This window comes from Lactuca serriola, chromosome 2 (assembly GCF_051521515.1).
Source record: "Lactuca serriola cultivar US96UC23 chromosome 2, Lser_US96UC23_V15, whole genome shotgun sequence".
NCBI classification, from domain to species: domain Eukaryota; kingdom Viridiplantae; phylum Streptophyta; class Magnoliopsida; order Asterales; family Asteraceae; genus Lactuca; species Lactuca serriola.
This window is the reverse complement of record NC_136409.1, coordinates 26,127,286-26,199,374: the sequence shown is the minus strand read 5'-3', so window position 1 is coordinate 26,199,374 and position 72,089 is coordinate 26,127,286. Positions and strand designations below refer to the sequence as shown.

The window sequence follows — 72,089 nt, the reverse complement described above, 5'->3', positions numbered from 1 at the left end:
TAGGAGGCCCAATAACATTTATTATTATTCCTTAGGCTCAAAATCATGTTAATGGGTCACAGAGGCCCAACAAGCATGATTGGATTTTCAAGCCCAAAGTTTGGATTGTTTACTTGTTTTTAGGAATTGTATAATTGTTGGAAGGTTTGATTGGACGATTGTTATTTTGGATTGGCACGAGACCGCTCGGTTGTTGTTAACGATTTTTTGAATTATACATATATTCATCTTCAAGATTTGTAGTTTTGTATTTTTGACTCAAACATCTTGATAGTAAAAGAATTGATTCAAAATATTGGTTTGACCCATTTCAGCCCTTCTTTAATAAAGATGACAATTTTAGTCCCTTTTATAAAAAAAAAGACATTTTAAGCCCTTAAATCATTTTCTTGACACATTTGACCTATAGACATACTCAATTAATATTTTTAGCCCCAAATTTATTCTTTGGTAGTTTCAACCCTTCCAGAAAAGTGATTTTTGGTTAAAGCCTAAACTTTTGCAACTTTTACAATTTTGGCCCAAAATCCAAAAACTTTACATTTTTTATCCTTTTTGGTAAAGAAAAGCATTTTAACCCCTGAAATAATTTTGTTTACCTTTTTATCCCCTGTTTTGAGGAATTTATCATTTTAGCCCTTTGAAAATCATGTTTTTCGCAACTTTGGGCTTAATGGGCCGAAAAGCCCAAAAATTGGCCCATTAAGCTAATATTTACATTTCAAGTCCTTTGAAGAGCATAGTTTTCATAAAAACATTTATTTTAACTGTTTTGACTCTTTTGACCCTGACGAAAACCATGAATGGCAACTTTCACCCAACTTTTGTTTGTTTGACAATTTAAGCCCCACAAATTTGTTTTATGTTACAATATGTTTATTTTAATCTTAGAGGGTATTTTTCTTGACTTGTTTAGTGTAGTATACCTTAGATCATGTTTGTTTTCCTTCTTATGTCATAGATCTCGAGATTTCTTCTCTTTTTGTTGCATATTTACCACATAAACACTTACAATCACACATACATGCATAAAATCATACATAGCACACACATACACATAGATCTACACATTTTACTTGTATTCTCCCCCATAAAAGCTGTAAAAACCGAAAAGAGAGGGGTATGAATTCACCTTGAGTTTGTGGGTTTGGTTTTGAAGAAGAATGGAAGAAGTTTGATGCTATTCTCGGCCTAGCAAGCTTCTTGGAGGATCTTTGGCTTAGATGTGATCTAAGATGCAAGATCACGAGTTTGAATAGATTAGGAGGAGATTTTTGATGAAATGAAGTAGTTAGATCATGGGTTTAAGCACCAACTCATCTTGAATGATTACTTTTGTGGAAGAAACTCCTTGAAAAGCTCTAAATCTAGAAAATTTGATGAGGAGGACTGAAGGTATTCTTGAGAGAGTTTGTTTTAAAAGTTGGATGTAATGTGTGTGTGGGTGTGTGTCTTCGGCCGAGGATAGAAAGGAGAGGGATAAAGAGATATAAGTAAAGTGATGGTGTGCATGGAAGTATGTGATGGTGCATGGAAGACCAAAGTATAATAAGGAGGTGGCTAACCCTCCTTACTTCATCAATTTCCATTTTTTTTTGTTTTCTTATTGGGCCGAGAAAGAGAAAAGAGAGAAGAAGAATTGGGCCTTGTATGCTTAAGCCCATATTATGATCCAATTAGATGATTTTTGGCCCAATTGGTCTTTGGAGAGGGTTCACGACCCAAAATAAATCAAGTATAAGTTTTTATGGCCCATTAGGGCTAATTAGGTTAGTTATGGCCCAATAAGGTCCATTAAGGTATTTTATTTCATTCTAGGCCCAATATGGCCCAAAATATTAAAATAAATGGAAGTGGGTCCAATTAAAGCCCATTTAAGAGTTCTAAGCCCAAGATAGTCAAATTGGAAGCTTATTGGCCCATTAGGCCCTATAAGGAAGTCCTAGTCCAAAATGGACTTAAACCGGGATTTCTATGGTTTCCAATTCTTTGTTGACTATTTGCAGTGCTTGTATAAAGTGTTTGATGGAAGTTTTGTTGTTATTGAATAAGCATCATACATGCTTTCACATTTTTGGTTCACATTTGTTATCATTGTTGTTGTTACAAAGCATCAAAATTCCTAGTTATGACAATTACCGATGCTGTTAAAGCTGTCATTGAAGGCGGCGCCACCATTTTTCAGCTCAGGTTTACTGTTATCTATTGTTATCATTTATCTGTTATCTGTTATCTGATATTTGTTATTTGTTTAGGGAAAAAGAAGGGGAAACGGGAGAGTTTTTGGAATCAACAATACAACCTAACCAAGACCTAACAGGCCTATGATCTACAAAGATAGGGAATTAGACCAAAGTTTTACATAACTAGGTTATATCCAAAAGAGAGAAGTTGATGAAAATCTATCGGCAACGAGAACTACCAGAGTGAGTTCTTGATCCCGACAGAAGACGTTCCATGTCCCTCATGCGCCTATCAGCTCTTGCTTGCTAATCTCTGACTTCAGCTCGGGTTTCATTGAGTTCCCTCTGAAGAGTTGCATTATGAACCAGGGCCCTTTCATGAGCAGACTCTAGTTGGCAAATGCGGACAGTGTTGACACCAGAGTTGGCATCAATTTCCATGATTCGATCGATGGCTGTTCGACCCTGCTCAACATTACGAGCTATTCTGCGAATCATGACGGGCAGAGCTCGATCAGCAGAGCCACCTTCGTTGAGGTTGTAAAAGCTTCGGTCCCCAAAGTAATGTAAGGGTTGTCCCTGTTCGTCGCTCCAACGGTTCAGGTTGGTTGCCCATAAGGGTGTAGGTCTTGGAAATGTTGGGCGAGGGTTGTTGTTAGGGGCTTGACCTACTGGTGGTAGGTTGTTGACTTCTGGCTCTGAGTCAGAACCATCAAAAAAGCCTTCAGCTTCATGATCACCCAAAGGAATTGGGTGATCATCTTCTGGTTCATTTTCTAGCCATCCTGCATTGCCGTGGTTGGGATAGTACGGGTCTCCAGGAATGTGGAATCCATCCGTTAAATCTACGCGAGAAGGGAGGTATAAGAATCTATCACATAAGTAATTTATAGTAATGCAAAATACTCCTATAGTATTTTAAGTTTAGGTTCTATTGTTCTTATTGTGGTATTGTAGGTAAGTTTTTAGACTTTTGCAACCTCACAACCACACTTAGGCACATGCTAGTCAACCCTCAGATAATATAGTTGATCAGGCTATATCTTCCCAGTTTTGACTATATGTCTCTAAGTCTACTTGTGTTGCCCAACAATCGTAATACTTTTGTACTGTCTTAGTGACATTGATTTTAGTATGAATGCAGACACGTATACTTAATTAAATATTTTAATATTTAAAGTATAAACTCTTGGTCAGAGTATTTTAATCCCGATGTATTTATAGTTAGTATATCTTTTATGGGTTGATATACTCAATTCACTATAAACAATGCTCTGATACCAATCTGTCACACCCCAAAACCATGAATGGCGGAAACATTCTGGGGCGGAGGACGTCATGTACAGTATCACAAACAATGAATAGTATTAAACAAGCAACAACATTATCCATTGCATTAATAATATAATTTCATACATGTGTGTTATGTCAAGTTATGTAGACACCAAAATATACATATCAAAATAAAAGATGAGTCTTGAACGAACTCCATCTTCTCAAAAGCCTGGCACATGTACCTGTCTAGTGGTGACCTGAGAATACAAGTTATTTTGAAAGCGAGTATCAGCTTAATGCTGGTGAGATCATAAGTATATTAATGTCTGTCTTTGTATGAAAGCATTTGTAAGATGTTTTGTACAATGTTTTGTAAAATGTTTGAACTCTCCTAGAAAACCCTACGTTTCCTACTAACTGTAGCCTTCTACCAAGGCGTCTAGTGTCTGTGCGTATGTCTCTTGCTAGAGTGTGTGTTTTCCCAATTCTGACTATCATTAACCAAAATATAGTTACTACATTACTGTGTATCGTGTGAATATTCATGAAGTGAATGAAATGGGAAAATATCAAAGTACCGTAGTATTTGTAATAAGTGACTACCGTTATACTAACTACCTTAAAACAAAAGGTGTTCAATGTAACATGTGATCGACCTGTATCCTGCTACCGACTTTAGTCAAACGACGATGTAAGACGCCGTAAGAAATGACATTTGGCACACGTAGACTTGCAAGTCCCACTGTAGCAAGCAACAAGGTGTAGGATAGTCAATCCAGTATAGATCTATAGCAAACTCATATGCTCCCCAATTAAGGAGATTCGGGATACAAAAACGGTCATGGCAGGAAGTGCCATGCTCCGCTTAATGGTTCACATAACTGCATAAATGTACATGTAATGAATGTGCTAACTGAAAGGTGTACTCTTTCTCTGTCTAGCCTGTATGTACTGAAATGTTCTGTGTGTGCTAGCTGTAATGTATGTTCTCTCTATCTAGCATGTATAGTAATGTACTGAAATGTTCTTGTGTGTGCTAGCTGTAATGTATGTTCTCTCTATCTAGCATGTATAGTAATGTACTGTGCATACTAGTTGTAATGTATTGTATGTATTACTCGTACTGACTCATGAATGAACTGACTCATTGTATGTTTCATTGTTCTAGTAATAGTAATAGTATCCTCATGTGCTACCCCTATGGTAACTTACTAGTGATGTAATTGGTACGTATGAACATGGAAGTATACCCTTGCTACCCAAGGGTATTGAATGAACTGGAAGAACCTTTATGACTATATATGTACACATGATATATAACTAATATTTAAACGACCTTCGGACGGATACCCGATACCCCACCAGACCACATCTCAACGACGAAAAGGAAATAAGGCGGGCAGGCCTTCCTAAGCTTTTTAAACATTGCTTATATAACTATACATACATATACATGAACTTGATAATAAGTATAACAGAGCTTAGGTAAATGTATTTGATAAGTATAAGAATTTGTAAAACAGTTTGAAGCAAAACAGTTTGATTAACAGTTTGAACAGTAAGAAAATCACTGGTTTTGTAGTTAATCACATGTGATTGATGTAATAACTATAAGTATTTGACTTGTATTCCCCCGCCCCCATAAAAGCATTTAAAAACATTTAAACCATTGATTAAGGGGTATGAACTCACCTGTAGTGAGTGGTACGGATGTACTGAAGATGTAGGATTGCTAGGTGTCAAGTGAAGTCTTGAACACACTCTATGATCCTAGTTAACATATAATCACACATATATGTACCCAATTAGCTTTAAACAACTAATTGAAAATGTTTAGACCTCCTAGAACATGTTAAACACCTATAATAAGTGTTATTAGCCCTAAGGATTGCATCTAAGTTGTTGTAGGACACGACTAGCGAGTTTAGGGTTCCAAAGGACCCCATTCTTGAGTTTACTCTCCAAGAATCATCACACAAGGAGTTTACGGTCGTAAACCATTGATTTTACGGCCGTAAGCTCCTAAGCCTTAGGTTATTTGGTGTTTTGAAGATCTAAATGTTCCCTAGAAGCATTCCTACTTGGTGGTTTAGTCCGTGGAAGAGATTAGGGCACCTTTCAACTCCTTTGAGGAGTTCACGGCCCTGGGACCAATTCCCTTAGAGATTACGGACGTAATCTCTCATGGGGATGGGTTTTTGGTGATTCCAAGACCCTAAATTTGATGGGTTTTAGCCAAAAGACATCCTATGTGCTCATGCAAACCCTAATGCTTGGATCTAGGTTTCTCTATTGTACATGCTTTTAATCCAAGACTTAAAACCCTAGATCTAATCAATATAACATATGAATTAGGGTTTAGATCATACCTTGATTGTTATGTATCAATAACAATCTCAAATCCTTCTTGTATAGACTTTAGAAAGCTTAGAGTCACAAATGTCACTCCTCTAATGGCTCACAAACACCAAGAGCAAGAGGATGAAGAGGAGAAGAGAAGGAGGCTGCCCAAAACGTGTGGAAACCCTAGAGAACAAGTTCACCACGTTTTTGGGGCTTAAGGGTTCCTTAAATAATGAGGCTATTAGGGTTATCTAACAAGGAAACCCTAATTTGGATGCTTAGGCCCTAAGCAACCCATAAACCCCTTTCTTAAAGGCCTTTGGACGATTTCTAATGGGTTTTCCCATAGAATTCGTCCATCCCTTTAATAAGGAGTCCATTAGCTCAATATTCAACTATCACACAATTGACAGTTCTAGTCCCTTAAGTTTAATTAATGTCTTTTAGTCACAAACTTAATTCTTATTAATTCTTGACTAACATTAATTAAACAATATGATTTCTCCTTTAATATATTATTCTCATAATATATTAATAAATCATAATTAATCCTTTCTCTCCATAATTCATCCTATCAAGTTGCTTTGGTGAAGGCAACCCAAAAGGACCATGCACCATCGGGTCAAGTACATACCAAAATAGTTGTGGACTTAGACACTAATCCAACATTCTCCCACTTGGATAAGTCTAATAACTATTCTGCATATGACTTCAGATCCTGATCTGCAATCGTAGCTTTCCAAAGCCGCTGTCAACTCTGATCTTATCAGATACGTGTGTCCTTTAGATAAGGGATCATATATTCTTCCATTCTAGATATCGTATAGACTGAGACATGGATCTAAATCATTCTCTCTGTCTATGTGTTGTTTCCCGAATTCAAATTTATGACGACTAACAACAGACTACAATTGAACACATCAATTTAGTCCCGACTTGGCCAAGCGCTTAGGTGCCATCACTAAATCATCGAGGGGCCCAAAAATATTGCTTTTATCCTACTTTGGATAAAAGGAACGGATAAACTTTGACTCAATGCTCGCTTGCACTCACTCACCAAATCACACATAACAATATGTTTTATAACACCAAGTTACTGGTGCGTTTACATATTATCAATGTGCAACCGACTCGCAAGATACAACTCACACATCTCGGTTTCAAGAATATAAGATGTTATCGTCTCACCAATCACTCGTGATAAAATCCATGAAGTGATCCAAGTGAGCGTGGGTTTGATCCAATGCTCAAATCATATTCATAAGCACTCATGAACGTTACAACAAACATTTGCTTATATCTAATACTCTTTAGACAATCCACACACCAATTCACGACAGTCTTCTTTCATATCTACTTCCAACATATGAACGACTGTGGCCGGTTCGAATAATTTGACTGTTCTCAACCAATTAAATTATTTAGGAAGTCAAAACATGCAAAGTGAAACACAAGAACAATACTAATCCCATATGGCCTCAAACCTTTGAGTATAAATAAAACACCTTTTATTTATCACCATATCGATTACTCATTATTTGTTGTTTCGGGTAATCAACTTCTTACTTGAATTATTACCACACTTGTCCTATGCTCTTAGCATGCACACAATGTTTACTTATGGTTCTTACTTTGTGAAATATATCAAATGAACACATTTCCAATCATACTCATTTCACAACTCCCAATCCTTATCATAAGTATAAGAATATCAAATTCTTGCCACTTATAGAATATGTTAGATTCTAACATTTTATGCAATGATTCTTTTGTAATGTCACTGCACTAATGTCACAATGACTATTGACAATGAATTACAAAGCTCTCTATTAGAAATTGTTACAGGACAATTCCATAGATGTGATGTCTCTCACTCAAAGTACATTCCTTTGAACATCCTTCTTGCATAAAAGTTTCTAACCTAGACATTGATTCTCAATATCCAACTCCCAATATGGAACCATCCCATACTTATTATATGACAACTCATTCTTAATAGAATCTTATCTATCCATAATTATGTCGATGTGCTCCATCCAATACTATACTTTCAACTACTCACAAGCGACCAATACTCGGCGAACTTTAGATTGTCCTTTGATAGCTGTTTAATTATCTTAGTTAAAACCAATTCTTGTCCTTTTCCCTCTAAATGCGCAAGACATTTGGAAAATTTTAGAATGGTCAAATTGTACAACATTTGCAATCGATCCTATACCCGAAGCGTATGGGACACGATGCATAATGTCTTACATAAAGATTTGATACTTTATCAATCTTCTGCCATAATATTTTATGTGTCACGTTCTTATGATTCGAATTATGAAGAGGAATGCCGTAATCATAACCAAAATTTAAGAACTCACTATGTATCCTTGACTAAGTTTATTAACATTCCATAACCTAAGCCTTTAGTTTTGAAATGAAGCATAATATTCTCTCCCTTAATTATAGCAAAACAACTATTCATCCTTACTACTTTGCAAAGTATGACTCTTGTTTTCTATAATTAATATTGCTAACTTGCAATACTTGACTCAATAATCATACAATCATAACATTTATGCTCCCACTATCATGATGATTATTATAAACATAACGCTTATGCTCCCACTAGCTTTTACATGTATTCAGAAACAGCTTAACTTCCAGAAAAACAATACTTATTGAATTTCTTTAGTTCATGTTTCTAATACCTAATGCTTTGATAATCCTTTATCAAGGCTTCTTGAACTTATACACCTTTGCCTTAGATAGCTCATATGTGTGTCTTAAACAATTCAGACTAATTGCCAAATCTCACAATTCGAATTATGGAAAGGGATACCGTAACCATAATCAAATTTGAGAATACAATTTTACAATCTCTATCTCTTTAAAATCTCTCTTAGTGAAAGCATTTTCTCACAGTCATCTTCATGAAGGAGAAAATCTTATGACACTTAGATTTTAATGGTGTATGTGTTCCTATCCATGTGAATTTGTTAAAAACAAGTTTTACGACAAATTCAAACTCATATGGACCGAACTTTCTTAATCTTGATTTCTTGCCTTATGGTAACACGACTGCCCACCATGTCTTCCAAGTAGTTAAGCAGCTCACCCTTTCCTATCAATGTACTTTTCATTGATCAAGATCCTTGCCTTTTATGCATTCAAATGAGAACTCATAGGGCTCACATGCATAATTAACTCAATTGGAACGGTACAGAAAACAAGATAATGTCAACACGATAGGTTGTAAACCTCAACTCGTGTGCTAGTGATGATCGATAAGATTTATATTTGATTTGTTCTTGAAACCTTTCAAGACCATTAACACTCCCACTGACTCCTTGACATATAAGATTCTTTTGTCAATGAACATTTCTTGACAAACAAATATTCAAGAGTTAGTGTAGCTTTTATCAAGACAAAAACATTTCATAAAATTGGTCCTAGTTGGTCTTTGTCTTATCCAAGACATCACAACTTTCCAATTTAAAATGTACAAAAATAAGAAAATCCTTTTTCCAAATTCTACACTTGATGAATGTTATAAACCTACTTAAGACTTGTCACTCAATGTCACAATCTTAACTCTAAGACTTGTTTTGGAACGAAGTATGATTGACTTCTTGATTTAACCATTTCTTCAATTCCCGATTCCTCTTTCTTAGACATACAATTGCACAAAGATTCATTTAGAGGATCAATTGAGATATGGTTCTTAATCATTAAGACTTATCATAAAGCATAAAAGGTACTCTCCCTTCTTCTTAGAATAGAGAAACTTTTATCTTTCTGCCTACTTGATTCTTCTTATTCGTTCTGCTATTGATTTAAACTCTTTCAACCAATTCATAATTACACTTAATCTTATAAGTATAATCATATTTACTAAACTTTGGTAAATCATGACGAATATCTTTGTTACTCTTGTGGTGGACTTGATCAACACACATCTTTGTGTGCTCGATCTCCTAGTCCTTCACTTGACACTTTGTCAACGAATTAGTCTAATTTCCAAATATGAAATTTCTCATTCATCATGCAACCAAGTTGCGTGATTCCAAATTTCTGTCCAATTGAAACTTGGGCGATGAGAAGCTCTCCCTATTTGGCAAATTCTCGACATTTCACAATTATCATAATAAGAATCACATCCATTCATTGTAGAAATATGCAAACATCAATTTTTCATAATGATTTTATTGCAAGGAAATAAATAAATAAATAAATGAGTCAAATCAAAATTTATTTTATTCATAAAGCAGCGGAAAACATTTTGTCCTTACAATGCAAAATCAATTGAAAAACTATGTAATAAATATTCCTAACAATTCTATCATAACTTTCTAAGCTCAAAATCTAATCTTCAAGTCCATGCGATCGAGATCCATTTCTTTGTGATTAGACTCATCTTGCTTTTCTATCAAGCTTCCTTTCTTTTCACTGATCCTGCAAAACATTCAAATGTAATCTTATCACATCATGTAATAAGAATCAATGAATAGGAACTTAATGGAGTTAGATAGTGGATTTTACCTGAAGCACAGTCATACTCTTTGACTTTCCCATCTTCTGGACTCTTCAGGTTCTTAGGGCAGACTTGTATCCAACGCCCTTTCTCTTGGCAGCAAACGCAGGTCGGTTCTCCTAGAACGTCCTCGGAAGCATGGTTGGTTGACCTTCCCAACAAATATGCTCCATTGCTTTGCCAAATCATTTCTGATTCAGCAGCAATGAGCATGTAAGTTAGGTCAATGAGGTTTTCATCATGATCCATCATATAATACTTTCTTTTGAACTCATTATATGATTCGGGAAGTGACTGCAGAACCCAGTTCACAGCCAACTTATCCGGGAATGATGCACCTAACATTATCAACCTATCGATGTGTGATTTCATTCCTAGAACGTGGGCACACACGGGTTTACCATCTTCATGTTTTGTTTCCAATAGGGCTTTAGTGACATTGAACCTTTCAATTCTTCGATCTTGTGGGTTAGGGAGAATAACGGGAGGGGGTGGAGGAAGTGAAGCATGATTTCTTGTTCCTCGATCGAATCGTGGAATATCATCTTCATGTGGAATGCTTGTTCCACGGGATTTAGGAAGACCACAGTTGTCGAACTTTGATATCTACAAAACGGGAGAAAACAAATTCAAGTTAGTTGATTGATTGAGTCCTTAATAAATCACCCAAATGAGATATTAAGGCTAGGACCCAACACAATATGCTACAACCTAGAAAAGGGATGTCGTAATCTAGTTGCAAAATATTTGAAGGTAAGTGAATGACGATTCACTAATTTCCACCATAAAAAAAACGAAAAAGAAATTTAAGTTTTAAATCTATGAAAACTCCTAGATCCTTTGAGATTCATTGAACATTTCAATGGCATGTTTAAATCTCGATATGCTCCTCTAATTTGTGACTAGGATGCCGAGGATCACAAAGCGGGTGTGAATAACCATGAAAATCTACATGGTGCCCTCACATGTTACAGTCACTTGTTCGATGTGCCGGTTAACCACACACGCTCCATCGAATTATGACAAACATTAAGCCACCCTTTGCTACCTTTGCTTAGACCCATTTAGTGTGCCGGTTAACCACACGCGCTCTACTAATGTCTTCGCAAGGGCACAAAGTGTAATTTCATGGAATTACATCAATTCACTTTTGCCTAAAGTAACTAAGATTGGGAATTTTATGAAAAAATTTAGTTACTTCTATACTTCATTATACTTATAATGGAAGGTTTTGTCTTATCCTACCCGTTCGGCTAACGACCCTCCACTAGTCAAGAGTGCGGTGGGTAAGAGTGGATACCTATTCAATCGCCATTTTATAGGCAATTTCCTTAAACACCCCTTATAGACCAGCTTCGTGAATGAGGCCTACTAACGGTAAAACTGACTTTTACTCATACATATATATAATGTTAGACTTTCAATGTTATATATAGTATAGGGTGTATTTTACACTTTTAAAATACTAGGTGGTCAAATTTAACAATTATACTTTTAATTCAATTAATTTATAAACCAAAACTTTTATGGATTTATTAAACCTCTTTTAATTATACACCTTAATTAACTAATAAAACCATAAGGGTGTGATATGAACTTTTCAAAATAATACTAGGGTTTTAGAATTTAACATTCCTAAATTAAATCTTTTAATCAACTTTTAAATTCCAAAACTTGAGGGCAAGTTTTGAAACACTTCAAAACATTAGGGTTTAGAATTTAAATATTTCAAAATCAAACTTTTTAATCAAAAATTTAAATTCCAAAACTTGAGGGCAAGTTTTGAAACTTTTCAAAACATTAGGGTTTTAACTATTTAAATTTCAAAACAAAACTATTAAGTTCAAATTTAAACTATAAAACCTAAAGGGGAAAAATTAAAATTTTTCACAAGATAATTCAAATCTTAATTACAAATAATCAAATTTTATCTAATAAAACAAGTGATCATCTAAATTTTGACAATTATCTTCTATTTAGGTAAGGATAATCACCAAATATTGATAAAATTCAAATTTTATGACAAAAACATATTTAAGGTAATTATCCAAAGCCAAAACAGGAAGAAAATCGCGAATATTAGCTGTCAGACGTTTTGACTCGTCGAGTCTGGACCTGGACTCGTCGAATACAGCTACCTCGGCGAGTGCACCAAGTGACTCGGCGAGTCAAACACTCAAAATCCAAAAAATTCGATTTTCAGTGCTGATTTCGATCAAATATGCATCAATACAATAGAAACCAATCAAGGCTCTGATACCACTGATGAGTTTTAGCCAAAAGACATCATATGTGCTCAAGCAAACCCTAATGCTTGGATCTAGGTTTCTCTATTGTACATGCTTTTAATCCAAGACTTAAAACCCTATATCTAATCAATATAACATATGAATTAGAGTTTAGATCATACCTTGATTGTTATGTAGCAATAACAATCTCAAATCCTTCTTGTATAGACTTTAGAAAGCTTAGAGTCACAAATGTCACTCCTCTAATGGCTCACAAACACCAAGAGCAAGAGGATGAAGAGGAGAAGAGAAGGAGGCTGCCCAAAACGTGTGGAAACCCTAAAGAACAAGTTCACCACGTTTTTGGGGCTTAAGGGTTCCTTAAATAGTGAGACTATTAGGGTTATCTAACAAGGAAACCCTAATTTGGATGCTTAGGCCCTAAGCAACCCATGAACCCCTTTCTTAAAGGCCTTTGGACGATTTCTAATGGGTTTTCCCATAGAATTCGTCCACCCCTTTAATAAGGAGTCCATTAGCTCAATATTCAACTATCACACAATTGACAGTTCTAGTCCCTTAAGTTTAATTAATGTCTTTTAGTCACAAACTTAATTCTTATTAATTCTTGACTAACATTAATTAAACAATATGATTTCTCCTTTAATATATTATTCTCATAATATATTAATAAATCATAATTAATCCTTTCTCTCCATAATTCATCCTATCAAGTTGCTTTGGTGAAGGCAACCCAAAAGGACCATGCACCATCGGGTCAAGTACATACCAAAATAGTTGTGGACTTAGACACTAATCCAACAAAATTAACTAAGAGTGAATCTAGGCTAGTGTCCAAGGCTTTTGGAGGGTTTAAAGCACCTTTTGGCCCTTGAGTTTGGAGTTCACGGTCCAAGAACTTCTTGGGACATGAACACCTTACTCTTGGTGTTCTTGGTTGTTTTCTAGTCCTACACACACTAAGATACAAGCCTAGCATAGTTTCATTGCACAAGGAAAGGACTAGGCACTCATTTGCCCCTTAAAGAAGGGTTTACGGTCCAAGAACTTCTTGGGCCGTAAACTCTTAAATCTTGATGTTTTGATATGATTTCTAGGTTATTAAGAACATAATAAGCTATATAATACAACTAGATAGAAGTACTCACATTTTGGGACGAAAGTCCGAAGATCTGTGAGAGAGAATTTGGCTTTTCTCTAGTTGGAAATGTAACAAATGAATAATTATGGCTCAAAATCATATAAATACTCCTGGGGTTTTTGGCAGAAAATATTTTATTCAGACATTGAACTCTAATATCATGAAGCTATGGAATAATAGAGTTTGCACGAATCCCTAGTGCATCCTCTCTCCTAATATCTCTTTAAGTGTAAATCCTGAAATACTCAAACTTATTCTAAAAAGTCTTAAAATTTACTGCAACTGTTCTGACTTCTATTGACTTGATAATGTTTGTACAAAATAGAAATTTCAGGTTTTCACACAGTCAGACATGCCGGTCACCATGGTGCGGGCCCTTGTGGGCCCGATAAAATAATTGGGGTCTCATGTTTTACTGGGAACAAATTCCGTAACATTTTTATTAAAAGGGGTACTTTGATTTTTATAAAGCATAAACAAAATCGGTATTTTGTGGCCGTGAAAATGGGGATGTCGCATCAAATACCAAAAAACTTAAATCAAATAATTCCTAGACACCAAAGAATTATAAGCATTCAAGAGTCTTGTATCATAAAGTTTAGGACTAGGATGCCTAGAATCATTGTTAGGATCCATCACACCCACGGTACGTTCTGTATGAGCTACATTTATTCTAAAAGCTTTATGAGTTAGGATCATTTCTTAAGCTGCATGGGCTATGTTTGTCACAATACTAAAACCGTACATCTTAGTGGAAAGTGTATCGACCAAAATTTCCAAATAAAATTTTCATTTTTAATTAATCAAAACATTCCCATAAAATATGAAATCTCAATGAAAATTGTTTTAAAAATCCATTACATCAACATTTTATTTCAAATATCAGAGTGTCCCCATATAAAATGCCAGAGAGTGCATGTCGTGTCATCAAACCTTGACCTTGCCCTTAGGCTCTGAAGTACCTGAAACAATCAACAAACTGTAAGTTAATGCTTAGTGAGTTCCCCAGAGCATGCCCCACACAATCCACATAATCATATAATCCATATTAGCTATATTAGCTACACAAACCACATAAGCCATGAATACAAACATATAAGGATGCCATGGAATCCCTACAAGGTCGTACACTAGGTGCCACTAGAACCCCCACGTGGTCTTAACCCACTGCCATGGGAACCCCCACATGGTCTTAACTACTTGCCACCCCCCACATGGTCTCAAATACCTGCCATGGGAACCCCCACATGGTCTTCGCTAACCAAAGAATTATCATACGAACCAACCATATGGTCATGCTAGGATGCCATGGAAACCCTCCAAGGTTTTACACTAATTGTCATGGGAACCCCCACATGGTCTTAATCTACTGCCACGGGAACCCCTCAGGGTCTTCCATACAAATGTCAGACCAACATAACACATAATCATCTAACAATCCACATATCCTATAATGGGCCGACCCTGGTGCCTTAGACCCATTGGTATGGTGAGGAGACTCACCTCTGTCTGCTGAATCCGAAAGCTGCTCTCCTAACAGTCCGAAACCACCCATGCTGAACAACAATATCATTATCCCAAAATTAGGGTTGAATATAATCTAATTAAAGAATCCAAGTACCCAAGCCCAAGTCCTTTCATAATGGCCCAAGAGTCTTCCATTTCTAATGAGCCCAAAGTCCATGTCCAAAACTATTAATGGGCCTCATGGACCAATAAGGCCCAACCATAACAACCATGACCCAAAACGGATAAATTGGACCACTAACTCAAATCATGACCAAGCCCGATAATTGCTTAAGGCCCAAAGGGCTTACAAGCCCAAACCCATCTGAGTGTGTACGCCTTGCGTACCACTCCTGTATGCTCAGTGTACGGAGTCCTTGAGCTGTACGTGCTGCGTACGCTATATTACGCCCAACGTACAAGAATATTAGGCATATACTTACATTAAGTGCTTAATACTTGATGTTATCACGTCCAAAATCATGTATGAGTTCATTAAGATGTTCTAGGGCATAAAGTTGGCAACTTTATGCCCTTGCATGCGATATGGGACTTCAAAACTTCATTATTCACATTAGGACTTCATTTAAAGCTTCAAACTCATGCATGTAGTCTAGATAACCCTCAAGCTAGCACCTTTATGCATCTAACATGCTCACAAAGCTCAACTTTAACCATTTCAGTCTCTGGAGTTGCTCAGCTCTCAAGAGAAGGTCCAAGAACCAACAAAAGGGACAATATGGAAAACCCTAACTAGATCTAATGAATAAAGATGGCAAGATCAGGACTTTGTACCTCCAGAAGCTCTTCAAGGTAAACTAGATGCAGATTCTTGAATCACAATGCCACTTCAAGCTTGCTCACTAACTTCTTCTTCTTAAATAAGCTCCAAAATGGCCACCAACACACTTATATGCTCCAAAATCACACTCTCAAAGGAAAACTAAGGTAAACGGATGAAATGAGGCTCTAGAGGCGGATTAGGGTTTAGTCCCAATGACTTAAGGATGCTTAAATAGGTGTTAAGTCCGAAAATTAGGGTTTTGGTCCTCTGTCGCGTACGCAATACACCTTCGCGATCCTTCCTCCATAGTACGCTAAGCGTACCCTTAGGTAAGCCCAACGTACAAAAAGGGACCATTTTTGCAAACTAAATCATTAAAAAGGGTTAGAATGGTTTACCTGATTTGGAGTGTTACAGAAAGTCCTCTGTGTCATAACCATTAATCAGTATGGAATGAGGAACGCTAGGTATAAGTTCAGTATTGGAGACTTATATGGGTTGACATCCCGTCATCGGTTACCAGCTACAACCATTGGTTGACGAGTCGAAACGAACATTGGCGTTTCCTAAATGATAAAGTCCACGACAGTAAATAATCATGGGTGTGGACTTTCAGCACTAAAACTTACAAGTGCTGGTACAGAGGCGTTCGTTACATTTTGATTATGACCTCATTATAGATCCCAGGTTAATACCAAAAATTAAGCCATATAATAGTTAATACCAGAAATTAAGTCATAGAATAGTTAATTAATATCAAGACACGACTGAACGATGTTTATTAACTTACATAAAATAAGTTATTTATATAAACTATTTTGTTTTTGTGCGAAAGCACAATATTTATGTGGGGAAGAGTTTGCCCTACTGGTTAAGTGTCAGTTTCTAAATTAAGTAAGATGATACTTAATTAATACTACGACGAATTTACAAAGTTTATAAACTCGAAACTTATGAGTTTTATATATGAATTATACGAATGCTTGTACAAGGTTTCAAGGGTAAACATGGCTATTTTATGTTTTCACAAATAGTGACATGACTTTCTTTTATATAAATTGGTATTCAAATCCTTATATAAAATATTTTGGTCATGAGAACCGTAAAAATTTGTTATAAGTTTGATTTACTTATATATTTAGTAAATGGTGTATTCATGGATTTGAGCAAACGATATTTTTAAATGAGTACAAATACACTTTCAAAACTCATTTATTTTTATACTTTTGATAGAAAGATACAAATTTATAAAAGCCGGTTAACCAGATAAATTTTACAAAACAATTTGATTATAAAAATACTTTATGTCAAAACCTGTAGAACTTACCAACAATTTTGTTGACGTATTTTAAATGCATGTATTCTCAGGTTATTTAGTAGGTCGTAAGTGTTCGCTCAGAAGACTCTCTGTTATCTTTATTATACATTTGTAAACGCCGGATTGTTAAGCGTGTGTCTCGATTTAACAATGGTCTTGTCAATGTAATTTCTATTTCATTAATAATAGAAGATTATATTTGTACCGTTCAATGTATGTTCGATAACCGTGATCACTGATTTACGTTGCACACCTTGACGTTTACGTCGTCGGCCGGAGGTGTGACATGCGCCAACAAACCTGGACGGTTGGGTTGAGGCCACATGCCAACAAAACCTAAGCGGTTGGGTTGAAGTGATACTACTCTGTGCTGTAAACCAACAAAACCAATATGGCTGGTTTGAGGTTAAAGACCAACAAACCCTGTATGCATGCTTGTATTGTATTTATATTTGTTTATGATGTGATGTATTTTGAGAAACTCACTAAACTTGGCTTATAATTTTGGATTTCACTGTTTCAAGTACTTCTGATGAGCGGAGAAAAATAAAAGCGTGATTATACACCTCATCCCGTTGTTATGTTGATGGATAATTTGATTTGATATTTGACTTATTATGATTTGGAAACAATGTTTTGGTACTTTGTATTTATGAAATTATGTCTTTAAAATGAAAATGTTTATTCTCATTTTTTGGATGTTACATTGGCTTCATAATCCAATTTTAAATTTTGTGATGTAATTTTTTTCATTTTTGCTCTAGCTCTCTATTAGAGCTTAGTGTGATGCAATTTAACCGTTCTAAAAAAAGTTGAATAAGCCGGTGTCTATGATTCAATGAGTATTTAATGAAATGTGTATGATAACAATGAAATAGAAGAGCCGAATGATTATTTAATTATATAAAAAAATGATGATTATGATTAAATATATGTTTTTTGTTAACAAGTATTTAGTGAATGATGTGAAAATAATATTTGTTGAACTGTTAACTGGATTATAAGTGCTTTAATTTTTAATATGATAACATGAGTGGCCATCAAATAAAATAATATAATTACAAAAATATAGCTATGTAAATTATAATCAATAACTTTACATAAAATACGAAAAAGAACAATAAAAGTGTAGCAATCATTACATCTTATTGTCACAAATGACAACGAATCAATTCGGAACAAAATGGCAAATCTCAAAAGAAAGTAGTATAAAATGTAAACAAATAAAAGAACAGGGGCCTGCTATGCCTTTTCCCAATTCTTTTATCACTCCCGCTTCTCTCTCTTCTGAAAACACCGAAATTCCCTCTCGTCTAACAAACCCTAAATTCAGACAACAGAGAGACGTGTGAGGTTTCAGTTAGCGTCTCAGATAGCTCAAACCTAAATTTCCAAATAAATTCAGCTCTGCTGGCGATTAATTATCAGCTTCACTCTGTAAGTGTTCATGACTCCTTTTTTTATTCTTTAAAATTGTTTTAAGTGCTCTTCAATTTCCAGTTTGGTGTGTGTGTAATGGCGACGTGAAGAGATTGAGCTCAGTTATTTCTAGATTTAGTCGAGGATTTTGTACCCTTAAAGATGAAATTCTTCAAATTTTAACGCAATATTGCTGTAATTTCAAGCTCGATTTCTTTGATTTGTTCGCGTTTTTGGTTATTTTGTACTTATTAATGATGTTCGATTTCAAATAATCCGAATGTTGTAGGCTAGTTGTTTTTTATTAGTCAGCAAAATCGTACGTGTTGACTTTTGGATTATTTGTTGTTTGAGTCGTGGGTTGGTGTAATTACGAACTAATATATTCTATCAGGTATAATCTATTTAAATGGAGAGTCAAGAGATGGCTTTTCATAGCACTGATGGAGTTAATGATATGAATGGGCATACTTCATTTGCTAATGGATTCGAACCCAAACAAGCTGGGATTGGTGTTGAACACAGTGACAGTTTCAATGTTGAGTTTTTGGAAGATCTGGATTCAATGATGGAAGACATTGATAATCGACTAAGAGTTGCACGAGTGGTGAGTGATTCTGTGATAAAGGGAATGGTTAGTGCTGTTGAACAAGAGGCAGAAGAAAAGCTAAAGGCAAAAGACTTAGAGCTTGCAATCTTAAAGAGGTCTCTGCAATTTCATAATATGAATGGAGAAGAAGATCAAAACGAGTCTTGGTTGTTACAAGGAACCAATGAACAAGAAACTATTCAGGTTAGTTCTGAAGATGCTTATGTGAAGGATGATGAATTAAAAGAATCATTGGTTTTCTTAAGAAATTCTGCTAAAGATGAGTTTAAGAAGCTTAGGAAGCAGATTGAGGGTGTGAAGGGTTGTAAACTTAAGAGAAATGGATCTTGTCATGAAATAGTGGGGCTGGGTGGGATTTTGAAAGAGGAGAAGTATGAAAATGGTGTGGGTTTGGAAAAAACAATGGATAATCTTGAAATGGTGATGAACAATGCATGTGGATTGGTGGATAAATTTTCTAAAACTTTACTTAGTAAATGTCAACAAGAGCATGAATTGAAAAGAAAACTTGAAGATATGGTAATGCAGACTTCTATAAGATCAATTTGGGATCAAAATATGGATTTGGCTGAGAAATTTAGTAACATTTCACTTTTAAGAAATGAGTTAGATGCATTGACAAAGTTGCTCCCACATCATGAATCAGGGAATTTGCTCTCTCATGGTTCTTTTGATTTTGATAATACTCATGGAAACTCTTTAAGGAGTCAACTTTCTTCAAGATGGGAGGAAAGTGGAAAGTCAACTGAAGGTTTAGATGTTCCTGATAGTTTTGATGCAGCTCAATTAAGCCACATGAACAAGGAGCAATTAGTGAAGTTTTTCAACAACACAATTTCAAAGATGAAAAGGGAACATGAATCCGAAATTCAGAAGAAGACTGAAGCCTATATTAGTTTAAAGGGGAAATACCTGAGTGAAAGGCGCTCTTTTGTCCTCCCTAAAGAGTTTGAAACATTAAAAAGGAAGATTCCGGAAGTTGTTTCCAAATTGGATGGAATTCTTTCTGAAAGTGATGAGTTTCCTGGAAAGGGTGATGGTGTTGTTAGTATTGACATTCTAAATAAAACACTTAACACCCTTTTAAGAGAAAACAATCATCTTAAAGATGCACTTATTGTTAAAAATGATGAAGTAAAGCATCTCGAATCCCAACTTTCTTCATCTGATACACATTTCCAAAAAATGGTGAAGACCCATGAATCTTTAATAACAGATGCATGTATAGAAGCTTCCATTGTTGAAGATGTATACAAATGTGTTGTTGGAGGGCTAAATTGTCAATTCCAAGACATGAAAGAAGAATCAGAGGTGGAAATTATCGCAATGCATGATATATATGAGGCTCTATTAGGATCTGGTGCTGAAGATTCTAGTGTTTCTGCAGTTGAAGACACATTTATGGAATCTTTATTTATGGAAGAACTGTTGCAGACTGTATTCAAAGAATCTTTAACTGATGCTGAGAAAAAGATTGAGACTTTACATGAAGAATATATAAGCATCAACAAAAAGAAGGAAAAGGAAAGGGAGGTTGAAATGATATTGGAAGGTGAAGAGAGAGCAAAATTAGTGGAAGAAAAGGAAAGGGTAGAAAGGGAATTGACAAAAGAAAAAGAGCAATCTGAACTAGCTTTAAACGAGTGTAATAATTTAAGAAAACAAGCAAATTGGCATGAAACATTGATGTTGAAGAAAAACAAAGAGGTGGATGAAATCAATGACAAGTTTTCAAAAGCACAAGAGAAAGTTTTATCTCAGAGAATGGAAATAAACTCCCTTAAAGAAAAAGTTGATTTATCAATGAAAGAGATAAAAGCATTGAATGATTACAAAATCATGGTTCTTGATGTTTCAAATGAGAAACAGAGTTTAATGTCATTGATTGAAATGAAAGAGAAAGAACATAGGAAGCAAATGGAAGCCATAGTTGTTCTTGTTGATGAATTATCATCAAAGATTGGTGATTTTGAAAGAAGGGTAACATGGGATATTTCAGATAATAATAAAAGGTATTTAACTTTATCTTTATTGTTCTTTCATATATACAATCTTTGATATAATCAATTTCCTTTTTTTTTAAATGTTTAGGTTGGAAAAATCAAGATCTGAATTGAGTTCTTTCATCAAGGAAGTTAGTGTACTTAAAAAAACGGGGATTTTATACAAACAGAAGTTTGAAACAAAATGTAATGATCTTCAAATGGCTGAAGATGAGGTAAGTTTTTTTTTTCTTTCTTTTTTTTTTTAAATGTTCTTGAAGCAAATAGCAGTTTCTTTTTTCTTGCTATTAAATATTACCTTCACAAGATATCTAAGATTTTATTACCTTTATTCATTAGTTTGATATTATAGGGTTATTTTTGGTAAGAATAGTGGTATTGGCAAATAAATTTATTTTATATGGAAATAAACTGATTATTTTCCTATTAAGATTGATGGAATAAACTCACAAAGGAATGGAATGGAATGAGTGATTGCATTCCATTATCAAATTGATAAATAAAGACAAAAAATATTATTTTATAAAAAGTAAACTTCAAATCAAATTACAATACAGTTACACCATTAAACAAGTTACATATAAACATATCTCATGTTTGTTTGAAATGTATTTTATATATATTTAATATATAGCCAAACAAATTTTCTTTATCACTTCATTTTTTTTTTGCTAAAAAGACTTGCATTAAATAAAACTTTATTAAATTTCAAAATGTAATAAGTTTAATTTTCTTTTGGATTCAGGTTGATCTTTTGGGAGATGAAGTTGAAACACTTTTAGGGCTTCTTGAGAAGATATATATAGCTCTTGATCATTACTCTCCAGTCTTGCAACATTACTCAGGGGTAAAACTGTAATTTTTATTTAAGGATAATATCATTATCATCCGTATAAAAATGTGTTACTGATAAATAGAAGTTTAAAAGGTTAAATACATATTTATGCATCAAAATTTTACATTCTCCCCAATTTATACAATAAAGTGGCTTTTAAAAAAAAATAGAAATATGCAATGTTTCATCATTTTACCAATTTATGCAATATTGTGTTTGCTTCTTTTACTAATTTACCCCAAAATGTTTCACATTTTTACCAATATATGCAACTGACAACAATTAAATTGCATTTTTTTTGTCTTAATATGAAACTTGTGTTGATATTTTGTATAAAAACAACTTTGCTGCATAAATGCGCATTTAACCCAAATTCAAAGCAATACAACAAAAAAAAGAACAAAATTACAATATTACCCCTCCATTCTAATTCAGGTTATTGAAATCTTGGAGCTGGTTAGAAGAGAATTAAGTGGAGAATCTTTGAAAGCACATTGAGTAAGGTAGATTCTCTTATACATTGCTACCCTATTTTTATTATTTATTAATTTTTTTTAAATATGCAAAAAAAAATGTTATTTCTTGCATTTAGCCCTTAAATAAAAATTGAAAATATTCATATTTGATGATACAGGTGCACTTGTTGGGATCATCAGTTTTGAAAAGGACACATGGTCTATTACTATTAGTACTGTGAAAAGTAGTTAAAAGTATGTGAATTTACCTTTTTGCCCATGTTTTTCGTGTCTACACATACAAACACACACGAATACAACACAAACAAACCACCTTTCCGTTTGGGTTTCTTTTTTGGCCTTTATATATATTTAGTTCTTTACCCAAAATGGTATGTGAATTTACCTTTTTGCCCATGTTTTTTTTACTTTATTCTTTTGGGTTTATGTCTTCTTGTATATATATAGTACAGTAGCTTTTTAATGCTCGAATTTGGCATTGTTCAAATCCGTTTAAGTTTTAATCATTTCATATAATTAATTCCAATATTTGGTATTTTATTATGAGATTTAGAGTATGTTTGGTTATTAACATGAAGTTTGTATATTATATGTAAATATATTCTGTAGTTTTAACTTTGCATATTTGAGTATTATGTTGTGATTTTTCTTTTAACTTCATTAAATAAGCAATTAAACTTGATAAAAGCTCATAATAATCCAAATAAAGTTATAATAAAAAGTATATTTTTAGTTATTCTAAAGGTGTAATTTAATTAAATTTGTAAGATTTGATAGAAGATAAAATGGGCTATGAAGGTTGCCTTTGCCTTTTGGTAAGAGACAACGTTGAATTTTAATGGATAAACCTTTTTATCTATTTTTTTAAGACAAAAGTGCAAAAATGGTCCCTGTGGTATGCATTTTTTTGGGGTTTTAGTCCAAATCCCGACTTTTTTGGCTTCGTGGTCCTTTTGGCCATATTTGTATGTAAATTTGGTCCCTCGTAAAATTGAAATGACTATAATGCCCTTTTAATTTATTTTTTTTATATTTTTTTATTTACTTTAAATGAAAAAGAAAATAAAGAATTAATTTGGGTCCACATCTCTCTCTCTCTCTCTCTCTCTCTCTCTCTCTCTCTCTCTCTCCTGTTTTCTTCTTCGTTTAGCACCATACAAACACCCCTGATACTTGCTATTTTTGTCCCCATTTCTTCTTCATTAGACTACCAAGACTCACACACCGGAGGTGGGTGGTCCTCCGATTGCTGGAAAACACGAAGATGAGAGAGAGGAGCTTATTGCCTCCATCCCAACCTCCAACAGATCCATTCCCGTCGAAGCTCAACCCCCAAACACCTTATGTCCTTGCTCTCATTTTCTTCTCCTTCAATCTGATGAAGACGAGGTCCTATGCCTCCACTCGACTTCTGATTTTATCCAGTTCTTTCTCAAACAGGTGAGGGCCGAAGTCTTCCCTTCCCCTTTCTCCTTAGTCGGAAACGAACAGACAAGAGAAGGGCTGTCGGAAATCCAACAACCCCTCTTCTTCTTCATCGATTTCAGTCACCGCCGAACCACCACTTTTGACCACTCTGTATGATTTCCATTCCAATCAGATGAAGACGATGACTAGGTCAAAGATGATGGCTCGTCTGGTATCAACTATTCCCTCTTCGCAATCTGTTAAACCCCACCCGACCACCTCATTTGCTGATTTCGTTCGTACTTCTCCCTCCCGATCAGACGAAGATTGAATCTACGAGGGTCGTCGGAGGTCGACGCCTGCCCTTTTTCGTGATCTCTCAGCCTCACCGGAGATTCCAAATTTTCCATCTGTTCGTTTGTTTCTTCATCGAAAACAGATCCTTACTAAGAAGCTCCATTAAATTGAGGACCCTAAATTGGAATCGGAGTATGCTCTGGTGAGGATGGAGAAGAAGATCCACTAATTTAATTTCAGTAAGAACACGACCATTGCGATAGAGAGAAAAAAAGAGTTAAGGGTAAACGAGTAAAGAAGAATAGGTTGGAGAAGACGAACTGGGAGGGTGATTCGTACAGGAGAGAGAGAGAGAGAGAGAGGGCCCCTTCTTAATTTATTAATTATTAAAATAAATATATTAGTATTAGATTTAAAAAGAAATAAAAAATAAATGAAAAAGAAATAACCCAAGGGTATTACAGTCATTTCACTATTCATAGGGACTAAAAACGCAATGAAACTAGCTCAAAAGGACCACGAAGCCAAAAAAGTCGGGGTTTGGACTAAAACCCCAAAAAAATGCATACCACAGGGACCATTTTTGCAATTTTGTCTTTTTTTAATTCGTTTCTTTTTGAGAAATTAAATATCCTTTTATTTTTTATTCCTATATATCTCCATATCCAATAAAATGTTGATATATATAACATTTAATGTTCATTTAATGAGATTTAATCATATTTTATGATACTAATAGGACACATGTTATCATTTAAATGGATAGGAGGATTGGTAGGATCAAAAGGTGAAGTATATTTAATTTCTTTTTCTTTTTACACAAAAAAAGAAAAAAAAAAAGTAAAAGCGTTGGGCTTATTGGGTCTAATCCAATATTCGGATGGGTATCCAAAGTGAATAGTTCACACTACATATCAAATACGTAAAAGCCTTGGGCTTATTAGGTTTAATAAATAAATATTACTAACTATTGGTTGGCATAATATTATTTATGTTTTATTCAACCATACGTCAACATATCTTCGTATCTTTCTACTACTGGCTTCCCTTTGACTTGACAATCATGATACATGATTCCACTTTGATGTAAGATGTATAAATGAGTTGTTTGGAAGTACCATGCATTTTGGCTTATATTTTGGTGAATGAAAACGATTTTCATCCAAAAATGCATCTACACCCTTCATATATTTATGAAAATGACATTTTTAACGAGATTTTATGTGTAAATATTGAACTTAAATTGAGATTTCGATGGATCTTTTTTTTCTTGATCTACCTTACCCACCACATTTCCAAGTATGACATGATTCTTTATACAAAAATTATTAACATTTTATCAAAATAACAAACTTTTTTTTTTATTGAAATAACACTTAATGGGAAAAAAGAAAAACATTTGGTCTCTCACCTCCCAACTGCTAAATGGATAAAAACAAAAAAAGCAACAAAAACAGACCCCAAAAATTCCATTATAATGGGATATGAGGAGGTATAAGTCCATAGTCGGGTCTTTCAGGACGGAAGATCGATTGTGTCACTAAGATGACCTTCGACATGTGCACAACAAAAACGTGTAGAAAGGGAAATCAAAGGAAAACTAAGTCGTAATGTACGATAAAACATAAACATGAGTATTTTTTTAAAAAGATATTGATCTGAGAACCTGCAAAAAGGGAAACTCCAACAATAAAGAGCAATGCAACAATACATGAACAATCAGATAAGTAACATAAGTGTAGGAAACCAGATAAGTACCATAAGTGTAGGAAATCATCATCAATAAATAAAGATAAAAAACAAAGACATGTAAGGTGGAGAGACTATCAATTAACACTAATGTTTTACCTCCAAACTACTTTATCTGAGGTCATCTCCTTAGTAAGAGCAAACTCATCCATGTCAAGCCTTAGTTTATCCTCCTATTTCCTTCTAGGACGTCATCTCTTTCTCTTACACTCAATTCTATTTAACTTTGCTCTATTTGACTCGGACCTGTTCTAGAATGATCTTGAAAACATAAATATATAATCAATAATTATTTTGTATTACAATATGAAACTATAATTATCTGTAGACACCCAATGCAAGGTATTAAATGTAAATCATGACAATATATTTTAAGTTATTTAAAGTACATATTTTTACATGTAAAACCACAATACTAGTATCAATATTTTTATATTTGCTAACATACATGCATTAAAAAGTTGATTTGATCATTAATCATTAATACAATATAAAAGCTAAAACTAGTTAAAATATAATTATTATATAAAAAAAAATCACACATATACATAATTTTTTTTTATAAGTTTACCTTTTGTAGCATAGATCTTGTTGTCTGTCGTTGGATATAGTTTACGATTTGACAACGATAGTTTCTAACGGTTGCGTCAAAACCCTAATTAGGGTTTATCTACGTCAAAGTCTAACGAAGAGTAGAGTGTCATCGATTTGAATAACTCGGAATCGTGGTCTGTACCAATAAATTTGGAATTTTTTTCATTTAATAGAGATGTCAGCAGTTGAACAAGAAGACAACTCAAATCAAAACCGAAGAATAACTTGGGAAGGTTGCAGCGTTTTGCTTGATATCAACGATGGTGATCGCCTCGTTTTTTCTCGTCTCACTGCTGGCTCGTAAGTCATTAATCCATTGGTTCCAAACAACCCTACATTTTGATTTTTGATTTCGAACCTGTTATCTTAGTTTAGGAATTCGATATGGATCTTGCTGCCAAATTAACATCAACATTTACATATCTAATACTTGTAGTATATAAATTGGATTACTAAATTTTCTTTACAAGTTAGGAAATTTTCGTAAATTCGCTCTTCTTTCTGAATGATGACATCGTTTCAGTTTTGTATAATATGCGTTTTGATGATGATTGCTTTGGTTGAAGATTAGCATTTTATACGTGCGATTTTGCTTAAGATAGTGAAGATTGGGGATCAGATTTGACCAATCTTTGTGAATGGAGAGATTGCTTCAGCTTTTTCTATGTGCTTTTTGATGATAGAATTGATGATTCTTGTAGGATTGTGAAAATTGGGAATAAGAATTACCCTCTTCGGCCATTGATTGGGTGTCCATTTGGTTCTTTATTTCAAGTAGAGAATGGAGCAAATGGTCCTTCATTGGCTCGTATTATTTCAACTGCAGAAGGTTTGTTTACTTTCTTTTGTTTATATTTATTCATTGTTTACTTTTTTCCATCACATAGATCCATAAGCATGAAACTTGATATATTCTACCAATTACATTGATTTTTCCCTTTTTTTCTTTTCTTTTCTATCAGATAATAATGCTGAAGACAAGAAAGAATGTGACATAAAAGAAGAGTCAAGAGACAATCGTGCATTGATTGATAATAATACAGCTCAAACACTTACTGGTGAAGATATAGAAGGAATGCGAAGGTTAGAACCTGTTCTCTCACTTTCAAGTTCTTATAAAATGACTCTTTTGCCCTCTTGGACCATATCCATAAAAAGTGATAAACTAAAGGGATGACTTTTGTAAATTGCTTTCTTTTATTGATAAATATGACTTATATATAGCTTTAATCCAGACAGGGTGCAAGTGGGAATGCTATAGTTGAAGCTCTTATTGCCAACAGTGCAACATTTGAGAATAAAACGTCTTTTTCACAAGTGAGTATTGTTCTTCACAATTTACAACTATGCTTACATGTGTAGAGTGCATACTGAACTTTTACGATTTTACCCTCTGCAGGAAAAATACAGGCTTAAGAAACAAAAAAAGTATGCTCCTAAAGTACTCTTGAGACGCCCCTTTGCACGAAGGTAATTGAAAATAAAACTATAATACACAAAGTCAAAAATATATGAAAGTACTTTGCATATAACCCTAATTCCCTAAATCATATTATTTTCTTGAAAATTGTTTGAGGTTCTGATTTCTTTATCTTCCCATGTTGACTTTTTTCTTATCTTATTTCTTTCAGTATATGTGACACTTACTTCAAAAAGTATCCAGCTAGAATCGGGTAAATAATTATAATATCATCTTTCTTTCGTCAGTGACTTAATTAAATAATCATCAATCTCTTGTTAATATTATTTGGAATCGATTAATCAATTATTATGCATATCTGAATGAATCTCAGGTTCTTGAGAGTTGACACATTATCTCTTCTTCTCTCATTTGCTAATGTTTCTGCACACTCTGATGTTCTTGTTGTGGATATGATTGGTGGTTTAATTACTGGTGCTGTTGCAGAGCGTTTAGGAGGTATGATTTTATGTTATTTTATAAATTATAACTATTATTTTTCTTTTAAAGGGAGAAAATTGTTGTAGAATTTTTGATTTAATGGACTTAATGGGAAACATGACTTAATCTGGTAAGCTATAAGCTATATAAAGTATACAAGTGTTTTCTTTTTGATTTAATGCAGAAAGAAAATGACCCATTTACCCTTATTCCTATTTTTTATGCTACTAAACTTTTTTGAAGATAAATAATATTTGTTTTTGGTTGTTTAAACTTTAAATAATGTTGTGGATTTAATAGGTACTGGTTATGTGTGCAATACTTATCGTGGAGATTCTCCATATTCCATTGAGATTGTCAGAATATTCAACTTCAATGATGAAATTAACAAAAGGTACATCACATCACCTTCCAATTCCAATTCCAATTCCAGTTCCATCAAATTAAATAATCTGTGAAGTATTCCATCCAATTCCAATTCCAGTTCCATCAAACATAGGCTTTGAAGTATTACAATGGAATTCAATTCTGTCCATTCGGCTACATAACAAACAATGGAATGGAATTCCGAATTCCAATTCTGACAATCCAACCTCACAAACGACAAACCAAACACACCCTTTTTGATTTTCGATGGAGAGGTTTATTATATTGAAAAGTATATAAAAAGTAATCAATCAATCTTTTCTTTTTTTGGTTATAGGATTGTGAGGTTGTCTCTTGATGAACTTTGTAATAATGGAGATATGAAAGAAGATGAAGTGATGCTTCAATCTGCAAATGATAGTAATGATGATAATCCATCATCCAATGTATTGGAATCTTTAAGTTTGGAGGGGGGTAGCATGGAAGCCTCAAAAGTATATAAAGCTGCAAAACCTGGAGAAAAAGCTCCTCAAGATGCTATCAGATCATGGAAGGAAAATGGATTTTCAAGGTTCACATCAATTTGCTTATGTCATGTTTGTTACTTAAGATAGACCTCTCATCTCTCATCTCACTTGCCACCTGTCATTTGTCACTTCACTCTTCACTTGTCACTTGTCATTTGTCATTTGTCATTTGTCATTTGTCATTTGTCGTTTGTCATCTGTCACCTGTTATCTGTCATCTGTTATTTGTCATTTGTCGTCTGTTACCTGTCATTTGTCGTCTGTCACCTGTCATTTGTCATTTGCCACTTTAGACCTCTCATCTCTCATCTCTCACTTGCCACCTGTCATTTGTCACTTCACTCTTCACTTGTCACTTGTCATTTGTCATTTGTCATTTGTCATTTGTCATCTGTCACCTATCATCTGTCATATGTTACCTGTTATCTGTCATTTGTCACCTGTTATTTGTCATTTGTCGTCTGTTACCTGTCATTTGTCGTCTGTCACCTGTCATTTGTCATATGTTACCTGTCACCTGTCATTTGTCATTTGTCGTCTACCTGTCATTTGTCGTCTGTTACCTGTCATTTGTCGTCTGTTACTTTAGTTGTCATTTGTCACTTCACTTGTCATTTGTCACATGTCACCTGTCATTTGACATGTTTTTTTTGCCTACCTATAAAAGTGGGACATGGACTTGCTCCTAATCTTTTGTTTGTGCAAAAGACGTAAATGCCCTTTTCATACTAATTATTAAAAATAATTCTAGAAAGCTTGTCCCATGTCTTCTGTTGTAGTAGAACAAATGCATGAAAAAAAATGTTATGAAATAATAATAATCTGTTATTATTTGATATGTTGCAGCTTAATAATAGCTGCTCCAGATGTGGATGCTTGGAGTATTGTGAAGGAGGTGTTACCGTTTTTATCCTTTTCAGCTCCTTTTGTCATTTACCATCAGTATCTTCAGGTCATTTCTTATTCAAATCTTTTTTTATTAATTTTTTTTAATGTGATATAATTTTCTAGCTTTCTTAAAATCAGACATTAATGGAAGTTGTGTTTAACTGCAGCCATTGGCAACATGCATGCATAATCTTCAGGTTGAGAAAATGGCAATTGGCTTACAGATTACAGAACCTTGGCTACGTGAATATCAGGTTTTTTGTTTTTTTCTACTTCTAATTGTTCAATAAGCACATATTTGTAAATTATTTAATTTTCCAACACTTTTTTATTATAAAAAAACATATTATGACGTAGGTTCTTCCTTCAAGAACTCATCCACACATGCAAATGAGTGCTTGTGGTGGATACATATTAAGCGGCACTAAAATATGCAATGAAAAGTCAACAACAACAACCCAATAAGTCAACAACTTACTCTTCCATAAGTTGATTTTTCTTTTTGTAAAACTTTTTTTTTTTTTTTTTTTGTGTCATGATGAAAGCCCCATTTTTGAATGTTATAATATAAAGTGGGCATTCATTCATTCTCTCATAAACTTGGATATTAGTAGATTGATTTGTAGGTTTTTATTATTTGTTTCTGTTAAAGATTTTGGTCACTTTTGAGGTGAGAAAGTTCAAATTTTGTCCATGTACTATGTAGATACTTTGTATTGATTTTTTTTTTTTTTATGATATTTTGTTATAAGTAATCAGTTATTAATAATTGCTCTTTGATAACTATGTTAAATAAAAAATCGTGGTTTTGCTTTTTCTATTCATCGATCTTTTTTGAATAGTCGAATGTTGTTTGTAGTAATCTTGTTTGTTTGAATCCATGATGATTAGATTTTTTATTTGTAATATTCTCAAACTTCTTTTTTGATATTTTTTAAGTCTATTATTTTTTAAGTAGATAAAATAGTTTTTTTTCAAAAAAAAAAAATGTATTTGAAATAACTTCGTGATAACCTCATGTGTTTTTTTCCATAAGTTTTTTAAATATACCCTTACATGTTATTTTAATTATATACTTAAATGTCCCATTTAATAATTATCATTTATATTATCAATAATCTTTTACTAAATGCTATTATTTTGTTAGCTCTCAACTAGTTTCTCACACAAAAATTAGTTTATCATACAAACATTATTTGGTCAAAATAACCTCAGCAACCTAAAAAGAGATTTATTCCCACTATGACAAAAACCATCTTAGCACGCTCCTAATGGAGGGTGTTATAGGAAGACTTTTGTAATATCTCAATTGAGTCTTTACAAAATGGTGATTTGTAGTGGAGAGAATGACTTACATAGTAATAAGCACTAGAATGAACTTTTGTAAATGAGTTATTAGAAAAAGATTTTGAAAATGTCAGAGTTTGCCAAGGGGTGTGCGTGTGTGTTATTTTGTTTAATAATTATATATATTTGGGTTGATGAAAATTATCTTTTTTTAAAGACGTTTCCATTGCAACCATTGTTGCTCTTAATTTTTGGTTTAGCAACAAGACTTTCCAAATATATTTTAGTCTGAATGAGGGGAAAGAAAAAGTTCATCAAAGATATAAATATCGCCAGCTCTGTTATAATAATCTAATAACTGAAAGAAAATTACTTCAACAAATGTCTTAGTCACTATCTCCTCTCCCTATTCTAATAAAAAAGTAGTTTTTAATCTCCTTTTGACATATGTCACCATATTAAGCCTCATAATTAATGCAAAATTTATTTTTCTTTTGCCATGTTTCACCTTATTATGTCTTATAGTTATAATATAATTAACTAGTTTATAACCCGTGGAAACCACAGTTATAAAATTAATTAAACATTTATAGTAAAAACTCAAAATTATTAATCAATTATTTTAGATAAATATTAATTAAAATATATTTTTATTAGTTATGTGAAATTATAATCGTTGATTCAAATTTGAAAAACTTCAATTTGAAAAACTTCTATCTAGAGATAATACAACTATTCGAAAATATTAATTGTATACTCTATATTATTAGGCAAAAATCATGTACAACACTTTTACTTAAAAAAAAATCATTTGAATCTACGATCATATACAACGTCTTTAGGCAAACTAGTTGAAAATATTATACAATCAATTGACGTATCCACAACAACATTTTCATTATTAGTTCATCAATTGTTTAAGGTTCATGTACAACACTTTTACTTAAAAGTAATGAACCTTAAAATACTCTTCGTGTGATTGTAATTCTTGTTCATTATTAGTTCATCAAATTGTTTTTTTTCTTCTTTTTCTAATAACACGATGTATTAATGTAAGTTTAGGCTCAACGTCCATATCAAATGCAATAACTTTGGTGATATTTATACCCGAAGCACACCCTTCATTTCTAAAATTCTTAGAAATAGTCATTATATTTTGTAATTGGTGGTTAGTAGCACATCATGACAAATAGCAAATAAAACTTCATGCAAAGATAATCATTCCAAGTAAAAACTCAAAATTCTTAGGGTGTGTTTGGTTGTAAGAAATTTTCCAGTTTTCTAGGAAATTTTTTCAAGAAAAACAGAAATTTTGAAAACGCGTTTGGTTCATTCATTTTTTCAAAATTTTTCAAGAAAATGAAAATTTTCAGTTTTCCAATTTGTATGTAAATTAGAAAAGTGATTTTTACAGTTTTTCTAAATTTTCTAAATTTCTAAGATGGAAAATGAAAACTCCATCGGTTTCAACCAAACGTATTTTCTAAAATTTTCATTGAAAATTGAAAATGAAAACTCAAGTCTATTTTTTGAAAACATTTTCTTAGAAAATGAAAACAATTTCCACAACCAAACACCCTTAGGGTGCGTTTGGTTGTGGAAATTTTCTAGTTTTCTAGGAAAATTTTTCAAGAAAAAACGAAAATTTTGAAAACACGTTCGGTCTTTCATTTTTCCAAAGTTTTTTAAGCAAAATGAAAATTTTCAGTTTTCCAATTTGTATGTAAACTAGAAAAACGAGTTTTACAATTTTCTAAGGTTTTCCAAATTTCTAAGTTGTAAAATGAAAATTCCATCGTTTCCAACCAAACACATTTTCATTGAAAAACTAAAATGAAAACTTAACTCTAGTTTCTGAAAGCATTTTCTTAGAAAATAAAAACAATTTTTCATAACCAAACACACAATTAGTAGCACTAACTAAACTTTTGGTTTCACTTTTTGATTTTGGGCCACCACTAGATCCGGTTAATTCTAGCATATCTAATCTGGAGCTTCAACATTAATAACTTTGACACTTTTAATCCTACTTTTCAACAACTATTGGATAATACAATTAAAATTGGAACATTATCTATAACATTTTCCATCCCTTAGTAGAACTAGAATATAATGTATATATATGTGTTGCACAACACCGAAAAAAAAAACTTAAACCCAAGAAACTGGCATATAACTAAGAGTAAGGTTAATCCTGTGCCAAGCACATGACATATATAAACCTCTAGAATTGATTAAAAGCCCAGGACGAACAAGAAGAAAAAAAGTCATTATCTTTATTATAAAATTTAATTTTTAAATAAAAATATATAATGATAAAAATTGGGTCCTGTGCAGCTGCCCACTTTGCCCCTCCTCAAAGCCCCCATGACCGCTAAAGGTCAAATATGTCGCCGCTAAAGGTATTAGCGGCGACCTGTCGCTGTTAAATGGTCGTTGTTGTTGGTCCGTCGCTAATGCTCCACTGGTCGCTGCTATTGTCTTTCGTCACCGCTAAAAGTGATTCTCCGCTAAAGGCGTGTCGCTGCTAATACTATTTGTCGCCATTAAAGGTGTCGCCGCTATTTATATGTATTTTTATACATACAAATACACATACAAAATACATATATACATACAAAAACACATACACATACATAATTCACATACAAAATACACATATACATATAAATGATCATAGAAAAACACATATACATACATAAAATACACTCAAGATACACATATACATACAAATGCAAATACCAATACATATCCACATCTACAAACACAAAATACACATACAAATACACATCTAAAATATTAAAATTATCAAATTTTCGTCATGAACAGTGGTGATCACGGTAAACTCCGACAAAAATTGGGGGGGGGGGGGGATCTCAAAATTCCAACAACCAAATTTAGTAGGGAGAAGAGAAAAGGAAAATAAAATGGGAAAAAATGGAGAGGAAGAGGGGTGAAATATCGAAGAATTCGGTGAAATTCCGATGAGATCGACAATGGTGAGCAGAGAGAAGAGAGAAGAAACAGAATATCAGAGAAGAAAGTGAAGACAAAGCAGATTTTATTGTCGACACTTTTTAGCGGTGATGGGCAACCTTTAGCGGCAATACATCGGAGGGAAAACAATCCAGGGTTTCCTACGTCGTTGGATCATCGCTTAAATCGACGAACGGGGTTAAAATGACGCGGATCGCAGAACTGGCAATAGCGACGACGAATAGCTTTTAGCAGCGACAGACCGGAGGAAAAATAACACGAGGTTTTCTACGTCCTCCTAGTCGTTTGATCATCGCCTAAATCAACGGTTATGGTTGAAATGACACGGATCGCCAATATAAGCCTTTAGCGGTGACAAAAAACGCGTTTGCTTGATGTTGCTGCTAAAAGTGTCCGTCACTGCTAAAAATGTCGCCGCTATTGCCTATTATTCTTGTAGTGACATAATTGACATTAGAAACGAGTTGTCTAACAACACAAGCAATGTGATATTAAACATGTTGTCAGATATATAAGGATAAACCATACAATGACTTGCAAAACAATATGGACAAATTAATGAAATCAACATCTTATTTTTGCAACATGGGAAAATTTTCCAATACCTTCTCATAGTTAGTCCTCATAAGATTAGGGATGAAATAAGGAAAACAAAGATATTCATGGATGGTATATGACTCAACACCACATGCATGAAGTTGATTGAGTCCCATTGAAGTAGTTGAAACACTAGAAGAAGACGCAAGTATATTGAAATTAGATTTCCAAGCTTCCTCCCTAATAAATCAAAATCTTTTTGCCACATGTCTTCTTCTTTCTCATTTGGACACATGACATTTTCTATAATTTTTAAAATTTTTATTTTTCATTTGTCATTTTATTGTATTTTTTATTTTATTAAATTAAAATTCCAGATTTAATATGTAAGCTAATATATAAGTAATGTATTTATTAGAAAGACTTTATATATATAATGTATTAAAGTCTCATCAATTTTAACTGTTCAAAAATTTTCTCATTTTTCTTATAAATTCAAAATTTTCAAACCGTTAAATTTTCATATTTAATTTTTTTTAATTAAAGTTATGAAATATATGAACTACTTTTTAACAATTATTGATTGATAATTAGAGTATTGTGTGGCTATCTCGTAGAACCATAATGGCCCTTTAGTACATTTATGTCACCTCCCACCTTAATAACAACCATGGCTTGCAAAGAGATAACGAGTTTCCTATACCACATCATTCCTAACGATTGTATTGTAAAGAAGCAAATATACATAAATGATTTAAAAGCTTCCCTCACAAATGACTTAAATGTAGACAAAAACTATAATTCTATAAAATTGGTCCCGTATTTAAAAAACTTTGGATTAGATCAAAAAAGTATTTTATAGGTTGAAGTGCAGAAGGAGACAATAATGGCAGTGGAGAGAGAGAGAGAGAGGTTACGGGTGGGGGTATATATATATATATATATATATATATATATATATATATATATATATATATATATATATATATATATATATATATATGATGAGATTCAATAGATAATTATAATTAACCAATGAACCAATCTTTTTTTTTAACTTTTAGAATTTATTTTTTATAAAAAAAAAATAAAAATACAAAAATTCATAACTTTTTATACTTTTTCCAATGATATAAAATTCGATTTGTTTTTTACGTCAAATTCATAATGTGAATCTTTGAAAATTACAACGTGAATCTGAAAAATATTTTTCACATTCACAATGTTAATATATGAATTTAGATATTTTTAGATTTTTTTTTTTGATAAAAAATAAGCTCTATAAATTGAAAAAAAGATTTGGTTCCTTGAAGAACCAATAATTATGGTATATATATATATATATATATATATATATATATATATATATATATTAAATTGTAAATGTATTAATATAGATTTAAGAAATACAAAAAAGACAATAAAATGGACATAATCGTATTTTCAAGTTTTTTTGGGACCAAAATCACATAAATGTTTTGATTTTGAACATTCCATTTAAGAATTTTTTTGGACCCTATCCTATTTTTTTTTAATACTATAGAGACCAATGTTGTAGTTTTGTCTTAAATGTATTGCGAAGCATTATCTATTTTGCTTATGTCAAAAAAAAGTAAACCCACAAATCCGCAAGCATGCATTCGCGAGTTCTATGTTACTTTGTTAAAATCCAAAACAAATTGGTTCTATCAGTGACGGATCTAGGATGGAAATTAACCGAGGTTCATCATATTAAAAAAAACAAATAAAATTACAACACTTTGAAATTTTAGGATATTTATAGTTTTTTTCAACAAAAAAAATTCAATGAGGGACTTTTCTTATAAGAGTAGGTGCCATTGATGGTGTTTTGTAGTAAAAGGAAAATTATTTAAGGGTATATATGGTAATATTATGGCTCTAATCCTCTTCCAAGTGGGGTGCTTGGACCTCACCTCTAACAAGCGGGCTCTGCTACTGGTTCTATGACGATATACCACCACTTACCACTTATTATGATCTTTTTAGTGAATAACTCTTTTATAGATAAATAATAACTATTTGTTTATATCACAAAGTTGATCTTAACAATTTATTTAACACATTTTCATCGACTTTTTACTAATTTATGCAACAAAATAAATAATGTATAAATTTATGCAAACATAAATCAATAAATATAATAAATTAAAATATAACTATAAAGATTAATAGAAATCAAAGCTATTTTATAACTTAACACTATATCATTTGAAAATTATACAAATTATCGAAAAAAGATAACAAAAAAATTACAAAACTATATATAATTTAATAAAAACATGTAAACTTATTCTTATCCTTATCCAATTTTTTTAAAAAAAAAAATCAAAACATGAATCATGATTATACAGCATCTAATTGGGCCAGGCCTAACTTTGGAAAAACATCAGAAGCAGAAGAGAAGAAGTGGAGCGTAGCGTTGGTGGGTTTTCTTCTTCTACGCATTCGAACTCCAAAGTCCCGCCTGCCTTAAACCTTCCCGCTGTTTCACCAACACATCACCACCACGTCCACCCTATTTGTTTCTACTCCTGTCCTTTTTCTATATTATATTTCAACGCCAACAGACAACAAGAATCAAACACCAGTCAGCTCCGGCGGTGGTGGTGGTGGTGGCGATGTCAATGTCGGTTGCTGCCGGTGCTGATGACGTCAACTTGTCAGTTCAAAACCCTCTATCCAGAATACAACAAATTTCTTTTTGCAATCCTCCTATTGCTACTCAAAATTTGCCCATGTTCTTGATTTCAGTAAGTTGATTCATTGTCCCTCACTTTCTCCCCTTTATTCGCTTACTAATTTGAAGTTTTTTAGTTGCTTTGTCTGATTTGATGGATTAAAAATTGCTGTTTATTTCGTAGAATCTAAGTTTTACACATCGAGCGTTTTTCGGATTGCTTATTTGACCAATGAGTTAACTTGTTTACAGTTTTTTTCGCTTTGATATTGGGTTTCATGTTTTTAACATAATGTTCGGATTAAAAGTACTTTTAGTTGCGTTCAATGTAGAAAGATGCCGCTTTGATATATGTTTGACTTTTAAGGTCAAAGCGTGAGTCCTCATATGAACATTCATTCCTCTTGAAGTGTCTATCTCTCATTGAAGAACCTAATAAAGCTACAAAACTATTAATCTAAGAAGTAAACTTATTAGAATTAGGGTTTTATTTTGTTGTTGGGTTTATCCCCATTGGTCATTTAGGATGCGTTTGTTACACATGACAAATAAGATAGTCTTGTAATTAGTTTTCTTGTGTTTTGGTTGGGACAAAATTGTAATTTTGCCTCACCCAAAACTGTGGGATATGAACTCGCTCTAGTTCTCTTGTTTGTACAAAAGACATCAATGCCCTTTTCATCCTCATCATCAGAAATAGCAAATTCTGTATTCAAACAAAGATCAAAATTAAGGATACAAACATCAAGATAATATGTAACAAATCTATATAAGCAAACTATTAGATGTCATGTTATACCAAATTAGGGCTCGTGTTGTTATTTTTAGTAAATTATTTACACAATCATAATATTTAATATCATTAATGTCATCATCATCATCATCATCATCATGAAATATCAACTACATCAAGAAGTCAAATCCATGTTGTAATTTCAATTTTTTTTTCTATTTTATAAAACAGCCAAAACAAACCATCAAAAGTGAAGCAATTAATACAAATACAATTCCTGAAGAAGTAGATTGTCCTTCATTTGGATCATTGCCTTGTGGTGTTGTCAAGAGAAACAAGAAATTAAAAGCTTTTAAGCCTGGAAATCAAGAACCAAATGCTGGTAATACAAATACATCTTTTTTTCTTTTTTTTCATTTGTAAATGTTTTTTGTAATTTTATTGTGAAAATCGATTAAACTCTCTTTTTATTACAGATTCTGGAGAAAATCTAGTTGCTGCTTGTCGTTATGATAGTTCTCTTGGTAAGCTTACTCGAATCAGTATTTTATTTGGAATTGGAATTGGAATTGGAATTCAAGATTCCATTCCTTGATGTGTTTTGTTGTTAATTGGACAAAATTTAATTCCACCCGAATCCTTCTAATTCCATCATTCATGGAATTCACAATATAAAATTTGGAAGGACTTCAATTCCATTCCTTCTCGTATTTGTCAAAAGACCAAAATACCCCTACATATATGGATAAAAATATAATCTTTCAGAATTGGAATTCAAAATTCCGTTATATGACATGTTTGGTTTCCAAATGGACAAAATTCAGTTACATCAGAATCACCATCCCTTACAGAGTTTTCATTCCTTCCCTTTTTGTTAAAAGACCAAAATACCCCTGTATATAAAGATTCTAGAAATTAACTATACACGAAATTGAATTTCATTCATATTCTGCAAACCAAACATCCTTAAATATGCATGCTATGATTTCCAATTTTTTTTTTTAATGAAAAAGTTTATTAAATTGTTAACAGGACTCCTCACAAAGAAGTTTGTTAATTTGATACATGCTGACAAGGATGGAATTCTTGATCTAAACAAAGCTGCAGTTATATTAGAAGTATGATCTGATATACATTGTCCTTCATAAATGTTTTCATCATTTTATTGATTTTCTGTTGTGATTAAACATTTAAGCCATTGTCCTTTTATTGATTTATTTAGCCACTGAACTATTATTATCATAATTATCATAGATAAGTAATAGTTTAGTGGCTCAATCAATAAAAAAGTGAAAGTACTTTGTGATTTTTTATTTATTTATTACCATTTCTCAAACCAGGAAAAATGTCTTTTTAAACAATCAGATAAAGTATAACGATTTAATCACACTACATATTTCAGTTAAATTGCTAAATCGATAAAATGACAAATGTACAAGTGTTTTTTGATATTTGCAAAAAAAAAACATTTCAAAAAATTGCATCATTTGGTCCTAAAATGAAACTTTATAGCATATTTAATATAAAAACCACTTTGTTGCATAAAAATTGATAAAAGGTGAAACATTATTGCATAAATGTTCACTTAATCATTGGTATATATATATATATATATATATATATATATATATATATATATATATATATATATATATATTACTTATTTGGTAGGTCCAAAAGAGGAGAATTTATGATATTACAAATGTTCTTGAAGGGATAGGATTAGTAGAAAAGGCTTCAAAGAATCACATACGTTGGAAGTAAGTTCATTCTTTTTATATATTATAAATTTTGTGCATATATTTTCATTTTCTAACACATGTACTTATTATTATTAGCAGGAAAAGTAAGACGTTGTCACCACAAAATTTGGATAAACATGTTAAAAGATTAAAGGTATGTATAAAATAATTCATCTTTTTGTAACAGGTGTGTGTATTTATTATTTTTATAAGGTTTGTGCACTATGAAAGAAAAAAAAAATGAAAGGCTTTATGCAAAATTTAAAGATTTGTTTGATTGGATAGAATGGAATAACTCTACTCTATATATTGTTTAATTATAATTTATGATTTTTTTTATTTATGAAAATAAATAAGGAAACATAATAATAGTTCATTAAAACCCATAATAATAGTTTAACATTGGAAAATAAAATTGTAATTTAATTACAAAAGGTGGAAAAAAGAATCATATTTTACAAACTTGGAAATCTGCCAATATACTAAAGGTAACTGGGTGGAAAATGTTGTTGTCCAAATTTGAGGGGGGTGAAAGTGATATTTTACAAAGTAGAGGGGTAGAAAGTGCCATTGTACAAAGTAGGAGTGTAAAGTGCCAACATTTTGAAAGTCTAGGGACAAAACCTGCCAACATAGGAAAGTCTTGTGGCCAAAATTGGAAATAGAAAAGTCTTGTGGTCAAAATCTGAAATAAGAAACTCTTGTGGCAAAAGTGTGAAATACAAAAACTATACTATTCCTAAGCCAATCGGTTTTAATATGTATAATAATTGTGAAAATTTTATAAAAAGAATTTGTGTTGTTAAAAATTACATTAATAAAATGGGTTATATTGTAAATTGTAATCATTCATTCATTCCAATGTGTTTAAGGGATCAAAAGTAACAAATTCCTTTTAGAATTGTCCATTTCATTCCATCAGACAAAAGAAAAAGTTAATTTTGTGATTCCAATGGAATGAGTGATTCCATTCCTTTCTATGACAGGCTGAGCTTCAACATCTAAATGCTGAAGAATCAAGACTTGATGAGTGTATAAGGGAAACACAACAACGCCTCAACTCTATGGAATTTGATCATAATACTCGAAAGTATGTTATTTTTTCACATATAATAACTCTTATCATACTATATATATATATATATATATATATATATATATATATATATATATAATTTGACTGATTTAACTATTTAATATCCTTGAAAGAATGAAAAAAATACAAAAGCACAATGTAATTTCACCATTTTATTGATTTAGCCACTTATACTTTATTGGGTTAATCTCATAAAAGATTTTATATTTTGTGTTTTTTTCCAGATTAAACCTCAGCTTTATTTTTTTTGCCTGAAAGAGACCTTGTATTTTTTCATTTTTTCCGAAAAAGCCCTCAACTTTGTATTTTTTTTCCAAAAAACCCCTCAACCTTCTAAATGCTTCCAAATAAACCCTCAACTTTTTAAGTTTTTCTCGAAAAAAACCCTCACATTTTACATTACTTTTGGAAAAAAATGACTAAAAGGGCCAAATTGGAAAAATGAAAAAAATTCAAGGTCTTTTTCAGGCAAAAGATAATAGTTTAGTCACTATAGAAAATAGTTAAGTGGCTAAATAGATCTAATTGTGAAAGTACAAGTGCTTTTCTGTTTTTTCTTTTGTATTTACATTTTCATAATTTGTCCAATAAAATATTTAAAAAAAAGTTAATAACTCTGATATGATATCACTGACATTTTTCTTGATTCTTTTAGGCATCTTTACTTAAGAGGAGAAGATTTTAGGAATCTTCCATGTTTTGAGGTTTGACTGGTTTCAAAGATTTCATATTTTTTTTATTCCCATCATTTTTTTATATTAAGTCCTGTTCTTTGATTATTTATTTATTTATATTTATATTTATTTTTGACAGAATGAGACTTTAATAGCAGTAAGAGCACCACATGGTAGTTCTATTGAAGTTCCTGATCCTGATCAGGTGAGTATTGCAAATGAAACATGAATTTTTTTTAATTTTTTTTTTAATATTTTTTTATTGTTAAATGCAAGAAATAGCAATGTACTTTAATTAATTAATTAATTTATTATCCTATCATACTTTCTTTTACAAAATTTTACTTTAAATCAGTAGATTTTTCAAGGTACAATGTCCTAATAAGAAAAATTAGAAATTACTACAATGCTATTACTTTCATTTATCTTTTTATTTTATCATAATGACTTTATTAAGATATAAAAAAATGCTGAATGTGCAGGATTATGGTTTCTCTCAAAAGCAATTTAAACTTATTATCAGAAGTCATACAGCTCCCATTGATCTGTATCTCATAAGGTACTTTCATTTGTTTCTCATAAATGATACTATTTAAAACACATTAATTCATTATGTCCAGATTAAGTAAAAAAGAAATTTTAATATATAAAGATGAGTTTTATTTCCTATTATTTCTCGTGTTCATTGCAACATATATGTTTTGTTTTAGTGAATCATTTAAAGAATCTACTCAAGAAGGTGGGAGCCACATCAACAAAAATAGTAGAGATTTACAAACGCATTTAGATTCAGTCAAAGTCAACTCGGTTGACTCCCCTTCATATGGAATTCAAAAGATAATCCCACCTCAAAATGATGTAAGTTTCTTATGATATGACATGACATGATAGAACAGAAAAGAATAAGTTAAACTGGGAATGAGATTGATGTCAGTGGGACAAAAGTTGTAAGTTTTTGTCTCACTTGAAAAAGGTGGGACAAGGACTTGCTATCATATCAATCTCTTGTCTGTATAAAAGACGTAAATGCCCTTCTCATCCTCATCAAAAATAGCCCTAGAAAGTTTGTCTAAGAGAAAACAAGTTGTACAAAATAGCCTTAGAAAAAGTTGGGACAAAAATTGTAATTTTTTGTCCTACCTAGAAAGGTTGACAATGCAAATGACGAAAATGCCCTCCTCCTAATAAAAAAGAATAGCCCTACAAAGTTTGTCTAGGACAAAACAGGTTGTACTGTCTTTGATGTCAAATAGACAAAAATATGAATTTTTGTCCCTTAAAAAAAAGGTGGGATAAGGACATGTTCTCGATCGTTTGTATGTGCAAAAGACATAAATGCCCTTGGAATCCTCTTATAAAAAAAAGTTTTTTAAATATTTGTGATTCTGATACTATGTGGGTTGTTGGTTGCAGATTGAGGATGATTATTGGTTTGGGCCAAACCCGGAGGTGAGTGCTACCGATTTATGGGGTCCAAATCTACCATAACATATTAAAATCTTCATTATTATTTAACATTTTAGAACTAGTTTTATAGCAAGGTTTAATTGATTAAAAGAGAAAGGAAATATGGCAAGTAGATGATGATATTACATTAGTTGTTTTGGTAATAAGAGTTGTTTTTAAACATACTTAGAGCGTTAAAAAAGGCTTTGGGTGTTTGGCAACCAAATGGTGTAACCTTGTATTATTGTTATGATGATATATGGTTAGATTAATAGTGAAAATTATTATTTAAAGTTTTCTAGAGTTGATGAATATTAATGTTTTCAAGTGACATTTTTTTTTAATTATGACACATCAGCGTTTGCAATGAGAATTTTCTTATTATTTATGCGACAGGAAATGTGAAACGAAAAAAAAAAAATCCCCCCTCTTTATTTTATCTATTGATTTGTTTAATAATATAGAAGTTTGTTAAAATATTAATAAATATAACCTAAATAAATTATAATATATAACCTACTTATATAGTAATAAACTTATTTAATTAATAAATGATATAATTAAAATGTAATAATAAGCAAGAAGATAAATTTATAGTTTATGTTGACGTGCATATGGCATTTTGCAAGGTTTCTATGTTTTGAAAGGTTGGTACTGATGGAGAAGCTATAATACTAAACTTTGTTTTATAAATACATATATTGTTACATATTTAACATAAAGTATAAAAGTTAATTTACACAAAATATATTGTTGTAAAAATGTAATCAAGAAGTTTCCAATAACTACTATATTGCATAGGATATTAGAAAAGATTAATAACTACAAGATGGCCCTTATTCTGCAACACTTTTTTTTATAATTTGAAACTATTTTTTTTAGAATGGCTAACAAGCACTAATCCTACTCTTATATCTATTCATGTGCTCACAACTAGATTTGAACCTTTAATCTATTGGAGAGGGGGCTTTTTGTACCACACCTACAAACATTTTAGTAAAATTTGCAAAAAAAAAAAAAAAAGATTTGTGAAATTGTTTGGTAAAAGAACATTTTCTTTGTGATATAAAAAGCAAATTCTTAGCTAAAGTCATTTATTAAGGAATTTTTCAAAATTTTAAATTTAAAAACTTAATATTAAATAAATATTCCTTTTGATATGATATCTGTTTAGCATGTGGTTTGAATGGAAAAAATCATGCTAAAAACTCACTATGTGTGTTTTTAGAGTGAAGATAATATTATATGAGACAGATTTAGTTTTAAAGGGTCAAAATATCTTCCGAAGTAAATAATATGTTATGTTACTCTCTAGTATTATATATATATATATATATATATATATATATATATATATATATATATATATATATTTGAGAATAGCATAATAGGTCTAGTTTTTGTTAGTTTCTTACTAGTTAGTGTGTTTTTTATTTAAAAAATAATTTGTTCAGAGAAGGACATGATTAACGGAAACAGTTAAGAAAACTTGGCTTTTTCTAATTAAGTACTATGTTTTTTTTTTATTATTAGAAATTTGTCTTATTTATGTTTTTGTTACATTCCCCATATGTTATTATTTTCTTAAATATTTTGTAAACATTATTCATCTTCGCAACGCCTTATTTAAACAACTAGACGGAAAACAAAGTGTAAAATGGTTTAAATTTCGTATATTTTTCTAGGAAAACAAAAACTAAAATGGGTGAAATTGTTGTAAATTGTTACTTCTAGCATCCATGGTCTCTATTGTATAATACATATATGTAATGAAATGCTTATTTAATCCTAAGATCAAAATATAAATAAATATTTCTAAGATACAAGAACGTCTTTTGGATTGAAAAGGAAAGAAATTAGAAAACATCCACATATACATTTCAAGAGAGAGCATGACTTTAGGCTAAATAAAAAGTTTACTAAAAAATTTAACAGGTATCTACAAATCCAAAGTCCAAAATAGAAATTGAAATAAGAAGTTCAAAAGAAAGGACTCATCTCTACAATTGGTTGCTGCCTAGAGTACATCCACCAATAAAATTGATTTCGCATGTATGTACTATTCAACTATAAAGTTAACACGCTCTTTTTGTTACCGGACTACACACAACAATCTCTAGCTCTATAAAGTTTTATAAGAAAAAGAAGACACTCCAAAATAAACAGGGAAAAGAAGTTGATTAAAGCCTCTAATTTTCAAATCTTGCAAAACCCACCATTTATTTATCTTCATTTACCCAGAGTACATCCCCATTTTCGATTTTTCATTTCAATCTCTTTAAAAAACCCAACCAGTGTGTAGCTTCATTTACCCAAATTGCTTTTATTTTTTCTAGCAAACTCGGACTGCGATATTGCTTCCATAATACACATGTTGTTGTTGACAACAAGTACCCATGAAGCTTTTTCTTTTCAGATCATTATATTCATATCCACATATTTTTGAAGTGTTTGGATAGGCTTGACACATATAAATTATGCCATGGAGTGGGGAGAACTCTTCAATTTGTGTAGATCTGTTTACTTTTCATATAGTAGACAAAACGAGATCTCCTGTCGAAATGTCAATTATTGTTATCATTGGAATTGGAATAGGTGTTCTCGGAATTATAATTGTGTCACAAAGTCTTTTTAGGAGTGAAGTCTTGACTTGATTTCTTTTCGGGTAAAATCCTTATACTTTTTAGTTACTTGCTTTTGTTTTCCCCTGAACAAGTATATTAATGATTCATTACGTACATCACCATAAAACAACCCATTTTATCAATATTTGATGGAGCTTCTTTTGTATTTGCATATGGATACATGCATACCAATATATATATATATATATATATATATATATATATATATATATATATATATATATATATATATATATATATATATATATATATGGAAAAGTGAATATATCCTTAAGGGTATATAGCTTAGCTACCCAAAAATAAAAAAACTACGTCGTTTTGTTTATTCATTACCGATTCCTTTAAAAAAATGCAATTTTCTTAAAAAAATCTGCTTCCTGCTCGCTCCTGCTTTGATTGCTTCGTACTTCGACTGCTTCCTTAAATTTTGTTGATTTCCTATCTACTTATACGATTGCTTCTGGTTCATAATTGAAAGTTATTTACGATTGCTTCCACTCCCAATCCCACATTCCAAACTACCCAAAGCGAAATATCTTCTCTCTTCAAACCCAATTCCACCAATGTTTGTTTCCCCACACGTACTGTCAAGCAATTCCATTCATAAGACATATAACAAAAAAAACCTGGAGTCTTGCAGCCACTTTCTTTCCACAAAGCTTGTCCATCAATATTGGGAGTATGCTCACGTAGTATTCAAGCCTAAAGTTCAAAGTCAAAGCAAGGCAACACAGAACACCCACCACATGTTCGATTAAATGCCTTAGTGGAAGCATAGACTATTTTAACCCCCAATTGTTTAGAAGATGACCACATAATGTTAGTTTGTGATTTAATGCCACGTGACAGCTTGGAAAACCATCTTTTCAGGAGTGAGTTCTTGCAATTTTTCCTTACTTATTCAATAGGGCTGTGCATGGGTCGGTTTTGGACCCCAACCCAACCCAACCCGTAAATGATCGGTTTCTGGTTCTCAGAACCCAATAGGGTCAGTTTCTGGTCGGTTCGGTTTCTCGGTTTCTGATATCGGTTTGGGCGGTTTCTCGGTTTCTTGGGTTCAACCCATACACTTACGGTTTTTGGGTTTAAACCCATAGGTTTTGGGTTTGAACCCATTTTCCAGAAATGTAACAATTAGTTAAATAATTAAAAAAACACCTAAGCTTTTTTTATTTATTTTTATTTTTGTAATATATATATATATATATATATATATATATATATATATATATATATATATATATATATATATATGGGAAAAGTGAATATACCCTTAAGGGTATATAAGCTTAGGTACCCAAACTCACCATAATACGTTGTTTTGTATCATATAATACATTCTAATTGTCTAATGTTCTTATAATTTAACTTCTAACTTGATTTACTTCCAAGATTTTTATAAATTACACATTTATCTTTCTCGTACATAATTTTCATTTTCATCTACAATATATATAGCCTAATAAGTGTTCGGCAAAAAGATGTGATGTAAGAGAAAGATTATACGGAAATTTCGAATATCTTGAAAGTAAATCAACTTAAGATTGAAGTTTATGAACATTATAATGAATTTATCAAACAAAACGACGTATTATGGTGTGTTCGGGTACCTAAACTTATATACCCTTAAGGGTATAAAATAATCAGTAAAAAGCATCGGGTTTGCGGGTTTGCTGGGTCGGTTTCTCGGTTTTAAAGAGGGGTCGGTTTCTCGGGTTGTTGGGTCGGTTTCTGGGGGCAAAACCGAAACCGAACCCGAAAAGTCGGTTTTTACAAATTTAAAACCCACACCGTCGGTTTTGATTCGGTTTCGGTTTTTTCGGTTTCGGTTCCGTCGGTTTTTGTCGGTTTCTCGGTTTCTTGGTTCGGGTTTGCTCACCCCTATTATTCAATGTTAGATATAAAATTGATCTAAATTTGTATTTATTAATTATTACAAGAAGTTCTTATTTTCAGCCTCTTTCATGGAACCTTTGAGTAAAAATTGATCCTGATGCTGCAAAGAGACTTGCATACTTACATAGTCCCGAAGCAAAAGTGATATATCATGATTTCAAGTCCTAAAATATATTGATGGACTCGATATGTCTCAAATTAATGGTTATTTACTCTGTTTAGTTTCCTTTTATGTGTTTTTACGAATTTAACCTATAAATCCTTCTAGAATTACAATGCAAAACTATCTGATTTTCGGTTAGCAAAAGATGGACTGAATGATGGTAAAAGCCATGTGTCTAAAAGGGTTATGGGTACCCAAGGGTATGTAGCTCCTGAATACATGGCCAGAGGTAATTTTATTGAATGAGTTTTTTTTTTTCTTTTTCTTTTCGTCATTAAGTAATGTATGAGCTAAGTGACTAAATTGGTAATTTACCTTTTTACCCTTCTTCTTTCATTTTTCCTTTCAACTCTTCACATTTGATGAATATTTTTAAAACTGATTAATATATTGATATTTGTCTTTTGGAATGTAAGGGTTAAATGTTTATTTAGTGTTTTGTATTGACTTAATCTTGTGTGATATTGCTATGAAGGTCATTTGACAGTAAGAAGCGATACATACAGTTTTGGTGTGGTACTCCTTAAGCTTTTGATAGGTAGACGATACACTGACAAAAATTGTCCATCCGGAGTTGCAGAGTGTTATGAGTTGGTTAAAGCATTGGAGCAGATTCAGGAGTTGCAAAAAGCATTTGAAAATGTTGGAATTGAATTAATGATAAAAGAGAATCGAAATGGGAATGAGAATAAAGTTGTTTCTTATCCGAGGCGTGTGGGTTCCACTAGTGTTTATAAGAGATGGTATGTTTATTCAGTTTGGGGCTGACTTCTATTAGAGTTGAGAAAGAAAAAAATGGTGCAGATATTTTGGTGTATAGTTTTTGACTTTTGATGAATATATAAATTTGATTTTGGGTGATTTGTATATTATTAATATGTTGTTGGGAGTGTGATTCTCTTTAAAAAGAAATTTGATTTTGATTAAACAGTCCAGATCATGGTTACGAGTTTTATTTATATACCTTGTAACGAAATGAAAATGCATTTATATTCATTTTATAGTGAAATCATCTAAATTGGAAGTATAATGGTATTTTGTAAAAAAAACGAAATTACGAGGGTGTTTTGTGAAAAAACGGGAAGTATAATGGTATTTTATGAAAAAAAAAACAAAATTATGAGGGTATTTTGTGAAAAAAACGGAAGTATAATGCAACTTTTTCTACAAATTGGGTTAAAAATGGAACTTTTCTGTTATTATAGGTTAAAAGTTAAAGTTCGCTGTCATTTTGGGTTAAAAATGCAGTTTTTCTATAATTATTCTCTAAAAATGAAAGTTGGTTTGTAATTTAGGGTTGAAAATGCAACTTTTTCTGCAAATTGGGTTAAAAGTGCAACTTTTCTATTATTATAGGTTAAAAATTAAAGTTGGCTGTCATTTTGGGTTAAAAATGCAATTCTTTTATAATTATTCGTTAAAAATGAAAGTTGGTTTGTAATTTAGGGTTGAAAATGCAACTTTATATGCAATTTGGATTATAAATGTAACTTTTCTGCAATTTTTGGGGTTAAAAATGAAAGTAGGCTGTCATATTTGGTTAAAAATGCAACTTTTCTGCAATTTTTGGTTTAAAAATTTAAGTTGTCCATGTCCATGATTTTGTTAAGTTTTGTGTTAATCTAAACACAAGTTTGATGGTTTTTCACTTTGTTGGACGGATTTGCCCCTGTCCCAAAAAATGGTATGTAATCCTCAAGAGCTTAAGGATACAGAGGTTCAAGTCAGATAAACAATATGACCAAATGCGAAGAATATCAATTACCAATTTTGATTAAAAATGATAAGTACATTGCTATATCGGATAAAAATGAAAAGCTGGTTGCTATTTCAGCTTACTCCAAAAAAAAAAAAAAATACTTTTGTTCTATACATTTTCTCTTAACATATACAAGGTCCATTCACTATACAACAACCCAAGATTTTTCTATAGTTCCTACAATTCTTCCGGTGCTTCAAGCATTCCCATCAATTCTCCAACAAAGAATCTCAATAACAATCTATAGCGATAAAGCACACGGATTCTGCTATTGAGCATCTTTATAGCACTATGTATCCCTGTCAAGTGAATAGCCACTACATAAAATGAATATCAATAATAAAATGTTAATTTAAGATATTAATATTACCTAATTTAAAGTATAATTTGACATCAGCAACAAGTGTGATTATATATTATCTTATACCCTTTTCTCATTTTTCTCTTGTAGGCCCCATTGATTTCATATATCTTGGTCCATCAAATGAAAATAATATTAACGGACCATGCAAAACTAATCAAGAATAGGGTATTTCTGGGCATTCTTGACAATCTTGGATATAGCAGTTTGGCCAAGATCAAGGCCACAAACATCAACAATCAGAACCCTTGTAGACACATGGCTTTTACTATCATTCGGTCCATCTATTGCTAATCCAAAATCAGAAGTTTTGCATTGTAATTCTGGAAGGAAGTAAAGGTTAAATTCCTAAAAACACATAAAAGAAAATTAAACAGATTAAATAACCATTAATTTGAGACATATAGAGTCAATCAATATATTTGAGGACTTGAAATCACGATATATCACTTTTTCTTCGGGACTATGTAAGTATGCAAGTCCCTTTGCAGCATCAAGATCAATTTTTACTCAAAGGTTCCATGAAAGAGGCTGAAAATAAGAACTTCTTGTATTAATTAATAAATACAAATTTAGATCAATTTTATATCTAACATTGAATAAGTAAGAAAAAATTGCAAGAACTCACTCCTGAAAAGATGGTTTTCCAAGCTGTCACGTGGCATTAAATCACAAACTAACATTATGTGGTCATCTTCTAAACAATTGGGGGTTAAAATAGTCTATGCTTTCACTAAGGCATTTAATCGAACATGTGGTGGGTGTTCTGTGCTGTCTTGCTTTGACTTTGATCTTTAGGCTTGAATACTGCGTGAGCATACATACTCCCAATCTTGATGGACAAGCTTTGTGGAAAGAAAGTGGCTGCAAGACTCCAGGTTTTGGTTGTTATATGTCTTATGAATGGAATTGCTTTAGGATACGTGAGGGGAAACAAACGTTGGTGGAATTGGGTTTGAAGAGAGAAGATATTTCGCTTTGGGTAGTTTGGAATGTGGGATTGGGAGTGGAAGCAATTGTAAATAACTTTCAATTATGAACCAGCAGCAATCGTATAAGGGTTAGTACATAGGAAATCAACAAAATTTAAGGAAGCATCGAAGTACATCCAGTCGAAGGAGCAACAAATCTTTTTAAGAAAATTGCATTTTTTTAAGAAATCAGTAATGAATAAACAAAACGACGTAGTTTTTAGGGTACCTAAGCTATATTCACTTTTTCCATATATATATATATATATATATATATATATATATATATATATATATATATATATATATATATATATATATATATATATATATATATATATATATATATATATGATGAAAACGAAAAAATGTGTCTCGTCGACAGCAGGGTTCGAACCTGCGCGGGCGAAGCCCAACAGATACATATCTACTTCTGCACTTCGAGGGTTAGGGTTTAACATTGGATCACAAGCTGCTCCTGCAATCACATCACAAGTTTACAACAGTTCAGCAGAGGGAGGGATTGAAGATGTTGTATATAATCGGATTGGGACTCGGCGATGAAAAAGACATCACATTAAGAGGATTAGAAGCTGTCAAGAAATGCCAAAAGCTCTATATTGAATCCTACACATCTCTCCTTTCCTTTGGTATCTCCAAAGATGGCATCTCCACTCTGGTAATTTTACTTCTCTACTCGCATCTTTCCTTTGTTTGTAACTTAGATACTTCTATTGCACTACTTGCTACGGAATAATCGGTTCTTATTAGTATTTGAAGTTAATTAAGTAAACGTTTTACCTTCGAAAGTTGTAAGAAAACTCCTTTGGGACGAATTGAGTAAATCAGATTTAGGGTTTCCTGGATTTGAGTTTTGAAAGCCGTCATTGCGATTTTAAGAATCCGAATGATAATGTTTTGATTGAAGTTATGATACGTAAGTATCTTTAGAGAGATTCGGATTTGGTGTGGGAGATTCTTCGCAGTTTCAGAAAGAAAACGAGTACAAGAACATGTTCTTACACATTTTACCCAAATAGAGCTTAAAGATCATGGTTTAGGTTGATTGTTACTAAAGCATCGATTCTTCAAGCTCTTGATGACTTGGATTTGTGACACTTGAATCACTAAGCTTTTCTTTCATTCATTGTATAAAATGTTTACAACTCATATATCCTTTGTAATTTTCTTGCTTTTGAGTTTGATCTTTTTCGTTTTTTTACAGGAAAAGTTGTATGGAAAGCCACTTAAAGTTGCAGATAGGGAAATGGTAGAGGAAAAGGCTGATGATATGTTGTTAGAGGCTCGTGAATTTGATGTTGCTTTCCTTGTTGTTGGAGACCCTTTTGGGTAATGATACTTTTCCTCATTTATATTTGAATCATAAATAATTTTTTCAAAAAAAAATACACTTTCAATTGTTGACTATGTACATTTTATAAAAAATAGGGCAACAACACATAGTGATCTGGTTGTAAGGGCAAAAAAACTGGAGGTGGAAGTGAAGGTGATATATAATGCATCTGTAATGAATGCAGTTGGAGTATGTGGCTTACAACTTTATCGTTATGGAGAAACTGTTTCTTTACCTTTCTTTACAGAAACATGGAGACCTGATAGTTTTTATGAGAAAATTCAAAGAAATCGAGGACTAGGGTTACATACTCTGTGTTTATTAGGTAACAATATTGTGAGAAATTGTTGCATAAATGAGTATTTAACTATTTATCCTTTAGTTACTAATAAAGTAATAATTCTATTGGCATTGCAGATATACGAGTTAAAGAACCTTCATTGGAATCATTATGCAGGTTAGAATGTGTAGTTTTCATTTTATTAATATTTTTGAGTAAATTACATGAATGGTCCCTATGGTTTGGGGTAATTTGCACGCTTGGTCCCTAACTTATTTTTTTAACTCGGAATATCTCTATTGTTTGTTTTTGTTTCGTGTTTGGTCCCTGTCTTATCTAAAAAGACTATTTTGCCATTGATTTTTTAATTTATTTAAATAAGGTGGGTAAGGTATGGTAAGGTAAGGTGAGGTGGAAGTGTGGTTATGTGTTTATTTAAATAAATTAAAAAATCAAGGACAAAATAGTCTTTTTAGGTAAGACAGGGACCAAACACACAACAAAAACGAACAGTAGGCACCTTCTGAGTTAAAAAATAAGTTAGAGACCAAACGTGCAAATTACCGCAAACCATAGGGACCATTTGTGTAATTCACTCAATATTTTTCAACGTTTTTAAATATATCTTTTTTATTATGTTTTAGAGGAAAAAAGCAATACGAGCCTCCTAGTTTCATGACAATTGGAGTTGCTATTGATCAACTCTTAGAGGTTGAACAACTACGTGGAGAATCAGGTAATTTCCTTGATTTGTTTATTTTTTATTATTATTTTTTTAATATAGAAAAAAGGAGTTAATTAATTTTTTTTTATTTTTTTTGTTGATTTGGGTAGCTTACAATGAAGACACATTGTGTGTGGGATTTGCAAGGCTAGGAAGTGAAAACCAAAAGGTGGTGGCTGGGTCAATGAAGCAATTAAGGACAGTTGACTTTGGTCAACCTCTTCATTGCCTCACAATAGTAGGTAAAACTCATCCTGTGGAAGAAGAAATGCTTGATTTCTATAGAAGTTGAAACCATGTATGTACAACTACAACAAACAACAAACTTCATTTTTGCAGAAAATGTACCAAATATTGTTACTTTTTTTATTTTGGTTTCTTGAAATGTTAGTTTAAACATGTTTGATATCTTGTGGGGAAATAGAATATTACTAAGTTTTTGAAGAAGATGTACCAAATGTTATTACCTTTTGTGGTTGATGAAATATCATTTTACACATCCTTGATCTTATGATTTAAAATAGAATAATAATATAAGTATTTGTAGAATATGTACCAAATATAATAAACATGTTTGATATCATGCAACATAATGTAAGTGCTTGATGTTACCGATAATAACAACTGAATGTTTATAAAAATAAAAATAAGGACTAAATTTGTATAACTGAAAATTATATTAATTTCTTAAGTCATTTGTTTTTGTATAGGGATATGTTTTGAAATTTGCACGTTTATAAAATTAAGAGCTTAAAACAAAATTAAGAGAAAGACATGTATAGGGATATGTTTTGAAATTTATATAAGAGTAAATTACACAAATGATCCCTATAGTTTGTGATAATTTGCATCTTTGGTCCATAACTTATTTTTATAATTCGAAAGGTCCCTGTAACAGTTTGTTTTTATTGTGCGCTTGGTCTTTCTTTTACTTAAAAAAACTATTTTGCCATTGATTTTTTAATTTATTTAAATAAGGGGGATAGATAAGGTAAGACAAGGTAAGGTGAGATAGAAGTGAGGTTGAGGGTGTTTATTTAAATAAATTAAAAATTAATGGCAAAATAGTCTTTTTAGGTAAGATAGTAACCAAACAGGCAACAAACGTGAATATATATATATATATATATATATATATATATATATATATATATATATATATATATATATATATACCTAGGGCACGTCTCTATCTATCAACCACTTCGAATCAAACCCTAAACCCTCCTACCGCCATTGTCAACCTTTCTATATGTGTCATTATCTCCATAGAAATCAGAAACTTATGCCGCCATCATCGACATTGTCAACATCGTTTTAGGTAAGCTTTAATTCGGATTGAGATCGAGAAGGGAGATGGTGAAGCAACGACGTTTGAGGCATATTGCGGTGGTACTCAGGTGGCCCAACGACCAGACGACAACCCTAGTGGTCGGAAGTTGTGATTAACACTCTTGTTCGTGTTACTCTTCTTCTAGTTCATGTTTCGATTTTTTTAATGCTATTTTCTTAAAATTTGATATTATTTTCACAATTTACTGCTATTAAAATTATAAGTGATTCATAAATGATTATGGGGAAGATGCACTAAAACCCAATTGGGATTTAATGTTATTAAAATTATATGGTGGTGGTTTGGCGATCACAAGTGAGGATTTTGGGTTTGAATTGGGATTTTTGGGTGATGCACTAAAACCCAATTGGAAATTTCATTGGATTTAAATTGTTTACGTTTTATTGATTACAAACAGAATTGAATACTGATCTGACTGTTTGAATCTAAAACTGTTAGTCGATCAACATGATGTGAATTAGGTCGACGATAGTATGCTTGAAATGAGAGTAAAAGAAAATTTCATATTCCGTTTTGTTGTTTCTTCCCTTTTTATCAATCTGTTTACTGTTATGGAAAATCAACTTGCTCTTAGTTTGAAACAGATGAAATAATGATTCCTATTTAGCTAATACGATTCATCTGTTCAACTTCCAATTTCAAGTTTAGATTGCTGTTTCTTCTACATTATCCGTGTTCATAACTTTCTCTTCCACATGGAATGTCATCCTTTTCGGCCTGTTTATCTCTCCCTCGTAAGTTCCTTTACATTATGACTATACACCTAAATTAGTTGTTCTTTCTATATTGTGATCATATCATGAAATCAAAACTGGTAAATCACAGGCCTACGATATGGAGAATCTTCAAGAACAAATCAGTAGAGGAATTCTCACCAGATCCTTACATCGCGTGTATCATGAACTGTTTGCTATGGATCTTCAATGGCTTACCTATCAATCACCCAAAAAACACTCTTATCAGACAACACTCTTGTCATCACCATTAACGCCATAAGTCTTGCATCAGAGCTCATTTATCTCAGTTCATTCCTCTTATATGGCAATAATAGTCATAGGGTACGTTTTCAGTACTTCTTCATCCATTTTTTGATCATATCTATCTAAACTTTCTTATATATATTCTTCTTCTATAGAAAAAGATATTCGGGTTTTTAGCTGCCGAGCTTGTTGGCCTTGGTGTTAATGCAATTTTGGTGTATTCATCTCTGATAGAATGTGAATTTAATTATAAATAGCAGTGTATTCATTTATGATCAGAGGTATTGTTAAGTTTTTACACTATTTTTATTTTGTATTTATTTATGAGTAACAGTGTATTTATTTGTGAATAACAGTGTATTATTGTGTGAATGATTGTATTTATTTCTAAATAACATTGTATTCATGTATGAATGAGTGTATTTATTTATGATTAGAGGTATTCACTTCTTTAAGAAATGATAATTTTTACGCTATTTTTATTTTGATGAAAAAGGCATTGGATTATTTGTAAATTGATGTATATTCATTTGTGATTGGAGTCGTATTAGGTTTTTTGAAGAAATTTTTTGTTTTTGAATACAAGTATATTGATTTGGGATTGAATTTCTATTCATTTTTTGAAAAAAAAATGTGAAATTCGAGAAAAGAATTGATTTTTTTTCAATTTTAAATTAAATTTTGGTAAAAATGTTTTTTATATTCTATTAATAAGTAAAATTAAAAATAGAATATTTTTTTGTTTTTTGGTAACTCATCCTACATTTAAGGGAATTTCAATGAATTCTATTTTATTTTAATTTAATTAAAATATACAATTACTAATATATCCTTGTATATTGATTGGTCTAGAATTGTTTTCGCGTTCTCAACCTTTTAGGTGTTCTCATTTGATCATTTCCATATATATATATATATATATATATATATATATATATATATATATATATATATATATATATATATATAAATAAGAGTGTTCAATTGAGAAAAAAAGGTTGAGAATGAGAGAACCATTCACAGCCAATCATTTAATGAATTTAAAAAACATAAAAACGGAGTGGCAAATTTGTAAATAATCCAAAACATTAAACCATCCATGGCACTTCTGTAATTTTATCGCACATCTAATCTCGACAACAAATCTATCATTTCCCTTTTCGAACACATCATCGTTTCCCCATAACACGAAAACCATTTCCAGAAGGATTCAATCACCGAAAACATTCTCAACCTCGCGAAGAACAAATCGAAGAAACATATCTTCCGACGAAAACCTAAATGAAACCATTTTGTCACTGTTGACTATGAAAGGTAATTATCGGCGTTTTTTCTTCGATTTTTAACGATTTGTAATCATTTCTAAACTTATCTCTTGTTTGTCTAAAAGACATAAATACCCTCCTCATCCTTATCAAAAATAACGCAAGAAAGCTTGTCTAAGAGAAAACAAGTTGTACAAAATATCCCTAGAAAAAGTTGGGACAAAAATTGTAATTTTGTGTCCTACCTAAAAAGGTGGACAATGCAAATGACGAAAAAGCCCTCCTTCTCATAGGAAGTTTGTCTACAACAGAACAACAGAACATGTTGTACTGTATTTGATTGGGATTGAGACTTATGTCAATGAGACAAATATATGATTTTTTTTCCCATCAAAAAAAGACGGGAGGACTCGTTCTCGATTTCTATCTCTTGTATGTGCAAAAGACATAAATGCCCTTGTCACCATCTTATAAAAAAGGTTGTCTAAATATTTGTGGGTTGTTGGTTGCAGATTGAGGATGATTATTGGTTTGGGCCAAACCTGGAGGTGAGTGCTATCGATTTATGGGGTCCAAATCTACCATAACATATTAAAACCTTCATTATTATTTAACATTTTAGAACTAGTTTTATAGCAAGGTTTAATTGATTAAACAAGAAAGGAAATATGGCAAGTAGATTATAATATTACATTAGTTGTTTTGGTAATAAGAGTTGTTTTTAAACATACTTAGAGCATTAAAAAAAGGCTTTGGGTGTTTGGTGAAAAGAATTATTTAAAGTTATATTAGAAATCATTTTTACCAAAGTTTGATGAAAGATTATACAAATAGGTTTGTATACAATTTTTCTCTCTAGTCTAACACTCAAAATGGGTCACTTCTTACATAATGGGAGTCACTCACTTCCTATTTATAGGAAAGACTCAACCCATTTACAGATACAAAGAGGAAAGCCTAACACACTACATCCAAGCATGACTTTGCACCCTAATATTCTCCCCTTCAAAGTTAGGATTGGATGTCCGACTTTAATCTCCAACGAGCTAGCGCGATCAAGACCAAACTGCCCCTCGAAGTAACACCGGTCTTCAAATCCGCAAATGAATATTCGACAAACCCGAGAAGCTTCGAATACCCATCATTGAGCTAGCGCGATCAAGACCAAACTCCCCCTCGAAGTAACATCGGTCTCCAAATCCGCAAATGAATATTCGACAAACCCGAGAAGCTTTGAATACCCATCATTCTCCCCCTTTTTATAATCAAAAAATGATTATAAAACCCACTAAGGATGAGAAGCGCCCGATGAATAGTCTTCACAATACTCCCCCTTGATGTGTACCAAAAATGAATCACCAAAAATCTTGCACGGAAAAACAATCACGAAAAAGCCACAAAATTTCCAATTTATGAAAAATTTTGACTTTTTGGGTGAAAGTTGCAAGATTTTTCAAAAACTGGGTAGAAATTGTCATTTTCTGAAACTTGCAGGGACCCGTTGCGCCAAAAACAGTCAAATATGCAAAATTCTAGCCCATTTGAGAAACCGGGCATAAAGCGTAAATTCGCACAAACTGCAAGGACCAGAACTAAAAATTCTGCAATTTCTCAGCTTTTATTGCCCATTTGCGAAGTTGGGTATAAACTGTCATTTCGTGAAAAGATCAGGGGTGCAAACTGAAACTCTTTGTGTTCTTCCCCAAATCACCATATGCAAATGAACGACACTTCTCGTTCCAGTTGCGAATGAGAACTTTCGCATATACAATCCATTGATGCGAACTAACTATTTTTATCTGATATGCGAACCCTTTTTAGACCCAGATGCGAATATTCTTGGCCTTTAAGCAAATGCGAACATTTTTGCTTTTATATGCGAACTGCTCCCAGATATGAACTCCATATCACATCTTTTTGCTTTTCATCGCATCGACATCAAATTCCATTAGCCAACATCGATTCCTCTCTTTCTTGACTTTGCATTTTGTTCCACAACCAACCAACAATTGATCTTGCGAACATCGACACTCCGTTCTTTTATCAACTTGTTCCAGTCGACTAACAATTGAGTATATCACACCTCCAAACGATTCGACCATTAGCCCCAAATCAATATTCAATCAACTTTCAAACCGTGACCATCTGTAAACCGAGTTCGACCACTTGGCTAGTTGACAACCAAAATCAAAACTCCAAACATCAATTTCACAATCGGTTCTTCAACTCAAGCTTTCAAAAACTCCCAAATCGATTTCCCATAGCAAACCATAGTTCGATTTCTAAATCAGTTAATCAAAAGATAAGACCCTTCGACAGTCAAACCCATTTGATTCCAAGAACATAAACCACACATTGACTTCAACATCAAAAAAATCACAATTACATATGCGAATGAAGAATCTCAGCAATATTCAATTCCGACTTCGCCTAAAAATCAAACCAAATCGATTTTGACTTCAATTCAAATTTCAAATTGATTCCAGGTGCACATATAACCCGATTTTGACTTTCTACTCTGACTCTTCCAAGATTTCAACAACATTTAAATCAAAATCAATTAACATCTGATTTCGATTCATAATCAAGAAATTGATTATTCTCTTGAAACGATCTAACAACAATTAGAACACAACAAGAATTTGATTATAATAAGATGTTTGGATGAAGAACTGATACAATTGTACAACCATATAAAGCTGGTGTACAAGTCGCATGACGAACCACACATACGATTGATTGAAAATCAGATGCAATTATGTTTCGACTCATTATTTTAAGTCATTGAATCGAAAATTGGGCTTGAGGTAATCTGATTAGAAACATTATTGAATTGCAAGTTGGGCTAAAAGAGAATATAGATGAACAATATCGAATTATTTGAGCTCAATGCTTTGGTACAAATGAAAAGATTAATTGGTTTAGTATGGGCTCGAATTTTTAATTGAATGAACAATGAATTTTATAAAAAAAATGATAGAATATGATTTTGATTTTTGTGAGATCTAAACAAAAATAATTGGATCAATCAATGAGGTTGAAACGGATTAGATCCAATGAGGCAAATCGATCAAAAATGAAAAACGTAAAATACGAATCGAAATCATGGATGTTTTGGAATCCATTTGAGAATTTGTGATATCTTTTTCACGAATCGAGATCCATTTTCAACGAACGAATCAAATTTGGAAGATCTTGGCTCTTTTGTTGGAATGAGAAAATGTCCAAATCGAACATTGTACCACCCACCATGCGAGATGTACAACTCGTTCTTCGTGTTCTTCAACGATCCAAGAACATCTTCAAAAGAACCACCAACACATTTGGGTTTTGACTTCAAATTCAATGCAACACTTGGAGATTGTTGCTTTGGAATCCAAATTTGTTTCACGGATTTTGGCTTCACAACATTTGACGATTTTTGTGAGTAAACCCGCTTGTTTTTCCGATTAATCTTCTTCTTCTTTTTCTTTCTCATATTTTTGCATCTTGAAGACTTAACTTCATGAACAAACCCACTTTCAACAACATGAACATTTTGAGTTTGAATCAAATCTTTTGGAGTTTGATACTTGTGATTTTCTTGGATCACCGACTTCCGATAAGGAATCATTCCTTCAAACGAATCACAAGAACACAAAACATCATCGGTTTGAACTCCATTGTCAACAACTTCAACAACCTTAAGAGCACGAAGATCATTTGGGTTTTCAACAAGAGAAACATATTTCTTATCGAACAAATATTTTTCTTCTCCAATCTTATCACTACTACGTGATATTATGGAACATGTAATATCACCCAACCATTTGATCTCACAAAGTGGTTGAAATATCAAGCTTCCATGATCATCCTTCAATCCTCCATAAGAAACCATAGTTCCCCAATATATCTTCTTGTTTAACACCAACCCATAATATTGATCTTTATTGACTTTGTATTTGATACCTTTAATGATCAAAATCCAAGAATTGTATGGCAAATTCACCATAATTACAAAAACTTGAAGATTTCTAGAGAGAGAAAGTGATTTCAAATGGGTTTTCTAGAAAGAGAAAGTGATACAAACAAGTATTCTAGAGAGAGAAAGTCGAATTATGGATCAAATCAAAGAAAAATTCGATTTCTAGAGCACAAAATACTCTCAAAACACAAAGATCAATAAGAACATGAAGAATCACCAAATCAAAATAGCCATCAAGGATCAATTCTTGATGAAAATCAAGAACACCCGCTCTGATACCAATTGTAGTGATGTTGATTTTGATGACATGTGCGGAATTAGAAAGATCTAGTGAATCATCATGTAAAATCAAGAACACAAGGAGTAAATAAATCTTTTTAAGCTCTTATTAGATCTAAAAGATTATACAAATGGGTTTGTATAAAATTTCTCTCTCTAGTCTAACACTCCAAATGGGTCACTTCTTACATAATGGGAGTCACTCACTTCCCATTTATAGGAAAGACTCAACTCATTTACACATACAAAGAGGAAAGCCTAAAACACTACATCCAAGCATGACTTTGCACCCTAACAGTTGTGGATTTAAAGTAAAAGAAATTAAAAAACATCCACATGTACATTTCAAGAGAGAACATTACTTTAGGCTACATAAAAAGTTTACTAAAAAATTTAGCAGGTATACGAATCCAAAGTCCAAAATATAAATTGAAATAAGAAGTTCAAAAGAAAGGACTCATCTCTGACAATTGGTTGCTGCCTAGAACACATCCTCTTTGTTACTGGACTACACACAACAATCTCCACCTCTATAAGAAAAAGAAGACACTCCAAAATCAACAAGGAAAAAAAGTAGATTAAAGCCTCTATTTTTCAAATCTTGCAAAACCCACCATTTGTTTATCTTCATTTACCCAGAGTACATCCCCATTTTCGATTTTTCATTTCAATCTCTTTTAAAAACCCAACCATTGTCTAGCTTCATTTACCCAAATTGCTTCTATTTTTTCCAGCAAACTCCGACTGTGATTTTGTTTCAACAATACACATGTTGTTGTTGACAACAAGTACCCATGAAGCTGTTTCTTTTCAGATCATTATATTTATACGCACATACTTTTGAAGTGTTTGGATAGGCTTAACACATATAAATTATGCCATGGAGTGGTGGAGAGCTCTTCTATTTGTGCAGATCTGTTTACTTTTCATAGAGTAGACAAAATGAGATCTCCTGTCGAAGTGTCGATTATTGTCATCATTGGAATTGGAATAGGTGTTCTCAGAATTATTTTGGACTGAAGTCTTGACTGGATTTCTTTTCAGGTAAAATCTTAAGTTTTTATTATACTTTTGTCACACCCCTGAACCAAGGATGGCGGAAACGTCCAGGGATGGAGGACTTCATGTGTAGTATCATAACAACAATGGTAATAGTGATGAAAGTAAACACAACCAACATATATATAATTGAAAAAGTTACATCATTGTATGAATTACATGTTTCAAATTCAATTACAATATGTTGACAAAATATGATAAGTTTGACGCCTCAACGTCCCATCCTCAAAAGTACTTTGTTACCTGTTTAGCGATTTCCTGAGAATACAAGCAGTTTGAAAAAGTGTCAACACAATGGTTGGTGAGTTCATAAGTTTTTGTATATCTTTATGAAAAAGTTCGTCATGTAATGGCATAGTTGTTCCAGAAAAATCCGATATTTTTCTTAAAATGAATAATGTAGTCTTGTATCCAAAGACTGTAATGTATGAGTAATCTTCCTTATTTACAGAAAATAATGTATGTTTATTTCAATTCAAACGCATATGATATTAGTGAAACTCTCGTAATTTCTTAAATTTGTTAATATTTTCTGTACGTGTAGTCCTAAATCTCAGGACCAAGAAAATAACAAGTATTGTCCATACTTAAAGTTATAAATGTGGTATCACATGATGTGTAATCATAAATACCAAAAACCGAAAACGTACAGTAGTACCCGTACTTATTGAGATAAAAGTGATTTTAAAATCGTCATAAAACTCATTTAAGTTTTATAAAAATCCCGTAAACTTTATGTATTGTTATATCCTTATGTGAGCCGCTATAATCATACTTAAGACTAAATGAACCTGCCACGACGTTTCTCAGGCGTCGAATAAAAACTGAAATGACATTTGTCACCCGTAGACCTGCAGGTCCAATTGTAGCTAGCAGCAAGGTGTGGGGTGTCAAACCCAATATAGATCTATATACAACTATCACGTTCTCCCTCTAGGAGACTCTGATTATAACGAACAGGATTTTATATCCCGCACTCGGACGTACGGAAAGAGAATGTCTCACACTTTAGGTTAACAAGTTTACAAGTTGTATGCGGGAGTGTAAAATCTTTCTGTATGAATGTACCCTTTTCGTACGTGTGTGTCATGTGGTGTATCATAAACTATACTTATTATAGTTTATCCAAAATGTTTGTAATATGTAAGAACTCTTTTATGAAAAAGCGTTAGGATTATGAAATCCATTAAACTATGCTTATTATAGTTTATATATATACGTGTTCTAAATAGATGGATAATCTTATCATGAATAACTTATTTTCAGTTTATGATGATAAAATTTACAACGTATCACATTCATTACTTAGAACTTGACATCATACACTTTGCTCAACATATTACAAAGTGTTATAAAAATTACAAGCTGTTAACAAATTTTCAGCCTTTCTACACTGTTTTTGAAAATTCATAGAAAAATCATACGAAGTCGAAAACTAAATCCGTAAATTCTGGGAGTTCCCAAAATGTGTCTAGTTTACTCATAATTTTTATCATGATTTTTAATGACCTGCAACTTAGGTGGAAAAGTCCTTAATCACAGACTGGTCCGGAATGGTGTTTGAAGTGATAGGCAGTTTTGTAAAAATCACCATAAATTGTAGAAAAATCGTATGGAGATGTGCAAGTAGTCATTTTAAAGCTAAGAAGCGGAACTACATGCACCTAAAACAGTTTTGAAAACTAAAATGTTTATGGTGTCCAAAACAGTCCGTGAATGGAGTCCAACTTTTCTGATGAAAGCTGTTAGAAGAATTTAGATATGTTCTTGGTGTTTTGGCTTGTAATCTCCCCCTAAAAACTTGAGAAAACATGAAAATGTAGGGGTATGAACTCACCTTAAGTGTTTTCAGTAGATGATTGTTGAAGAATGGAGGTGCTTAACTCAAGGACACTTGGAATGTCTTGAAGATTTTCAAGAATCTAGCATGATAATTATGGAGTTTGTATGAGCTATCAATGATTCGAGTAGAATGAAGTGTGAGAATCACAAGAAGGGTGGATTACACTTACCAAGAGTGGAAGAACACTTGATGATCAGCCTTGAGATCGTGAGTTAGAGAGAGAAGTTGGAGAGAAAAAGTTGGAGTTCAATCTTGGTGTAATTTGAGAGTGTTTGAAGAGAATGAGGAGAGAGGTTGTAAGATCAGCCCTTAGATTGTGGGGGTTACTTGTGAAAGGGAGTAAAAGGTACAAGGTATGGTGGGGAGGAGTGTGGGTTGTCATGGAGTGGGTGTGGGGGTTGCTTGCGTCATAAACTAAAGTAAGGTCAACACTCTTCTTTTGTACTTTACCAACTCCTTTTTAAATAAGATTTTATCCTTAAAATGTGATTAAATCATTAATTTAGGGGTCTTATAATTTAAAATAAAGTTTTTGGTGAAAATCCTATGTTAAAATAATTAAAAATGGGTTTAAAACGCAAAAATACGCAAAAATGGGTGAAATCCGAGCTTTCCCAGCGAGACCCTTCGGATCTCGGCCGAGGCTCGGTCTCTGGGCCGAAGTTCGGTCAGATGGTGCACGGTTCGGACGCGAGTGGCTGAATCCGGAGGCGGGACGCGAAGCGAAGGCTCGGTCCGATGAGAAGCTGTCCGAAGCGAAGGCCAGAAGCGAGGTTAGGGTTCGGTCCGAAGGGAAGCCAGAACCGAAGGAACTGTTGTGAACAGTAATGAACAGTAACTTCGGTTCGGACCTTCCTTCTATGTGAGGCTCGGTTCGGACCTTCCTTCTATGCGTGGTTCGGCTCGGATGAACAGTGATTTCGGTTCGGTTCATGAACAGTACTCTCGGTTCGGTTGATGAATAGTACTTTCGGTTCGGAGGGTTCGTTTCCTTAAGTCCGTTTTTCGCGTAGACTTCCGTTCTTGGGCTATTTTTCGCCAAATTCGAGGGTCGGGATGCCCCGAGTGATTATAGAAAGTTGGGAGAGATTTCGAGAGAGATTTCGAGAGAGATTTGAGAGAGATTCCTCGTTCTCAGAGAGATTTGGGAGAGATTTGACGTACTTGGAGAGATTTCACATACAAAGAGATATTTGAGAGAGATTTCACATTCTTAGAGAGATTTGGGAGAGATTTGACGTACTTGGAGAGATTTCACATACAGAGAGATATTTGGGAGAGATTTCACATACTTAGAGAGATTTGGGAGAGATTTGACATACTTGGAGAGATTTCACATACAGAGAGATATTTGGGAGAGATTTCACATACTTAGAGAGATTTGGGAGAGATTTGACATACTTGGAGAGATTTCTCATACAAAGAGATATGTGGGAGAGATTTCACATACTTAGAGAGATTTGGGAGAGATTTGACATACTTGGAGGGATTTCTCGTACAAAGAGATATGTGGGAGAGATTTCACATACTTAGAGAGATTTGGGAGAGATTTCACATACTTGGAGAGATTTCTCATACAAAGAGATATGTGGGAGAGATTTCTCATACAAAGAGATATGTGGGAGAGATTTCACATACTTAGAGAGATTTGGGAGAGCTTTCACATACAGGGAGATATTTGGGAGAGATTTCACATACTTAGAGAGATTTGGGAGAGATTTCACATACAGGGAGATAGAGTGAAAACGATTAGAGTGTTTTCGTGTGTGATGAATGAGAGTGTCCGGCTTCGCAATGCAAGGTCCTTAGACCCCGTTGTGCCATGTTTTAGGATCTTACACACTCCCTATGAGTATGCAACATTGTTTTATTGTTTTTGTTCATTGTTTAGCACTAATGTTAAGGAAATTTAAACACATGAACTTTCCAAGTGGTGTTTTCTCATTAAAATAGTGAGTTATACAGTAATTACATAATATAAACCCTATCATACAAGGTTTTAATTGAGTTGATCGGTTTGACTCGTTGACCTTGTCCGGTTTAGACTTGACTCGAATTTGACTATTGTCACAACTTTTTAGTTACTTGCTTTGTTTTCAACGAAGTATATTAATGATTCATTACATACATCACTATAAAACAACATATTTTATCAATATTTTATGGAGCTTCTTTTGTATTTGCATATGGATACATGCATACAAAACATATATTTGTTCCTGATGAAATCAAGCCCTTAGATTCAAAATATATTAATGTTGATTTCAAAATTTTCAATTTTATATATATATATATATATATATATATATATATATACAGAGAGAGAGAGAGAGAAATGGCCGTTCAATCGAGAACAATTTTATTGCGAGGACAATTGAGAACAAAAATCACTTTTAAATTTACAAGGTGACATTTTTGTAATTAGTTTAAAGATTCGATGCAAACATCCAACATTTAAAAAATGACGAAGGTAGAATCATAAATATCAAAACCAATCCTGCAAATGCTAAATCGTGTGCATACATCACGTCTCCTCGATAACCAAAATTAAAAATCCTCTTTCTCTCAACCCAAAACCCTCATTTCTCTCTCACATTTCAACAGACTTTCAACAAAAACACAAACATTTTCATCGATTTTCATTGAATCAATCACAAAAACACTTGAAATGTCGTTGAAAACAGCAAAATCGTCGTCAAAACCTTCATCTAAAGGTATCAAAACTCACGCTAATGTGTTTTTCATCAATATCACTCGATTTTCATGATTATCGAGTTTTTCTACTATAATTTTGGTCAATAAACACTAAATTTGTATTATTATAAAGTTTTTTTTGAACGAAACCCCTAGTTTTTTATGTCGATCAAGTTATTGAAGGTTTTCTATTTTGATAACACTCGATTTTACAACTATATCGAGTTTTTCTACTGTTTATTAGATCAATATACACGAATCTCCATTTATTCAAAAGTTTTTGTGTACTAAAACACTAGTTTTCGATCTCAAACAAGTTATTGAAAGTTTTATGTTTAATAACACTCGATTTTACGACTATCAGCGATTATTTTTTTGATTTAGTATTTTGTTATTCATGTATTAAGTAAATAAAGTATGTTTGAACTTGTAGAAGTTACTAAAACGTTTGAAATAAAATATTCGAGAAATAAGAAGATCGTAAAACTATGAATGAAGGTGATAAATCATTTGCGTTCTATGACTGTGTTCAATCATAAATGATTTGATGATGTTATAATCTGCAAAAGGATTTACAAAAACTAAATCATATATATTTACATATGTTATAATTACATGTGATTTGATGATAAATTATTATATATGATTTGTTGATGTTATAATCTCCAAAAGGATTTACAGAAACTGAATCATATATTATTTATATAGATTGTAATCACATGTGATTATGTAAATTATTTTTAATCACATTTGATTATATAAATATAAATAAAAATTTTTATATATTCAATTCTATGTGACTAACTTTATATATATATATATATATATATATATATATATATATAATTTACAGCAAATATACTTCTTGAGATATCTACATGAGATCAATCATCCAAGATGTCATGCCCTTCAAGACTCAAATATCAAACCACAAATACCACATCTGATATGTAAAACTAAAAATAACAAAAGATATTGTGGAGTATTTGTGATGAGATATATGGAAACATATATGGGTCAAACAGAAAGCAAAGTTGGATTTCCAAAAGAAGGTGTTCAAGATGCATTGCTTAATTGGGTGAGAACCAGATATGCTTACACATTGATAAATTATGAAATTAATTTCTTGAAGGATTATATCATGGAGCTTGCTCATGATTACAACAAACCAGATAAAGAGAAGAGAGAAGACGATAAAAGAAAAGCTTGTGTAGAAATCCAGAAAAGGTTGATGAACTGCCAATGAGGATGATTGAAGGCAAAGTGGTAAATGGGAGAAATGAAGATGGAAGTGCTGAAGGTGAAGGTGAAGATGGAAGTGGAGAATGTTGAAGGTGAAGAATGAAATTGTGAAGTTTGAAGGACTGTTTGTCAATGGATAATTTGATTGTTGGTTTATTTAGACAGTGTTTACTTTTTAATTAGATGAATTCCTGCTACTTTATTAAGACAACGTTTAGGTTTTAATTAGATAAATGTTTGAACATATATATGATATCATGGATATGTGAAGCTTAATATGGATAAGTAGTTTATTACTTTACAAAACAATCTTTATTTTTTTGTTTAACTATAAATTAATGTTTAGGCAATGTTTTATTTTAAATCATATATGATTTTGATATTTTTGATAGTTATAAAATGCCTTGTTCTTTGTGCAATACGATGTGATATCGACAATCACATGTCATTAGCACAATATAGATTAAATCACATATGATTATAAATATTTTTTATAATACATTTATGTTGAATAACTTAACCATGTCCTATATATCAATCACATATGTGATTAAACATATAAACTTGAATATAAACACATGTGATTAGAAAAATTATACAAATACATGATTAATTTGCATTAATTATGAACACTATATGATTTATACATCAATCACATGTGATTACAAACATAAACATAATTTGAATACCCAATCACATATGATTATACATATAAAAGCAAAAAATACAATAGTATAATATGTGATTAAACATATAAACATTAATATAAACACATATGATTAGAAAAATTATACAAAGACATATAAACTCTTGTATAATCATTTATTTTCACAATGGCATGTGATTATGAATGTAATCACATATTATTTGGAAAATTATGTGTGATTATATTCATAATCATTTACGAAAGAATTAACATATGATTTCGAAAAACACATGTGATTAAAAGATTCTTGATCAGAAATATTAAATCAGAAAGAATCGCATATGATTAAATCGCATCTATTATGAACAATGTACGATTTATACATCAATCACATGTGATTACAAACATAAACATAGTTTGAATACTCAATCACATATTATTACCAAATGTAATGTAGACAAACAGATTAAATCAAAGACACTCACATATGATTATCACTTGTAATGAAAATTGAAAACAAACTCAAATATGATTATTATCAATTTTTTTGAACATATAATGCTTAAAAAAATAGAAAACTAATAATCAAAAAATAAATATCATAACAATCAAATATTTTTATGACTTAAAAAATCATATATGATTATCACTTGTTATGAACATTGTATGCTATACATCATTTCTGAGCTACAAATCTGCTTGGACAAGTACGGTTGTTATGCGGTTCTCTTTTACCACACACTGAGTATTTTCTGGTCTTCTTTTGAACTTTCATAATTGATTTTTCAACTTCACCAATAAGCATTTTCTTTCTACATCCTTTATTGTGCTGAACATCTAGAACAAAAATCTCAACCTCTTCTGGTGTAGTAACATTATAAAGTCTCAAAGGACATCAAAATTTGTAATAGGATCTTCATTTGGATAATTACTCTTCACATCATTCAAAAAAAGTTGTGTTTTTTCAGCCAAAGACACTAACTTCTGCTTATCATCTCTCACAATATCTAAAGCAGATTCAATATTGAAAAATACTTCATTGACCAATTTAGTAACATCTGCATCCTCTTCATCAAAACGATCTCTTGGTAGTTGATAATTTAAAGATATTACATCCTTTCTACATCACCTAAGAATATATTTATCCAGGATTTCATCAAAATTTTTGCTCATCAATATTTTGAAAGCATGTCTACACAGTATACCGAAACGATTAAAATGTCCACAGCTACAGTTCATTTCTTTTTCAACATATTTTAGTTCCACCTATGACAATACAAAATCACATATGATTGTACATTAACCATCTGATTATACATGTACTTATAATCATATATGATTATACATGTACATATAATCACATGTACCTATAATCACATCTGGAGTGGCACATATGATCACATGTGATTTGAATCACATGTACCTATAATCAAATATGATTATAATTACATGAGATTTAAAAAAAATTAATTTTTTCTATAATCACATTTAAAACTCATGATTTTTATAATCACATGTGATTATAATCATATGTACCTAAAAACAGATCATCAATCCGTGGAAGGGGATAACGGTTCTTCATCGTCAACTTGTTCAACTCCTAGTAATCAATGCACATCCGGTGTGAACCATCCTTCTTCTTGACGAATAGTATCAGTGCTCCCCACGGTGAGCTGCTCGGTCTGATGAACTGTTTGCTTAACAGCTCCTGAAGCTGAGAGGACAACTCCTGCATCTTGGGTGGTGTCAAGCGGTACGACGCCCTGTCCATCGGAGCCACATCGGGCACTAAGTCAATCCTGAACTCAACCTGCCTCGTAGGAGGCATGCCGGGAAACTCTTTCAGAAACACATCAGCGAACTCTCTGACGACTAGCACATCTAAAACCAAGGTCTGCTCCCTTACCCGAGTATCAACCACATGCGCCCGATAACCCATACTATAACGCCCTGTTCCGAATCGTTTCCCAATTCGGGGTAGTGATCAAGGATTGGGTATTAGCAAACTTATGAACCTTGAAGAATTGAGCTTTGGACTCAATTAGGGGTGGATGATGTAATTTGGATGATCCGGGTTTTCGATTTGCATTTTGGAGCCAACGGGTATTTTGGTAATATGCCAGCTTGGGCTTTTATGGAAATTGGATGTATATTTGAGATATTTTAAGTCAGGTATGATAGTAATTAGGCGTAAAGCTTCTTGTTACCTTTTCATGGATATAAGGATCTTCAAAATCGGATTGATAATGAGGTAGTCATGGTCTTTGGAGTATATTAGGGTTAAGGGATTAAGCAATACGTTGGGCGTACATATGTGTTTGCATGGCGTACTAGTTCTTAGTTCAGTACGCAAGGCGTATAATTGTGTATATGGGGCGTACTGATGTGAGATAGCATCGTGTCTTCAGGCAAGTATGCAGGGCGTACGCGCATCTTAATGAAAACCCTAATTTTGATGATGTACCCTATATAACCTTATTAAGTCTTTAGGGCTGGCCTCTTTACCAGTCTCCAAGTCCTCAAAACCCTAGAAATCATCCTGTAGCCTTCATGATGGTATTTTGAGCTCATTGTGTCCATTTTTGGTGTGTTTTGATCCATATCCAAGAAGTAGAAGATTGATGCAAGGTTGAGGATCAAGGAAGAGATTTTGGATCTTGATTATGTGCTTCATTTCCAGCTTGTTTGAGGTATAAAGCTATGAACTTGTTCGTTTATGTATTAGATCTATCATTTATGAGTTTTGGTTCCTTTTTGACCTCGTGGATATGATCTAGTGGCTTGATGCCACTCCAGGAGTTTTGAGTTGCCCTTCTTGGTGTTTCTGAGCTTCAAGGTCCATAAAGTTGGCACCTTTAGGGTTTAAACCCATCCATACAGGAGTTTGGGTCCTTTTCATGATGGTAGAATACTATATTTTGAGGTTGGGTCTTCTTGGGGCATGTAAAGTTACCAAGTCATTGACGTTATGGTTGTAGACATTTATTGGACTCAGATTTGTGGTTTGGACT

At 32.3% G+C, this 72,089-nt stretch overlaps 4 protein-coding genes and 2 long non-coding RNA genes across 7 annotated transcripts; 5 read left to right on the top strand and 1 right to left on the bottom strand.

Annotated features, from left to right (window-relative positions):
- Window positions 1-18,580: 18,580 nt before the first annotated feature.
- Window positions 18,581-23,055, top strand: LOC145086087 (myosin heavy chain-like protein). The gene is made up of 6 exons (XM_079023813.1): window positions 18,581-18,755; window positions 19,132-21,359; window positions 21,439-21,565; window positions 22,096-22,197; window positions 22,621-22,688; window positions 22,820-23,055. Exons 2-5 carry the CDS (start codon window positions 19,147-19,149, stop codon window positions 22,681-22,683), a joined length of 2,505 nt encoding a protein of 834 aa, XP_078879939.1. The 5' UTR covers window positions 18,581-18,755; window positions 19,132-19,146; the 3' UTR covers window positions 22,684-22,688; window positions 22,820-23,055.
- Window positions 23,056-26,706: 3,651 nt separating this feature from the next.
- LOC145086085 (eukaryotic initiation factor 3 gamma subunit family protein) lies at window positions 26,707-31,083 on the top strand. Its single transcript, XM_079023812.1, has 12 exons — window positions 26,707-27,008; window positions 27,410-27,537; window positions 27,671-27,791; window positions 27,944-28,025; window positions 28,108-28,178; window positions 28,340-28,381; window positions 28,502-28,626; window positions 28,909-29,002; window positions 29,312-29,545; window positions 30,348-30,453; window positions 30,557-30,643; window positions 30,747-31,083. The coding sequence occupies exons 1-12, from the start codon at window positions 26,884-26,886 to the stop codon at window positions 30,852-30,854; spliced, it is 1,323 nt and encodes a 440-aa protein (XP_078879938.1). The 5' UTR covers window positions 26,707-26,883; the 3' UTR covers window positions 30,855-31,083.
- A 6,511-nt stretch (window positions 31,084-37,594) lies between these two features.
- LOC145086084 (transcription factor E2FC-like) lies at window positions 37,595-43,892 on the top strand. Of its 2 annotated transcripts, none has more exons than XM_079023810.1 (12): window positions 37,595-37,981; window positions 38,873-39,023; window positions 39,118-39,165; window positions 39,674-39,759; window positions 40,313-40,401; window positions 40,480-40,537; window positions 41,370-41,473; window positions 42,135-42,183; window positions 42,293-42,358; window positions 42,636-42,712; window positions 42,864-43,011; window positions 43,567-43,892. In XM_079023810.1, the coding sequence occupies exons 1-12, from the start codon at window positions 37,850-37,852 to the stop codon at window positions 43,639-43,641; spliced, it is 1,083 nt and encodes a 360-aa protein (XP_078879936.1). In that variant the 5' UTR covers window positions 37,595-37,849; the 3' UTR covers window positions 43,642-43,892. The 2 variants fall into 2 exon arrangements, with proteins under 2 accessions (XP_078879936.1, XP_078879937.1); XM_079023811.1 differs by having other exon boundaries at window positions 37,596-37,981; window positions 40,483-40,537.
- A 3,618-nt stretch (window positions 43,893-47,510) lies between these two features.
- On the top strand, window positions 47,511-49,170 carry LOC145086083 (uncharacterized). Its single transcript, XR_013700284.1, has 2 exons — window positions 47,511-48,532; window positions 48,779-49,170. It is a non-coding gene; the product is annotated as an uncharacterized LOC145086083 (long non-coding RNA).
- Window positions 49,171-50,041: 871 nt separating this feature from the next.
- On the bottom strand, window positions 50,042-51,585 carry LOC145086082 (uncharacterized). Its single transcript, XR_013700283.1, has 3 exons — window positions 51,052-51,585; window positions 50,433-50,954; window positions 50,042-50,361 (listed from the first exon to the last, which is right to left on the bottom strand). It is a non-coding gene; the product is annotated as an uncharacterized LOC145086082 (long non-coding RNA).
- A 183-nt stretch (window positions 51,586-51,768) lies between these two features.
- Window positions 51,769-54,160, top strand: LOC145086081 (putative diphthine methyl ester synthase). Its single transcript, XM_079023809.1, has 6 exons — window positions 51,769-52,073; window positions 52,620-52,744; window positions 52,844-53,073; window positions 53,166-53,205; window positions 53,673-53,764; window positions 53,863-54,160. The coding sequence occupies exons 1-6, from the start codon at window positions 51,924-51,926 to the stop codon at window positions 54,042-54,044; spliced, it is 819 nt and encodes a 272-aa protein (XP_078879935.1). The 5' UTR covers window positions 51,769-51,923; the 3' UTR covers window positions 54,045-54,160.
- Window positions 54,161-72,089: the final 17,929 nt, after the last annotated feature.

Excerpts from the sequence above, each read along its gene's own strand:
- LOC145086087 (XM_079023813.1), top strand. The coding sequence starts at position 19,147 with ATGGAGAGTCAAGAGATGGCTTTTCATAGCACTGATGGAGTTAATGAT. Across the intron at positions 21,360-21,438 it reads ATTTCAGATAATAATAAAAG|GTTGGAAAAATCAAGATCTG; the intron begins GTATTTAACTTT and ends TTAAATGTTTAG. Across the intron at positions 21,566-22,095 it reads TTCAAATGGCTGAAGATGAG|GTTGATCTTTTGGGAGATGA; the intron begins GTAAGTTTTTTT and ends TTTTGGATTCAG.
- LOC145086085 (XM_079023812.1), top strand. The coding sequence starts at position 26,884 with ATGTCAGCAGTTGAACAAGAAGACAACTCAAATCAAAACCGAAGAATA. Across the intron at positions 28,627-28,908 it reads TGTTGCAGAGCGTTTAGGAG|GTACTGGTTATGTGTGCAAT; the intron begins GTATGATTTTAT and ends TGGATTTAATAG. Across the intron at positions 29,546-30,347 it reads AAGGAAAATGGATTTTCAAG|CTTAATAATAGCTGCTCCAG; the intron begins GTTCACATCAAT and ends GATATGTTGCAG.
- LOC145086084 (XM_079023810.1), top strand. The coding sequence starts at position 37,850 with ATGTCAATGTCGGTTGCTGCCGGTGCTGATGACGTCAACTTGTCAGTT. Across the intron at positions 39,760-40,312 it reads AAGCTGCAGTTATATTAGAA|GTCCAAAAGAGGAGAATTTA; the intron begins GTATGATCTGAT and ends CTTATTTGGTAG. Across the intron at positions 42,184-42,292 it reads GGAATCTTCCATGTTTTGAG|AATGAGACTTTAATAGCAGT; the intron begins GTTTGACTGGTT and ends TATTTTTGACAG.
- LOC145086081 (XM_079023809.1), top strand. The coding sequence starts at position 51,924 with ATGTTGTATATAATCGGATTGGGACTCGGCGATGAAAAAGACATCACA. Across the intron at positions 53,074-53,165 it reads ACATACTCTGTGTTTATTAG|ATATACGAGTTAAAGAACCT; the intron begins GTAACAATATTG and ends TTGGCATTGCAG. Across the intron at positions 53,765-53,862 it reads ACAACTACGTGGAGAATCAG|CTTACAATGAAGACACATTG; the intron begins GTAATTTCCTTG and ends TGATTTGGGTAG.